Source organism: Macaca nemestrina, chromosome 12 (genome assembly GCF_043159975.1).
Source record: "Macaca nemestrina isolate mMacNem1 chromosome 12, mMacNem.hap1, whole genome shotgun sequence".
NCBI lineage: Eukaryota > Metazoa > Chordata > Mammalia > Primates > Cercopithecidae > Macaca > Macaca nemestrina.
Window position 1 is genome coordinate 1,578,424 of NC_092136.1, and position 70,737 is coordinate 1,649,160.

Sequence of the window (70,737 nt, forward strand, 5' to 3'; positions counted from 1 at the left end):
ACCCACAGACCCTGTAGGGCTGGTCCCCTTCCCCAGGGTCACAGGGAACCCCAGGGCACTGCTTCGCCGCACGAGCCTTATCCAGAGGGATGGGGGGGAGGGAAGGGGTGAGACGTGACGGAGCCGGACCCAGCTCGGGGACAGGGTGGTGAGGTCCATGGTGCCAAGGTTCTAGGGCACCCACCCTGAAGTCGAAGCTCCGGGACCTGTTCCTCATGATGTGAGTGGCCCTCAGGGGTAGCAGTGTGTGGGGTGGACCCGGGCGGAGTGAGGTGGCTGCTCCAGGGACCCCCACGGGACACCTGGCCACCTGTGTCTCCTCACATGTGTCAGCTTCAGTGCCTGGGAGGGGACAACCCTGGCTGCCACAGGGAATCCACTAGGAGGCTGTGGTGCAGAGAACATGAGGCTCCTCCCCGCTCCACCTTTCCGGCCAGCACTTCTGCAGAGCAGCAGAGGGGCTGGCTGGAGTCTCTGGGCATGGCCTCGCAGAGTGGGCTCCACCAACATCTCCGGCTTCTGCTGGAGGCTCCCTCCCCTTGGCCCGCCACTCATCCCCTTCCCGAGTGACACAGCAGGACAGGGGGTGGTGGGCCAGAAGGGAAGGCTGCAGGCAGGACCCTCTGCGGAGCAGTCCCCGGGCTCTGAGTTACCTCCACCACCCACCCTGGCCTGGGGCCTGAGGACTGCTGGGCTTCCTCCCGCCTGGGGGTTTCCGGTGGTCAAGTCCACTGTCCCCAGCCATCCAGAAAACAGGAGCCACCTGCCCGTGGAACACAGTGGGGCTTTTAATCCGCAGAAGCCTCAACACCTGTGCTCCTGGGACTTCCGCTTTTAAGGGGAACATGTGGAACCTTGGTCCCTTCAGGAGGGGCAGTCCCCACCCACCAGTCGCCCAGGGCATCGCCCTCTGAGCCCCTCTCAGTCCCCGGGCCTGCGGTTCCTGTCTCAGGCAGTTCAGCTCCGCTGACTCCTCCGAAAAGAGCTCCCCTGACCGTGGGCTTCCATAACCAGCTGAGGTCTGCAAAGTCAGTGCGGGGACCTGGTCCAAACCCGTTATTCTAAATCTGACAAAAGAACAGGGCCGCTAGCCTGCTTTTCAGTGGTGAGGTGTGTTTCCCGGACCCATTATTGATGCTGGGGTCTAACGACATTTTCTAAACTCTTACAGCTTATATTAAAATGTCGAAACCTGAGTCCCTTGACATTGAGGAAAGTGGTCAGTTAGTCAAGCCATAGGGTTGGACAGTAGATGCTGGACCGTCATCACCAAGATTGTTCATTGATTTTGAGGCAATACTTCAGGACTGACAAATGATAGCAGCCTGAAATACTCTGTGTGTGTGTCTGTGTCTGTGTGTGTGTGTGTGTGTGTAATGAACATTCGATGAGCGTGTCAATGGTAACATCTCCTCCCTACAAAAGAGCATAGTTTCTATGCTCATGCCTGTAATCCCAGCACTTTGGGAGGCCAAGGCAGGCAGATCACCTGAGGTCAGGAGTTTGAGACCAGCCTGACCAACATGGTGAAACCCCATCTCTACCAAAAATACAACAATTAGCTGGGCACGGTGGCACCCTCCTGTAGTCCCAGCTACTTGGGAGGCTGAGGCCGGATAATCCCTTGAACCTGGAAGGTGGAGGTTGCAGTGAGCCAAGATCATGCCATTGTACCTCCAGGCTAGGAGACAAGAGCAAGACTAGGTCTAAAAAAAAAAAGAAAATAAAAAGAAAGATCTTAATTTCATACCACTTTCTAAAAGGTGGGCGATGGATTTCAAGATGAGCTGTTCTCAGCACTCCTTCTCCTTCTGGAAACCCTGCGGTCGGCCCACCTTGGCCTCTGAGCTGCGTGGCTGCGGAAGGAGGCTGAGACATGTCCCCAGCGGATGCATTTCACACCATTTGCACTGAGTTGTAAAGGCTAAAACACTTTTCACTAAAGTGACTTTTGGAAATTTATATGACATTATATTTAAACTTTACATCTTAGAGGTATTGGGCTTAAGTAGAAATATTTACAATCTGGCTCATCCTGAGAACCAGCCTTTCCATAGCAACTCTTTTTAGATTTGACCACCTTTCCAGAGAGGGGCTCACCTGCAAGTTGTGGACAGTTCTTTGTATTTTTTTTTTTTTTTCAAGACAGTCTCGCTCTGTCACCCAGGCTGGAGTGCGGTGGCGCAATCTCAGCTCACTGCAAGCTCCGCCTCCCGGGTTCAAGCGATTCTCCTGCCTCAGCCACCCGAGTAGGTGGGACTACAGGCACCCGCCACCACGCCTGGCTAATTTTTGTATTTTCAGTAGAGATGGGGTTTCACCATGTTGGTCAGGATGGTCTCAATCTCCTGACCTCATGATCCTCCCACCTTGGCTTCCCAAAGTGCTGGGATTACAGACATGAACCACTGCACCTGGCCAGTTCTTTGCAATTTCTAAGACGCGGAGTGGACTTGTGCTGAGACCTGCCACGGATGGAAGCCCTCTTGGTGTATGAAGAAAATTGACGGCCGTGGTAGAAGGTGCTGTTTCTTGCCAGGAGGGAGTAACGTGGAGTCATAGGATTATAACAGTCTTTCTGATGATCTTCTACCAAGTCTCACTCCTAGTGAGAACCATTTCTCATGCCTAAAAGCAAGTTTTACTGCTTCTATGGTGAAAATAGGCTATTTTAATAATGTTTTCTCTTGGGACAATGATGCTTTGTAAATGGAAATAACACAGATTCTGTACTTTTCCCCATCTTGTTTTTCTTTCTTTTCTTTTTCTTTTTTTTCTTTTTTTGTTTTCGAGGCAGTGAGGCAGACTTTATTCATGGGAACTACAGCAGTGAGGTTTTGCAGCAGGGGAAAGAGGTTGCAGCCTCTGAGTTTGCTTCATGCCTTTGACACACAGTAACTTTGAATTCTTGCACTTATAATTTTTTGAATTATGAAACTAATACATGTTAGTAGTTAAACAAGAAAGGAAAGCACGAAGGAAAATAGCAAAGGATCCCGGTGTCGCACACACACAAAGCAGCGGCATCCGCCCAAGGTCTTCCGTGTCTCACAAAGGTGGCTACCGACCCTCGCATGGAGATGCTGCCTGGAGGGTGTCACTGACCTTGGCTGTCTGCAGGGCCTCTCCGCAGACCTGGATGGATTTCAGTGGGAGACTAGAGCATCACTTCAGATATTTGAATGTAAAAGCATCCCGAATGATTACCTTTTAGCTTGAGATTTTGGCTACCTTTCAAAAAGACATAGTTTGACCCTTCCAGTCCTAAGTAATGCAGGAATGGCAAACGCTCCTGAAGGCAGGGAGGCGGCCCGGCCCGCACTGAGCTTCTCACCCGCCAGAGGGCGCAGCCACCCGGCCTTCCTGAGGCAGGACAGTGGCCTTTCCAAGACCTGCGGAGTCCCTGTGAGGGACGGTGCCCTCGCTGGCTGGGGACTGAGCTGCTTCTGCATTTCCAACCGCCCCAGGGAGCCTCCGGAGCCTGGCATCTCGGGCGGATGAGAAGCTGAGCGTGGTCAGATGGCCTGCAGGATCCCACGGCGGGCCAAGCCCTGGCTGGGGGACAGTTTTTTTGGGGGAAGCAGCAGCTGCCTCAGTTTACCGCGGCAGCCGGAGGAGGACCTGGGCAGTGGCCAGTGTGGTTGTTTGCATGGCGGGGAGAAAGAGGTGGTCCCTCCTGCCTGCTGCTGACGCCCATGGCCTCCTGTCCCCAGGAAAGGGGTCTGCGCCCCTCTCCAGCTGGAACAGTGAAGGAAGAGGCCACCCTCTCAAAGGCCCTTCTGCTGCTCACCGCGGGGCGAGTGATGACATGGAGCAGGATCCGGGTCGGAGGACTCCTTCCACGTTCGGGGTCCCCGTGGTAACTGAAGAATTATCCATCCAGAGAGGCAGAGGAGGGCACGGGGCAGGGATGTATTTTATTATTGATAACTGCCATTTTACATGTTAAACTATCAGCAGGGCCCTAGGAGATGACATAAAGAGGAAGAATAACCCGCGTGGCGCTCTCGGCACAAAGCGCCCGGGTTCAGGGATGCATGTGCGTCCTGCTGTCTGCTCATTCGAAGAGCAAAGGAAGCAGGGATGGTTTAGGGCCTCTGAGGTGACCCGGAATCAGGAGGAACGGCGCCGCGAGAAAGACGTTTCTCATTTTGTGAGCAGGGAGCCCACTGTCCAGGAAGCGCATCTGAGCCACAAAGCTAATCACAGATCACCGAGCCAGCGCCGGCTCCCGATTTGTCTGCGTGGCTCCAGGTGGCAGGTGCTCCGCAGCACTCGTAAAGGGTGTGGATGGCGAGGCGTGCAGGCACTGGACAAACAAGGGCTTCCCTGGATCCTGGAGTGGCTCCTTCCAGCCACGGCCAAGGCTGCTGGAGGGAAGCCCAGGCCGAGGGCATGTCTTGTGTGCTGTCACTCACAGGCACACACCTGTATTTGCCATGTTATATACACCCATATAATCATCTTTACGATCTTGTTAAAATTAATATACAAATTGAGGGTCGGGGGCAGTGGCTCATGTCTATAATCCCAGCAGTTTGGGAGGCCGAGGCCGGAGGATCACTTGAGGTCAAGAGTTCAAGACCAGCCTGGCCAACATGGTGAAACCCTGTCTCTACTAAAAACACAAAAATTAGTCAGGTGCAGTGGCACATGCCTATAATTCCAGCTTCTTGGGAGGCTGAGGCAGGAGAATCATTTGAACCCGGGAGGTGGAGGTTGCAGTGAGCCAAGAATGCACCACTGCACTCCAGCCTGGGTGACAGAGCAAGACTCCATCTCAAAAAAAATTAATATATAAATTAATATGAGTAACATATAAATATACATTAATACAAATATACAAAAGAATACATATAGTATATAATAATATATGCAAAATATAGGACATACAAATAATATAAATAAAAAGATTATGAATATGCATTAAATATTAAATAGTATTAATATAAATATACTTAATATTTATTATATATATCTGTATGTACCTATACAGATACAGATGGATATCTATCTCTATAGCTAGATATTTCTATCTCTATACACACTCATCTATATCCACATGCATGTATATGTAAAAAGAGAGAGAGAGACAGAGACAGAGAGAGGTTTATTTCAAAGGATTATCCTGTGCTATTGTAGAGGCTGGCAACTCCAAAATTCACAGGGCAGGCAGGTCATTCCCACAGGAACTGCTGTTGCAGTCTTGAGCCTGAAGGGAGAATTCCTTCCTTCTTTTGGGAACTCAGTTTTTTCTTTTAAGACCTTCACCTGATTGGATGAGGCCCACCTGCCTTCTTCTGATTGGATGAGGCCCACCTGCCTTCATCTGATTAGATGAGGCCCACCTGCCTTCATCTGACTGGACGAGGCCCAGCCACATTGTCGGAGGGACATCTGTTTCACTCAAAGCCTACTGATCTAAAATGACTGATTAAATGGCCTTCACAGCAACATTCAAACTGGTGTTCGCCCAAACAGCCTGGCACTGTGGCCCAACCTAGGTGACATGAAGCTAATGACCTCCGTGTGCCTGCAGGGCGCTGTTGCGCTCCATCCCACTTCTGTGTCAGAGAGCTGTCTGAACTGCTCCAGCAACTCTGACACATGGGGACGTCCTGTCCTGAAGGGGTACGGGCTTTCTAGGACTGGTTTGGCAATCTCTCCATGAACGGTCCTGCTGTCTTGAGCGTGAGAGGTTGGAGCGTAAAGAGCAGATGTCTGCGGTGTCCCTGGTGCTTCCTGAGAGGAGCACCACACTCAAGCTCACCCCCCCACGGCGGATGTGCTGGACCGGGCTCCTGGGGTGCCCGGGGCCCTCTTCTCTCTCTTTCTTTTGCGGTTTCACCATGTTTCCCACCCTGGTCTCAAATCCTGGGCTCAAGCGATCCTCCCACCTAGGCCTCCCAGAGTCCTGGGATTACAGGCGTGAGCCACCCCACCCAGCCAGAATCGAGGAATATCTTACTGGACACTAGAGAAAAGACTGACCTTGTCACTAAATGGCAAAGATCTTGGCTGAATTATGTCCATGTTCAAGCGCCCTGTGGAAGGAGTTTAGGAGCCAGAAGCTGGGACGATGCTGAATGCTGCATGGAGCCTCTTTCAGAGGGGCCTTAATCCCATTCGCGCGAGAGGAGGCCTTCCTCACCACCTACTCCCCTCCCAAAGGCCTGGCCTGTTACATTTCATTGCATGAATTTTGGATGGGACGCATTCACACCAAAGCGTCATCCTCCTGAGCACCTCTCTGAAGCCACCTTAGGGCCTACACTCCCCCGGGCGTGGGATATCACACCGTGTTCCCTGGAGCTGACCCCGATGAATGTGGGCTCACAGGCGTTGCCACTGCCTACCCCCGGAGGCATCAGACGCTGCTTGTCTTGTCTCTGCTGTCTTTGAAAGGTGCGCGTGGAGTCGCAGGCCTGAACTGCATGAGAGCGAGACGGAAACCCAGCCAGGCACGAACTAACGGATGCCCAGGCCGGCGTGACCCTCCTCCTCCTCACCCTGGCAGCAGAGACCCATGTTGGCCATTGAGAAAGAACTGACCCCCAGCGAGAAGCAACAGGGAACATTCAGAATCTCCCGTCTGCCCCCATCTGGACCGTGAGATGAGGAATGGCTTTGTCGTTTTTGTTACTGTAACCGAACCTTGGAGAATCACCGCCCAAAGAGTGCATCTGTGAGCCGTTTAAAAAATTATATGCACACAGACTCTGAAGGAAAAACCAGGGACAAACCGCTCATATTCCATGAACCTTCCTTCCACATAAGCCACCACGTGTCGCTCGGCAAAGCCCTGGGCCTGGCAGTGGGGTTAGCCTTTCCCACTCAGGAACCGCGCTGGCCACTTTTCTGCCAGCGTCGGCGCCCCGGAGCTGCTTTCCATAGCGCGGCGTCAGGAACGTCACTCTTCGCTGTTGAATTCAACGTGGGCATCTTTAATGGCTCAGTGATTTCTTTTAAAAAAGTCAAAATTCCACACAGGGGCCTTGGTTCCAGAGCTCCCTTTCCAGGCTGCAGTTGTGCCGCGCCGGCCACCAGGTGACACTGTTGCATAGCGAAAGGAAAGCGGCCCCGCGCCAGAGACCCAGGCCGGGCTGCGCGGAAACCCTGGAGGGTCAGCCGGATGGAGGGAGCTGCAGGAGCGGCGCCGTGCTTTCTGGGGGTGCAACTTGGTTTTTCCTGGAGGGGTAAAGCTCTCCTTTGGCAGGTGCCTGGGGGTGCCCTTTAAAGCAGGGAGCCCGGGAAAGACCCAGCTCTCTTCCCGTGAGCTCATCCCTGGTATTCAGTGTGAAGGGCCGGCAGCCTGGTCTCTGAAATGGCCCTCCAAGGCCTCCTTGTCCCCTGAAGCACACGGGCAGACCGCGGGGGTCTGGGTACACCATGGCTGTCCCTTCCCTCCAATGCTGGGCGACCCACGTGGGTGGCCACTGCCTGACCTGGACCTCTGGCCGCCAGCCTGCACGCCCTGGGTGCAGAGGCAGGCGAGCCTGGCCTGGTCTGAACAGTCTTAGGAGGATTCTCTGGGCCCGTGTGCTCCCACCTACCACTGAAGGGCACAGTGGAAGCATCTGGACACGCACTGGGTGCTCTCGTGGCCTGGGACAGCCTTTCCCTGCCGGGCTCCTTGCTTTGTGTTAACCCTGAAACTCAGGAGCCTGAGCCGGGGAAACGAGGGACTCCAGACAACATCCAGCTCGGATGCCGGAATCCTCTTCTGCTCAGAGAATCCAGTCAGCTCAAGGCTTTGTGCTTTCCCATGACCAAAGAAAAGAAGTCAATGAATGAAAATCAAATAAAGGAAATGATTTTTTGCCACCACCAGGGAGCAGACTTCCTGTCCATACCCCCGTCCCTGGCTGGCACCATAGGGCCCATGTGTTCCTGTGTGTCCAGAGGCCCACGGAGCCCAGATGGGCCTGGGGATGATTTTAGCCATCATGGAGGCTGCCCATCGCATCCGGAAGCCCCTGCTTCTCTCCCAGTGTGGGCCAGGCTCACCTGAATGCTGAGGGCACGGGCGAGTGGTCGTTACCTAAATGAGCCAGAGACGGCCTCTGCGCACTGGCCCCTGGGTCACTCATTTCTTCCCTGCAGGCTGAGCTCATTAGTTCAAGAACCCACTGGCACCAAACTCAGATTTTTATACGTTCAATTGTTTTTAAAAATAGCCCCAAACGAGCAGACTTTCAGCCATTTAGAGTCTGTCTGCCGCACAGATTCAGCAAAACCTCGCCTGGAAGCTGTTTGCTTTTCATCATTCCCGCGGTCTGTCTGTCTGCGTCTCCATCTCTGCCTCTGTTTCTGTCTCTGTCTCTGTCTGTCTCCACTTCTCTTCCCCCCTCTCTTGCTCTCTCTCCCTTCTTTCTCTGTCTCTTGCTCTCTCTCTCTTCCTTCGTTCCCCCTCTCTCTCCCTTTCTCCCCCCCCACCCCTACCACCCTGTCTCTCTCATCTGTATGATGGGGAATGAAGGACTCAGCCATGGCCACCCATGTGGCGGTGGGAGCTCAGTTCCCCGAGCCTCTACTTGAGGGGACTCTGAAGGGTTTCATGTCGCGTCAGCTTGTGATATGCACAAGCCGACTGCAGCAGACACAGCTGGGCCCTGCGTGCACCCAGAGGTCACCTGTGCACACCAGCATGGAGTCCAGCCCACGGGGAAGGCCGGAGTCAGGGAAGGCAATCTGTACAAATGAAAGAGAAATAACTCAGATGACACCATGGTGTCCCCTGCAGTCTTGAGGAGGGTCCCCAGCAGCCGTTTCTGCACTGAGGCCTCCTTGGCCTCCTCCTCCCTCTTCCCTGCACTTCCCCGAATCGCACCCTCCCCGTGAGCTTTGCCCTCCAGACTTTGGCTCGGGATCTGTTTTTGAGGAAACACAAACTGAGATAACAGCCCCGAGATTCCAGGGCTCCCTGTGACCGCAGCAGGGCCTGGGTTATCCGGACGGGCGGACGCAGCTGTCCACAGATAGGCCTGAGGCTGGGCAGGGGGTAGGGGGATGTGGTCTGCGTGCGCCTCTGTTCCCGTTCCTGTCCCCTTCTTTCTTGAGGAGCGCACGCCTGCTCCATGGTCACGTTCCTCCTGCGTCAGGAGCCCCCTGGAACCTGCGGCCCTTCGGGTCTGGTGCGCCCTGTGGGGCCGAGCCTCATGCCACTTGGTGTCACGTACTCAAGCATTTATTTTCCCACAGAAATTTAGGAGAAAGCAGAGATTGTTTCTAGTCAATGGAAGAAGCATTCCTCGGTGGATGGAGAAGGCCTGGCTGTGCTCCAAGGCCCTGGGCCTTGCAAGCTCGTCTCCTGGGACTTCCTGAAGCTCCCTGTGGACCATGAGCCTGCTGGGCCACCTGGAGCACAGGGGGCCTCCGGGGGCAGCGCGGGCACCGCGGGCCGGGCCCACGAGAGAGCTTTCTTCACCTGGGCCTCCCCGAGGGCTGACAGCCCCTTGGGTCCCCAAGGAAATGCGTTCCAACCACAGAATGAGGTGCCGCTGGGGCACATCCTTCCTTGAGCAGGACAGCCAGTCATGGTGCCCTCTCTGAGTGGCGTGGGCATCTGGGTAGAGGAGTGCCAGGACATGCCTGGGCAGTACCCTTTGGGATGCCACCGGCTCTATTCCCAGCTGCCTGCTGTATCTCTTCCGAGGGTTGATGGGTGTGAGGGCTCCAGCGTGCTGGACCAGCAGGGCGCCCTGCAAGATGGTGCAGCCTCGAGGCAGCGCCAGGAGGTGACGGCTCCCCCACGCAGGCTCCCGAACATCAGGGATGTGCAGTAAAGACAACCTCATTCTAACCTTCTGTCTGTTTGGATAGAGATGAACACGGTCCAGATCTCAGCCTCCTGGCAGATGCCAGACACCGCAGTGATTTGCTCCAATAAGCTGACTGCCCCAGAGCGGTGGCTGCTGGAGTCCCGATCCAACTACACTATTGTCATTCCTACACCCAGCCGTGGGCGATCTGTGCTGTTAGACCAGGGGGCTGCAGTGGGTGGGACAGAAGCCTCTGGACCCCCAGTCCTTGGCATCGGGTGGTTTCTGGGAGTCAGGAAGAGGTGCCACTTTTCACGTGCCTGTCAGGACGGACCCCTCGCTGCTTCTCGCTGTGGGTCCATGCAGCCAACACAGAGGTTTGCGGTCACCGAGGACATTTGTGCAGACACTTTGTCCAGTGCCCGAGGGGACAGCTGCAGGCCAGCTGTAGAATCCATGCAAGGTCTGCCCTGAGCGGTTTGCGTTGAGATCCAGGCTCTCCACACACTTCCACTCTGACTGGGAGGGGGCTGTGGTGTCCTTCCCCGCCACGGGTCAGCGTCCCCAGGCCCTGGATGATTCAGGCACAGTTATACCAGTAAAAGACCACTGCTGTCTGGGGAAGGCCAGGAGCATGCGTGACGCCCACTCAGATGCTGCCCTGGCAGCAGTCTTGTTCAGGGTCCTGGTCTCCTGCACATTCGAGACGCCGAGCAGGGCTGGCCGCCAAGTGGGGCTGGCTGCTGTGCTCACCTGCCTTCCGCTGCTGGGGGCCGGGGGCTGCTGTGCTCACCTGCCTTCCGCTGCTGAGGGCCGGGGGACCGTGCTTCTTCGCCGTTAGTGGTGGAAGGAAAGTACATATGCTACAAAACTAAACACATGAAGTGTTTTCCCCCCAAAGAAACAAGGGTGCTAGCAGGAAAGATGATCCGTTGCCAGAAGACCAAATAAAATAGCAAACCTTCTCTACAGGTGCCCAAGATGCCCTTGATAAAACCCAAAAGCCACTCATGGCAAAACCCAAAGCCAGAGATGGGAGGAAACTGCTCAAACGTGAGGAATCGTGTTTCTCAGGAGCCAGTGGTGAACATGACGTTAACATACGAAATGCAAACCACCGTCACTCAAATGAGAACTAACAGGGTCCCCGTTACCCCCGTAAACCACCGTCACTCAAATGAGAACTAACGGGGTCCGCATCACCCCCATCATTCATTCTGGTTCTAGCCACGGCAGGAGGACCACAGAATAACACAAGCCACGTGGGGACATTGCAGCCTGGCCGGGCGTGGTGGCTCATGCCTGGAATCTCAGCACTTTGAGAGGCCGAAGTGGGTGGATCACCTGAGGTCAAGAGTTCAAGACCTGCCTGGCCAACATGGTGAAACACTACCTCTACCAAAAATAGAAAATTATCTGGCTGTGGTGGCGGGTGCCTGTAATCCCAGCTACTTGGGAGGCTGAGGCAGGAGAATCACTTGAACCTGGGAGGAGGAGGTTGCAGTGAGATGAGATAGCACCACTGCGCTCCAGCCTGGGCGACAGAGTGAGACTCCAAAAAGAAAGAGAGAGAGAGAGAGAGAGAGAGAGAGAGAGAGAGAAAGAAAGAAAGAAAGAAAGAAAGAAAGAAAGAAAGAAGAAAAGGAAAGAAGGAAGGAAGAAAGAGAAAGAAAGAAAGAAAGAAAGAAAGAAAGAAAGAAAGAAAGAAAGAAAGAAAGAAAAAGAGAAAGAGAGAAAGAAAGAAAGTTAGTTGCAGCCTGCCTGAGTGGGGTGTCCTGCTGGTGAGGTGTGTGCTGCTGGGGTCTGGGCTTGCTGCTGACAAATGCCTTGAGAAAGGTTTGAATAGGGCTGGGCACAGGGGCTCACACTGTAATCCCAGCACTTTGAGAGGCTGAGGCAGGCAAATCACTGGAGGTCAGGAGTTCAAGACCAGCCTGGCCAATATAGTGAAACACCCGTTTCTACTAAAGATACAAAAAAAAAAAAAAATTTAGCTGGGCATGGTGTCACATGCGTGTACTCCCAGCTTCTTGGGAGGCTGAGGCAGGAGAATCGCTTGAATCTGCGAGGCAGAGGTTGCAGTGAGCCGAGATTGCACCACTGCACTCCAGCCTGGGTGACAGAGCGAGGCTCCATCTTAAAACAAAACAAAACAAAACAGAAAGGTTTGAATGTTCCCCAGCCATTTGAGTGGTCTGGTCTGCCCGGGTATGAGAGATTTTCAGGGTGCAGGGCTTTCAGTGCTAAACATCATTTTAAAAAAGCAGTCTCCAGGAGTGAGTGGGTCACCCTAGCAGCTGTGACTGGTGGTGCCCTTCCCTGCCCCTCACCTTCCCTGCCCCTCACCTTCCCTGCCCCTCACCAGCCCTGAAGGAACTTCCCCTGATTTTTGTTTTTCTTTGCATTTGTATGACGGCTCCTAACTTTCTTGCATGCACGTCAGTCATCAATATTTCCTTTAAGATATAAATCTCCTGTGTGTATTATTTGCCCATATTTCTTTTCTTTTTTTGAGACGGAGTCTCACTGTGTTGCCCAGGCTAGAGTGCAGTGGTGCCATCTCGGCTCTCTGCAGCCTCCATCTCTCGGGTTCAAACAATTCTCCTGTCTCAGCCTCCAAAGTAGCTGGGATTATAGGTGCCTGCCACCAAGCCTGGCTAAATTTTTGTATTTTTAGTAGAGACCAGATTTCATCATGTTGGCCAGGCTGGTCTCGAACTCCTCACCTCGTGATCCACCCGCCTCGGCCTCCTGAAGTGCTGGGATTCCAGGCATGAGTCATGGCACCCAGTCCATAGTCCTACAAGGATTTTGTCTTCATCTTTTAAGTTCAGAATGTAAACACCTGTGGCTCTTCTGTCTCGTTTTGGGCCTTACTCTGAATTGTGTCCTGTCACCACAAGGTGTATGACCAAGGATGCTGGTGCTGCCTTCAGTGTCATGGAAGCAACAGAACGATGTCAAACCCAAGACGTGAAATGCTGAGATCTCCATCAACAGGTGACCACCCAGTTCATGACAATCCAACATGATGTGGAAGCTGATGGAAAAAATGAGGTACATATATATATTGATGTTACAACCGTCCCATGTTAGAAATAAGAAAGAAATTGGCCAGGCACAGTGGCTCACGCCTGTAATCCCAGCACTTTGGGAGGCCGAGGCGGGCAGATCACGGGGTCAGGAGTTCGAGACCAGCCTGGCCAACATGGTGAAATCCCATCTCTATTAAAAACACAAAAATTAGCCAGGCGTTTGTGGCGGGCGCCTGTACTCCCAGCTACTTGGGAGGCTGAGGCAGGAGAATCGCTTGAACCCAGGAGGCAGAGGTTTCACTGAGCCAAGATCGCACCATTGCACTCCAGCCTGGGTGACAGAGCGGGACTCCGTTTCAAAAAAAAAAAAAAAGAAAAAGAAAAAGAAAAAGAAAAACAAATAAGAAAGAAATCTGCATATCTATGAGCCCAAGCACAGACAGTGGGTGAAACAGACACTGAGATATGTTCACGCTGACAACGGAAGGATCGGGACGACAAGGGGTTGGGGGAAGTTTTTCGCTTTTAATTTTTGTACCCCTCTATTGTTTACCCAGTAAGAATGGTCGGGTATCCTTTTTATACCACTGAAGAAGATAAAATAAAGAACATTGAAAAGGATGCGTGCCTATGGTGGGCCTTTCTTTTAGGTAAAAAAGATGTCTAGAAAAATGTAAACCAAAATTTCTAACCATACATTTTTTAAAGAAAGAAGTTGGTAAAGATAAAAACATAAATTAGGCCGGGCGCGGTGGCTCACGCCTGTAATCCCAGCACTTTGGGAGGCCGAGGGAGGCGGATCACAAGGTCGGGAGATTGAGACCATCCTGGCTAACACAGTGAAACCCCGTCTCTACTGTCTCTACTAAAAATACAAAAAATTAGCCGGGCGTGGTGGCGGGCGCCTATAATCCCAGCGACTCAGGAGGCTGAGGCAGGAGGATGGTGTGAACCCGGGAGGCAGAGGTTGCAGTGAGCTGAGATCGTGCCACTGCACTCCAGCCTGGGTGACAGAGGGAGACTCCGTCTCAAAACACCACCACCACCACCAACAACAACACACCAAAAACATAAGTTAAAGAAATAGAAAAGAAAGAAGAGCTGAACACTTCACAAATGGAGAGCGGGTGTCTGGTGTTTGATGCGTTCCAGGCGAGTGTAGTCAGGAAAAGGAAGTGGTTTTGTCTGTGGGGTGGGGGCCTGTGGTGTGGCTGCAGCAGCCCCTTCCCTTCAGATGAAGACATTGTTCACGGGTGGACTGGCAGCCAGGACCAAAACAACACCCACAAAACCTGGCAGTCCCACGTAACGTTCTCGTGGCACGGCGGCTGAAGGATGGAATAACCAGAAGCAATTAGACAAAGTAGGTTCAGATCCACAGGCAAGGAATTAACTAACTTTGTTTAATGATGAAATGTGGAGAGACTGGAAGGACACTTTCGCTCTATCTGGGAAGCCGTGAGGCCGAGGGGGCCGTCCCCTTCCTGGGTCCCACAGGGAACCCATCTTCTACCAACTGATCCCAGGTTCGACAGGGTCTCTGGCTTTTTTTTTTATTTTTTTATTTTTTTATTTTATTTTTTGAGACTGAGTCTCGCTCTGTCGCCCGGGCTGGAGTGCAGTGGCCAGATCTCAGCTCACTGCAAGCTCCGCCTCCCGGGTTTACGTCATTCTCCTGCCTCAGCCTCCTGACTAGCTGGGACTACAGGCGCCGCCACCTCGCCTGGCTAGTTTTTTTTTTTTGTATTTTTTAGTAGAGATGGGGTTTCACCGTGTTAGCCAGGATGGTCTCGATCTCCTGATCTCGTGATCCACCCGTCTCGGCCTCCCAAAGTGCTGGGATTACAGGCTTGAGCCACCGCGCCCGGCCTTCTGGCTTTTGTTTGGAGCGCAGCAGGAGGCCCCTGAGGTGCCCATGAAGGGGAGAGATGGGAGGCGGCCCGTGTTCTCAGTGACCACTGTCTCTGCTCTGTGATGGGGGTTGTCTTGGGGAGGAAAGAACACAGGCGACCGGCCAAGCTGCAGAAACACAGCTTAGAACAGGTCACAATCATGGTAGCAAACACCGGGGTGGGGAAGTCGGCCCTGACTGAGAGGCCGGGATGGATCAGAGGTACGTCTCCGAGGGGAAAGGAACAGGGCCCGTCACGGGCAGGAGGTGCTGCTGAGGAAAAGCAAGTCTCTGATGTGACTCCTGGCTTCTCACAATGGGGCAACGATCAGAAGGGGAAAGGCGGTGGGTCGAAGCAGAAGTTGCATTAGACACGTGCCAAGATCAGATGCCCGTGACACGGCCAGGAGGTGTGCAGGACACAGCCCATGATGAGACGTGCCATTTAGGCACAGTTAGGGACTGCAGGGTCATATTTAAAATTTCTGGTACACAGATGTTGTGTAAAGAGTGGGAGAGAGGGAGATCGGGAGAGAGTGGAAGGAGAGGAGGAAAAGGGAGAGGAGGGGGAGGAGGAGAGGGGAGAAAGAGGAAGAGGGGGAGAAGGAGAAGAGAGAAGGCCTCTACGAGCCTCAGAGCTGATGGATGAGGAGAAGCTTCAAAGTCTGTACAGCTGGGAGGGTAGGGGCAGCAGCTGAGAGGAGAGAGGGCGTTAAGATGGACGGGATGAGCGGTGCGGGTCGCCATGGGCGCAGAGGGACGATGAGGACAGAACAGTGCCTTCGGGGGCTTGGATGACCACCAAGACATGTGTCAGGCAGGAGACCCTACCCGGCTTAGAAACTGAATGTCAGCCTGTGAATGTCTCATGGGTACCGATAAACATACTCCCCACAGTCTGTCCCACTCCCCACAGCCGTGTCCCACTCCCCACAGCCGTGTCCCACTCCCCACAGCCCTGCCCCACTCCCCACAGCCCTGTCCCACTCCCCACAGCCCTGACCCACTCCCCACAGTCCTGTCACACTCCCCACAGCCCTGTCACACTCCCCAGAGCCCTGTCCCAGTCCCCACAGCCCTGTCACACTCCCCACAGTCCTGTCACACTCCCCAGAGCCCTGTCCCAGTCCCCACAGCCCTGCCCCACTCCCCACAGCCCTGTCACACTCCCCACAGCCCTGTCCCACTCCCCACAGCCCTGCCCCACTCCCCACAGCCCTGCCCCACTCCCCACAGCCCTGTCCCACTCCCCACAGCCCTGACCCACTCCCCACAGCCCTGCCCCACTCCCCACAGCCCTGCCCCACTCCCCACAGTCCTGTCCCAGTCCCCACAGCCCTGTCCCACTCCCCACAGCCCTGTCCCACTCCCCACAGTCCTGTCCCAGTCCCCACAGCCCTGCCCCACTCCCCACAGTCCTGTCCCAGTCCCCACAGCCCTGTCCCACTCCCCACAGTCCTGTCACACTCCCCACAGTCCTGTCCCACTCCCCACAGTCCTGTCCCACTCCCCACAGTCCTGTCACACTCCCCACAGCCCTGTCCCACTCCCCACAGCCCTGTCCCACTCCCCACAGTCCTGTCACACTCCCCACAGTCCTGTCACACTCCCCACAGTCCTGTCACACTCCCCACAGTCCTGTCCCACTCCCCACAGCCCTGTCACACTCCCCACAGCCCTGTCACACTCCCCACAGTCCTGTCCCACTCCCCACAGTCCTGTCCCACTCCCCACAGTCCTGTCACACTCCCCACAGCCCTGTCACACTCCCCACAGCCCTGCCCCACTCCCCACAGCCCTGTCCCACTCCCCACAGCCCTGTCCCACTCCCCACAGCCCTGACCCACTCCCCACAGCCCTGACCCACTCCCCACAGCCCTGACCCACTCCCCACAGCCCTGTCCCACTCCCCACAGCCCTGACCCACTCCCCACAGCCCTGTCCCACTCCCCACAGCCCTGTCCCACTCCCCACAGCCCTGTCCCACTCCCCACAGCCCTGTCCCACTCCCCACAGCCCTGACCCCACTCCCCACAGCCCTGTCCCACTCCCCACAGTCCTGTCCCACTCCCCACAGCCCTGTCCCACTCCCCACAGCCCTGACCCACTCCCCACAGTCCTGTCCCACTCCCCACAGCCCTGTCCCACTCCCCACAGCCCTGTCCCACTCCCCACAGCCCATGGCATCTGGCTGTACATGGAAGTGAGGAAGCTGCTGTCTCCCCCCATAGAACGTTGCTCCCAGTCAGGGCTCACCCCCTGTGGGGCAGGGCTCAGAGGCTCCTGGTTCAGAGACCAGGGCCCTTGTCAATTGCAGCGTGAACAGCAGGGTACTTTGCCCCTGAGTCCCACAGCAGGGGTGGGGACCTTGTCATGGTGGGCCCAGGTGACAACACAGGGCCAGCGATTCTTCACCCGGCAACCAACACGGCGGCAGATGACAAACATTGCAGCCCTCGGCAAACAAAAAGCACGCAGCAAACAGTGTGGCCAGTACAGAGACCCGCCCCTCCCCGGGACCAGGCAGGGCAAGGTCGTCCCCCGAGATGGCCTGCACCCACCGGGCCGCCTGTGTGACCAGCCACAGAACTCACTCAGCATTGGCACCCACAGCCGGGACAGGCAGGGTGCTGGGCCCGTGGTTTCCTGCATCTGCTGATACCACCCAAGGCTGCCAGGCCATAACATGAAGTCATCTGTGCCAGGAAATCCTGAGCCTCGCCCACACCTGGCCCTGGGCCGTCCCTGCATGCCAAGGGGTTGTGGGACCTCGCAGGCCTGCAGGCAGGGGCGTGGGCGCTGGGCTGGGGTCCGAGTGTGCCCCTGCTCTAGGGCATGGCTGGCAGGTGGGGACAGGGAAAAGGAAGGAGCGGGATTCCTGCCTGGCTATGGCAGTCTTACCCCACGGAATCCAGGCTCCAACTGACCTCACCATTGTGCGGGTTAATTTTGATTCTTAAAACCTTCATCTAAAGACCTTTGCTTCCTGTAACACAGGCCTGGGTTTTCCCAAAAGTCGTGGGGACCTGGCCCGGCACGTGCTGCTCAGTGCAGGGACCTCACAGCCTGTTCTATGTGAGCCGGACAGGAAAGGCTCCACGGGCAAACTCACTCTCCGTGACAATCAGGAGGTTTCTGCTCCAGCCACAAGAAGGAGCTGGGGGAGCTCCTGAGGCCAGGAAGAGAACAGCCCTAATCCCATCCTTTCCCTCCTCAGCAGGGACCCCAGGGTCTGCTGTCCTGCCCCAACCCACACTTCAAAGAAGGAAGGACACCTGCCTGCCCCTGCTGCCTCACACTCCGAAGCATGGTGAGCCTGGGGGACCCTCAGCAGAATCCTTTTGTAATGAAGAGAAACAAACTAATGTAAAATAGCAGAAAACAAGCTAATGGCCAAACAAATCCAAGCGGGGGAAAATACCTGTGAAATACAATGACAGAATATGCTCTCCTCAAAACCCAGGAAACGTTAAAATTAAGAATACACCAAACCTCACAAAACGGGGGCAAAATACAATGATGACCGCATGTGTGAAAAACGGTCAATGGTAGAATTGAAAGAAATGCAAGGGAAACAAAAGATAAGGGGCCCTTTCCCAGCAAAGTGGCAACGCCACAGCAGCCTCGCAGTCAGCCTGGCGGGACAAGAATGCTGGGCAGTGCTGGTTTGCAGGGAGGGGTCGACTTTTCTGGAAGCAGCCCAGCAAAGTGCCCCAAGAGCCGTAAATTATTCCTGTGTTTGCAGCCGCAGCCCCGAATGCAGGTCTAGCCACAGAAGCGCTGGAGAGTGGAGGCTGAGAGTGGCGCTGGTTGAAGATTTCTCACAGGAAACACAAGGCACGGCCTCCACGTGGCTCGAGGCCGTGAGAACCCTCGACTCAAACCATTGCACGTGGTGAGGAGGACGCGGGTCAGCTGCCCGAGCTGCATGATGATGCTGCTGTCAGGGAAAGCGTCGGTGCCTATGTGGGAAAATAGGGAACGAGAAACAGACGCGAAGCGTGTGGCTCTCGGCTCTGCTGCCCTGGAGGCCGTGGCTCATCTTTTCACCATGGACATGGGTCATTTTCATTTTAAAAAGTCTACTAATGATTCTAAGGAGACCACACAGAACCAAAAATTCTGAATAACCCTGTCTTCCTGTCTTCCATAAGGCAGGCTTTTCATTTTTGTACCTTTCTGGAAGGGCTGGATACAGAGTCTGCGGGCCTGCGATGGAGGCGCCACCGTCTCACCAGGAGTCCACGGCCCTCGGTCTCTGTGCTCCCTGAACCTAAGGTGAGGAACCCATGCCTTGTGGTTGACGAGGGCTGCTGGGGCACCTGCCCTCTCATCTGCATTCTGGAAGGCAGAAGGAGCTCAGAGGAAAACACAAGCCTGCTCTGGCCAGCTCAGTGTGTGCCTTCCAGAAACAGGTAAACATGAAATTACCCTGTGAAGCCGCCATTCCGTTCCTAGGTCTATCCCCAAAAGAAATCCAAGCAGAGACTCAAACACTTGCACAGCCCTTGCCACGGCCCGGATGTACTTAGTGCCTCTGTTCCCAGCAAAACTCTTGTTGAAACAGGACCCCCAGTGTGGCAGCGCAGGGAGATGGGGCCTGAGGGGAGGGAGACGTGCAGGTCGTGGGAGTGACTCCCTGGGGAGTGCCTGGTGCTGGGAGTGACTCTCCTCTTGTGATACGGGGTGAGTTCCCATGGGAATGGATTTGTTCCCATGAGCGGGGCTTGTTCTGAAGCCAACACATCCCTGGGCTTTATCTCTCTTCCCGTGTCTGCTTCCCCTTTGACCTCCGCCAGCAGAAGCAGAAGGGCCATGCCATTGAACTTCTCAGCTGACAGAACCGTGAGCTTTATGAATTACCCCATCTCAGAGGTTGTTTTATGGCCACACAGAATGGACTCAGACCCCCGTGCTCATAGCCGTGTAGTCACAATAGCCCAAAGGTGGAAACAGCCAGCAGGTGAGGGGATGTGGAACGGGGCAGACACACACATCGGGGTCTCACCGAGCCTGGAAAAGGAATGTGCTCTGACACAAGCAGCAACACACCAACCTTCACAACCTCATGCCCAGTGAAGCCAGCCGGTCCCAATAGGACCAACGCGGTGACCCCACAGAGGGAAGGCCCCCAGAGGAGTCAGAGTCAAGAGAAGGACGACCGAATGGTGGTCAGCAGTGCCCGGGGGAGGGGCCGATGGGAGTGAGTGATTAGTCAGGACGGAGCTCCAGTTTTGCCCAATGAAAACGTGCTGGAGCTGCATGGTGGTGACAGCGGCACAGCCGTGGGCATGTTCTCAATGCCACGGTTCTGTGCACTTCCCATGGCGACGATGGGAAATCTCATGTACCCGCATTTGACTACAGAGAGGAAGGAAGGAAGGGAGGGGGGAGGGAGGAGGGAGGGAGGAGGGAGGGAAGGAAGGAGGAGGAAGGGAGAGAGGGAGCAGAGAAAGAAGGAAGGAAGGAAAGAAGGAAGGAAGGGAGGGAGGGAAGAAGGAACGAAGGGAGAGAAGAAGGAAGGAAGGACGAAATGGATGGAGGGAGGAAGGAGGGAAGGAGGGAGAGAGGGAGGGAGCAGAGAAGGAAGGGAGGGAGGGAGGGCAGAAACAAGTAAGGAAGAAATGAAGGAACAGAGGGAGGGGAGAGGGAGGGAGTGGGGAGGGAGCGGGGAGGGAGGGAAGAAGGAAGGAAGGAAGGAAGGAAGGAAGGAAGTGATGGGTTCGGGAGCCATTCTGTGCCTGTCTTTGCTGCTGGCCTGAGGAGCTGGATGGCATGTTGGGAGCAGTGGGAGCTGCTGAGGAGTCTGGTCCCGGAGGGAAGAGGCTGAATGTGCATGTCTGGAGTGACCATGGAGGGCAGAGCTCGAGGGAGCAGCAGGGTGTCCCGGGGAGAAGACGCCAGGGCTGGAATTAGAGGAACATCGAGGCTGATACTTGGAGGCGTCCGATACTCGGGGCCTGCCTGATGCGCTGCTCTCAGGCGGGATTTGGGGGTGGGAGAGGGATCAGTGCCCAAAGGACCACCGGGCCTGTGGCCTGTAGGCCCAGTCAGGTGACGACGCCATTCAGAAACTAGATCTCATGGGGCTGCCCGGATGCTGAGTCTCAGGCCAGATCTGCAGTGAGTGCGGTGCCCCAGGCCTGGAACACTGGTGCCGCCATCGGGACCCAATGCTGGTGCACCCAGGGGCTCTGGGTCTGAAACAGAGGTCAGAGGTCACCGACATGTGGAGGAGGCCCCTGGAGTGTGGGAGACGGAAACTCCAGGTGTCAGGCTTGGCGGGAGGCTTTGCAGGACTGAGCAGGTGGGGAGGAAGGGCAGATCGTGGCTGCTGGAGGAGAGAGGGCACTGGGGGTGGCTCGGCCTGACGAGGCTGCTTGAAGGAGACACCCTTGGAAACTGACAGGGCTGTGGGCACTCCTGGGAGCAGGAGGAGGGTGGCCTCTCCTGGGCAGCCCAAGCTCTCCGGGCTGTGTGGCCCCAGCTCCCTGAGCCCAGAGGGAGGTGAGGGTAAGAAGGCCTGGACCAGGCAGGACGCAGCCCCCAGGGCCCCTGCTTGGAAGAGGTCAGAAGCTCCCATGGACTCAGAAGGCAACTGAGGACGGAGCTGCTCTCTGCATCTCCAGGGGGGACAAAGGAGGCCGTGGCAGCAAGGGGACAGGGCAGAGGGGAAGGCCGGCAGGTGGATGTTGGCAGCTGCAGATTCCCATCCAGTATCCTGGAGGAGGAAACCCAGGGTTGAGTCCTAGGAGACCCAGGCAGCCTGGTCAGCCTGGAGGCTGACGGTAGGCCCAGGAGATCTGGGAAGGACGTCAGTGTCTCCACAAAGAACAGCAGGGTCTCAGACCCCAGCAGCCGCAGCCCCCACAGCTGGGGCCGCAGCCTTGAGAGCCGCCACAGCAGCCCATTGGTCTAGGGGGTCAAAGGTGGAGGCTGTCAGAGGGGCAGTGCAGGGGCTGCTGGCGTGAAGTCCCCTGTAGTGGGACCACCCATCCTGCTGTGACTCTGCCCTCCTGGACCCCCTGCCCTCCTGGACCCCCTGCCCTCCTGGACCCCCTGCCCTCCTGGACCCCTGTCTGTGGCCCTTGCTCCTCTCCTTCCCTGACACACGACTGGGTCCCCGATCTGTAGCCGGGGTCTGAGCACCTGGGGCCCTGTGGGCCTCTCGGTGTCTGGGGACAATCACAGGTTCCCGTGCCCACGCCCAGCCTCTGCTTCCAGAACACACTAGAGGGTCCCAGCATCCTGATGACTCCACTGTCCCCGCGATGGTTTTCAGGGATGGAGAAGGCTCCCTGTCCTCCACAGGAACCCTGCAGCAGGGCTGACGGCCTGTGTACCCCACCACTCGCCCAGGGGCCCCAGACCCTCCCCCATCTCCACCGCTAACCCAGGCCCAGGCTGCCCACCCGGGGCCAGGCCGTGAGCTGCCGTCCCCAGATGGGGCCGCCCTTGGCTGGCCTAGCTCACTCCGTGTCACAGATATTCCCACAGAGACCCCAGCGAGACCTGCAGAACATTACAGCAAAATGAAGGAGAGCCAGAGGAAGAGGCAGATGTGCTGGCCTGTAAACAGTCTGATTTCCAATGTAAACCAGATTCAGGCCACGACATCAGGTAAACATCTGCATCACAGCCCCGGGGCCCCACCGCCCGGGAGGCCCCGGGGTCCACACGGCCGACTCTGGGACCCGTCACGGTGACCGCTGAGACATTTCGCAATTAGGCAGAATTGATCCTTGCATTCCTTCCCTAAATCCCACATCTCTGCAATTTCACTTCTTCTCAAAAATGAAAACATTTGGCAATTAGCTGATCCAAGTGAAAAAGGTAGAGAATGTGCTCTCAACTGGAAAATGCCAATTAAGGAAGCAGCTCTGACTTCCCACCCGCCCTGGCTAAGCTGGGAGCTTATCTTCCCCGAGAGGAATCTGCTGGGATAAGGGGGCTTGGGAAACATCGAGGGCAGGGCTGCCTCCTCAGCTTCCTCTGAGAACGGATTAGCCATGGCCTTGCACCAGCGTGGCCTGGGTGCCGCACGGGGTGGCGGGGTCGGCAGAGCTGGGCCTGGCTCTGGCATTGGGATTTGGGGTGGTGGGACCCAGTGGGCCACCCTCTTGTGGGCAGTACTGAGGGCGGTGACATAGGCAGTGAGTGCTGGTGTCTGTCCCTCCAGCTGGCCGGGCTCCCCACTCGGCTCCTGCAGCCCTGGACCTCAGGGCCCATTTGGGGTGCAAGGGGGCTCTTGGCCATTTTGCCTGCAGGGCCCTACCTTGGATCTTGGGAGCTTCTGTCCCTTGCCCTCCCTTGTCCAGGTCAGTGTCTCCCCCGTGGGAATCCTCTGTGGCCTCATCCTCTGGACAGTGTGGGTCGGGTCACTGGCTATTTCGTGATGGGTGTGTGGGCTCATCCCTCAGTGCTGAGAAGCCGAGAACACTATGGAACCGCTTTTCAGGCTCCGTGTCTGTCACCTCCTCTAGAGACTTGATTGCAGGGAACATGCTGGGCCGGCCTAGCTGCACCCCCTCTCTGCAGATGGCTCGGGGGACCCAGACCTGCTGGCCCCTGTGGTGGTGCAACCCAGAGACTGTGAATCAGTTTACACAGTTCAGTGGCTGAAGAAAAGTCATAGGACAAATTGTACTTGGTTGCGCAAAATACTGATATGAAATTCACATTTTGTACTGAAGGAAACGCCAGATGAATTGAACTCACGTTCAGTTTTTATTTCTCATTTCTTCCGCCTCAGTCTCTTCTCATGTGCACGACCTCACAGGGCTGTCACAAGGCCTGCTGGGCACATGCAGCTCATAGAAAAGTAATGGCTTCCTCTTCGCCCCCTCACCTCCCTCCTTCCCCTCTCCCCCTCACTTTGGAGCATGCAGGCTGATTGTGGAGACATCTCCCAGCCAGGATGTGTCAACAGGGAATGTGCTGGGGACAGCAGGAGTTCACAGCCACCCCCGCAGGCGCCTTCCTGGAGCACGTCCACAGGCCATATGCAGCTGCATCCCCCCACGACAGCAGGGACAAGTTCCTTCCAGAGGACCTGGGTGGCCCCCAGAGCTGCAGCATTTATGATCCAGTCCTTTGCAGAACGCAAGGGACAGACACGTGAACCCTGACCCAGGTTCTTGTGCAGAAATGTTCTCTCTTCAGAATAGAAAGGTATGAGTCTCAGGGCTGGGTCTCTGCAAAGCAGCCATCGGCCTTTCAGGTGGAAACCATGGAGCCCTCAGAGGCTGCGTCTTCCAAGGAGCTGGGAGACGTGCATCTGCCTCTTTTTAAATGCAATGACTATTGCAGTGCATAGAATCAGAGACATGTATCCATGCGTACAAATGAGTCTGTAAACATGATCAAGGTGTGATTTTTGTATGACAATGCAGTTGGATCAGAAATAAGGGAGTGCGGGCCGGGCGCGGCGGCTCACGCCTGTAATCCCGGCACTTTGCGTGGTCGAGGCAGGCAGATCACTTGAGGTCAGGAGTTCGAGACCAGCCTGGGCAACATGATGAAACCCCATCTCTACTGAAAACACAAAAATTAGCTGGGCGTGGTGGTGGGTGCCTGTAGTTCCAGCTGCTTGGGAGGCTGACGTGGGAGGATCACTTGAGCCCAGGAGGCAGAGGCTGCAGTGAGCAGAGATGGCACCACTGAACTCCAGCCTGGGCAACAGAGCGAGACTCCATCTCAAAAAAACAAATAAATAAAAAAGAAAGAAAAGAAGAAATAGTGGAGTTGCTGTGGTCACTCTGGGAAAAGAGGAGGGACCCCCCCCCCAAAGGTGGTTTCTCCATCAACCCTGATGATGCCCCACACACCAGGAAGAGATGAAAGGGTCTGGTGCTTACCTAGCTCGGCATCCACGGGGTGCAGGTGGTTTCAGGGAGGGAGCTGGCGTGGGGCTGTTATTATGCCTCGGGGATGGGGTGATGGCCTCACATGGGCAGGAGGCTGCAGGGCTTGAGCCTTTCACTGGCACCAAATGCACCTGCCCTGCTGTGGAGCACACGGGAAGAGGGATGGGTGAGGCATCAAAGCAGTGAGCCGTCAAACATCATAAAAACAGAGTCAGGCTCTTTATTGCAGGAAGCAATTTATTTGTGGCTTTCTGTGCAGAGAGCAGGGGGGATTTGAGGTGGGCTTTGTAGACTGAGGGAGTTCACCAGATTGACAGTGTGGGCTGAATCACCCCTGTGCAAAGCGCAGCCATTTCCACGTTGCCCCTGAGAGAATGTTTTCCTGGGATCTCCAGCGTTGAGATTTAAAAATTATCATGTTCATAGTTTGATGATAAAACAGTAATTTTTAGGAAGGCAGAGGACCTGCCTGCTTTTCCTGATAAGACCTCGTTCCATTGCCCTAGGTCAGGCATGGATTATTAACTCTCAGGGTTGTGGGGGACCGGCAGCCACAGATGTGGAGCCCTGGGGAACAGGCGACAGCCTCCTCTGCCTACGGTGCTTTGTCCTGCAGTGACTTGATACCCGCAAGAGCGGACGCTAATTCTCAATGTCGGCATGAAATCCCGGCTGACACATGCTGCCCAGGAGACGTCTCCACAATCAGCCCGCCTGCTGGAGAGGGGAAGGAGGGAAGTGAGGGTGCAAGGAGGGAAGTGAGGGTGCTCCCTTCTCCATGAGCTGCGTGTGCCCAGCACGCCTCATGACAACCCTGTGAGGTGAGAGGAGACTGAGGCGCGAGAAATGAGAAGCTTGCCCAAGTCACGCGGCTGAAGCACAGAGCCAGGGTCTGGCGCCCTGAGAGGTCCTGGGTGCATTGGATGCTGTGCACGTACATCAGCAGAGAGGCAGGATGTTGTCATCTCCCTTTGGAGCCAGTAACATTTTCTGCTGCCAGCAAGGAAAGAACATTGGATCACGCGCCTCCACGCAGGCAGGGGCCTTTGGTTGCGCTGATCCCGAGCCCAGCCCTCTCGTGGTCTGTGCTGACGCCAGGGCCTCTTGTTGGAAGGCCTCATGTTCCACGTTTCCCCTCCACGGGGAGGATGCTGAACTCTCTACCTGTAATTCTGGCCTCAGAGCAGCTGTTTTCTGCCTGGTTTCTCAACCCCAGCCATGCACAGTGGAGGTGTCAGCAAACCCCTGGAGAGAAAGTCCGGTGGACACAGGGCTCCTTTCTCTGAGGTTCCCTTTCCCTGGGATCATAGTAACTGTGTCAGGGTCTCCAGGAGGTGCATAGAGTGAGAAGGAGATTTATTACAAGGTGGGGACTCATGGGGTAATGGAGGCAGTGAGTCCAGCATCTGCAGTGTGGGCAGTGTGGGTAGCGTGGGCAGTGTGGGCAGTGTGGGTAGCGTGGGCAGTGTGGGCAGTGTGGCTAGCATGGGCAGTGTGGGCAGTGTGGGTAGCATGGGCAGTGTGGGCAGTGTGGGTTGCGTGGGCAGTGTGGGTAGCGTGGGTAGCGTGGGCAGTGTGGGCAGTGTGGGCAGTGTGGGTAGCGTGGGCAGTGTGGCTAGCGTGGGCAGTGTGGGCAGTGTGGGTAGCATGGGCAGTGTGGGCAGTGTGGGTAGTGTGGGCAGTGTGGGTAGCGTGGGCAGTGTGGGCAGTGTGGGCAGTGTGGGTAGCGTGGGCAGTGTGGGTAGCGTGGGCAGTGTGGGCAGTGTGGGCAGCGTGGGCAGTGTGGGCAGTGTGGGTAGCGTGGGCAGTGTGGGTAGCGTGGGCAGTGTGGGCAGTGTGGGCAGTGTGGGTTGGCCGGCTGCAGACCCAGGGGAGCCTGTGGAGCAGATGAAGCCCAAGGCCGTCTGCTGGAGAGTCTCTCTTGCTTGGGAAGGTTGGCTTTCCCTTGTATTCAAGACTTTAACTGCTCGGAGGAGGCCACCCACATTACAGAAGGCAACATGCTTCACCCTAAGTTCATCCATTTAAAAGTTAACCTCAGGGCCGGGCGCGGTGGCTCACGCCTATAATCCCAACACTTTGGGAGGTCGAGGCAGGCGGGTCACCTGAGGTCAGGAGTTTGAGACCAGCCTGGCCAACATGGGGAAACCCCGTCTCTACTAAAAACACAAAAAATTAGCCGGGCGCGGTGGCACATGCCTGTAACACCAGCTACTTGGGAGGCTGAGGCACAAGAATCACTTGAACCCAGGAGGTAGAGGTGGAGGCTGCAGGGAGCCGAGATCACACCACTGCACTCCAGCCTGGGCAACACAGCCAGACTCCATGTCAAAAAAAAAAAAGAGTTAATCTCATCTAAAAACACTTTCCAAATTGACACATAAAATTAATCATCACAAGAGAGCTGACATTCATTTTTTGATATTCAAAATAGAATCTTGCAACAAGACAGTGAGCTGGAAAGCCAGGCTTGTCTAGAGAGGCAGACAGAGAGAAAGACAGAAACAGAGAGAAAGAGAGAGAGAGGACTTTCTCAGTGCCTTCATCCCATCCAGAAGCAAACCTGGGAGACTTCACCCATGGCTGCTGTGAGCATTCATGGACAAGTTTTTGCACGTCCAAAAGGTTTCATTTCTCTTGCTAAATACCTAGGTGTAGAATTGGTCATTTAAGAAACCACTAAACTGTTTTTCAAAGTGGTTGCATGGTTTAAAATCCCCTCCTCATATTGTATATTTTGTTCTGCTGACCTGTTTTTCTCTCTTGACACCAATCCCCTTCTGTCCTCATGACTGTAGTTTTACGGCGAGTCTTGAAATCACACGTCTTTAGTCTTCCAACATTTTTCTCTTTTTCAAGATTCTTTTGGTTATTCTAGGTCCTCTGCATTTCCTTATATTTTTTGTACGCAACATGGTAATTTCTGTTAAGAGAAAAAAGTACTGAGATTCTGATTGCAATTGTACTGAATTCATCAACCCATGTGGGAAGATGTGGCATCCCGTCAATCAAGAGTTTGGCCCTTGAATGTGGTGTGGCCTCCATTTATTTCATTCACCTTGACTTTCTCCCAGCCGTGCCCTTAGCATACCTTGTACATCTTTTGTGAGATTTATTCGTAAGGATTCATGTTTTCTCTGTAATTTTAAATGACATTTGAGTTCAATTTCTGCTGTAATACAGAAATGCAATTGATTTTTAGTGGCCTCATGGAGATAAAATTCACGTATCACACACTTCACCCTCTCAAAGTACGCAATTCGGTGGTTTTTAGTATATTCACAGAGTTGTCCAATGCTCTAACCATCATCACAATGTAATTCTAGAACATTTTTATCACCCCAAAGAAGCTGTACCCATTGCAGTCACTCCCTACTCCTCCCGCTGAGCTCCTCCGCCGGCCTTGGTCACCACTGATCTCTCCTCGCTCTGCGGCTTTGCCTCTGCTGAATACAAATCGAGTTCTGCTGTGTTCATCCTTCTGTGTCTGGCCTCTTTCTCTCAGGGCAAGGTTTCAAGGTTCATGCATGTCATGGTGACCAGAACTTAATTTCTTTTTATAGCTGAGAAATACCCCATTGTGTGGCTAGTCTGTATTTTGTGAATCCATTTATTGGTGCTGGGACACATGGGCTGCCCTACCATGTGGCTGTTAGAACAATACCATTGTGGACATTTGTGTACACGTTTTTGGGTGGACACGTTTTCATTTTTCTTGGGTGGAGTAGAATTGCTAAATCATAGGATAAATTTATGTTTAACATTTTGAGGAACTGCCAAACTATTCTCCAAGGCGATTAAATCATGTTGTGTTCCCGCCAACAACATAGGAGTGTTCGAACTCATCCACGTCCTCACTAACACGGATCATCGGCCTCACTGACGCTGTTCCAGAGACAGTGTGGAACGATGCCTCACTGTGAGTTTGTTCTGTGCTTCCCTGATGAGTAGTGACATCCCACACCCTTTCCTGCGCTATTTGCCATTTGTATCTCTTCTTTGGAGACATGTCTATCATTTTTAAAACGGGGTTAATTATCCCTTTATTACTGACTACTGATTTTGTATGCTGATCTTTCAGCCTACCATTTTGCTTAAGTCACTTATTAGTTCTAGTAGCTTTCTGGAAGATTCTGTTAGATTTTCTACAGGGATGGCCATGGCCCTGTGTTACTTCTTCCCCTGCAATCTATGTGTGTGTGTGTGTTTTTTTTTTTCCTTTCCGTGCCTCACTGCACCAACCAAATAGAGACACTTTGAGTAGGCACTACTGCTGGTTCCTTCTCTTGGGGGAAAGCAGGCAATCTTCCGCTAGGAAGCATGATGTCTGCTGTATCTGTTTTGGAGATGCCCCTTTATCAGATTGGGAACGTTCCCTTGTGCTCTCCTTTGGCTTGAGTTTTTATTATAAATGCATAATGGATATCAGATTTTTTTCTGTATCTATTGAGATGATCATATGGCTTTTCTTTTTAAGCTTGTGAATGTGGAGAAATGCACCGATTTTTCAAATATTCAGTTGATCTTGCGTTCCTGGGATAAACTCCACGTTGTCATAATATATTATCATTTTACACACTACTGTATCCAGTTTGCTGAATGTTTGCCTCTGTGTTCCTGGGGGGTATTGGCCTGTAGTTCTCTTGCCGTATCTTTGTTTGGTTTTGGTATCAGGATAAGCCTCCTAGAATGTGTTAGGAAATGTTCTGTGGTCTTTGGTTTCCTGGAAAAGATTGTACAGAGTCAGGATTCTCTATTTGTTGACTGCTGGTTGAAATTTACCAGTGAAACAATTTGACCTGTCATTTCCTTTGTCGGAAGTTTCTTAACTACAAGTTTAATTTTCTTAACAAATACAGGGCTATTTGGTTTATCTATTTTTTTAGTGACTTTAATAATTCGTGTCTTTCAAAAAATGTATCCATCACATCTAAGTTGTCAGATTTATTGACCTGAATGTTCTGAATAGTCCCCTTTATCCTTTTACATATCTATAGAATTTCTTTCATTCCTAATTTTGCTAATTTGTGCTGTGTCTCTCTTTAGTGATTAGACGGGGTAAAGATTAATCAATTTTATGGATTTTCTGAAATCATGTGTGCAGAGCAGCCACGGGACAGCACGGCCTCTGCACGCTGTGGGGTACTCAGCAGCTGGGCAGGCAGCTGCCACCTGGACAGGGTGAAACCCACCACATGAGTTCTGGAGTAATTGTCCCAAGGAGGGGCCTTTCCACTTTTGGTTGTCCTGGAAAAAGGCTGCTCCTCGGCTAGGGAGTGAGGTCCCAGGCAAAGACCTCAGTGGGAGGGAGGAGACATGATCTTCCTAAATCTCAGCCCCGAGGCACCAGCCTGGACCCCTCAGTGTGCTGTCCAGAGCTCGTCAGGCACTGATGAGGACTGAGGGGAGGGCAGCGGGGGGCACCCACGTACAACACGACACACACACACACACGCACACATTCTCCTTCTGAGACATTTGCATTCAGGAAACTTGCAGGCACTTCTTTGTTTGTGCAACTAAAAGCTCCAGAGTCCCCCAAAGTGAAAACAACAGACAACTCCCGAAGTAAACTTCAACCACCACCTCTTCCGAGACAGAAAACGCTCAGGACTAGGAGGACAGGGTTCCCAGATTTGTCTTCCCCAAGTATGTTCCAAAAACACCAAGGCACTGAGTTTCAGCCAGGGCACCCCTTGCACCTGGCCTGGTCCCCGGGGAGCAGGATGCACTGTCCCTCGGATCTGTCTTCCTGGTGGCCTCCGCGGCCTCCGCAATGGAGCTTGTCCTGGGACAACAAGGTCTTAATTTGGCAGCTCCTTAAAGGACCAGCCCTGGGAAGGGAACATGGACATGAAAATAATAAGAAAGAAAAAGGACTACTGCAAAATAGGAAACCTAATTTAAGACCGCAGGGCTTTGGAATCCTGATACAACAGGTTATCAGAAGAACAAATACATTAAATTTACCAATTAAAAGACACAAGAGTGTGGATGGAATTCAACAGTGTTACCTGCGAGAGACACAGAATAGTTGACAATAACAGGAAGGGAAAACACAAGCCAATTGTACGTGGATTTAAAGAAGGCTACAAATTGATTAACACATTAAGCCACAGTGCAGTTTTCCGATAGTCAAACGATCACCATACAGAAATATGTCTTCCAACCACAGGGCAAAAAAAAAATTAGAAATTAAGTCACAAAAGGGATAGTGCAAATATTGTGTGTTTGGAAACCAAAGAGCCTATTACCATAAATGTTGGGTTACAGACATAACCATAATTATTAAAAAGTAGTGTTAATAAAAACAGTGCACATTAGAAGGACCAGGGCAGAGTAAAGCAGTTGTTACTGGGAGGTGTATAGCACTCAATACGTTTCTCACAAATTATGAAATGGGAGGTCTGTGCAGATGTTTTCCCTGTTTCCAACGGCGTGGTTTTTGTCATTAATTCTTGAGTTCCTTTTCCATTCTGGGGGCGATCTTTCATTAGTGATATGATTTGCAAATGCATCCTCCTGAGCTGCAGCTTATCTTCTGATTTCTTGTTAGTGTCTTTTAAAGCACACATTTGAAAAAAGAATTTGATGAAGTTCACCCTATCAATGTTTTATTGTATGATCTTCTTTTTGACGTCATGGCTAAGGAATCGCACCTGGCCCACAGTTTCCTTGACTTTCCCCCATGCTTTCTAGTGTTAGTTAGTTAGTTTCAAGTGTTAGTTTCCGGTTTTCATTTAGCCCTCTTTGTGTTCATTCTTGTGGTGGATATGAGGTAGGGTTCCAAACGTATTCTTTCTCATGCGGCCATCCAGATGTCCCAGCACTATTTCCCAGCACTATTTGTGGGCAAGACTATCTGTCCCCCCATTGACTTCTGTTTCTGCCTTTATCAAAAATCAATTGACAATCTACATAAAAGGGGTTTTTTTTTTTTCCTGGACTTTTGATCCTGTTTCATTGGTCTGTGTGTCTATAATGAAGCCAGCATGAGATGGTCTTGGTTACTAAATTTTGTTCTTTTAAAAAGTTATTTTATCCATACCGGGATTTTTAAGTTATTTTTGTCTTAAGTTTTTAGTTCTTTTTTCTATTCTGGATACAATCTTTTATCAGCCATATGATTTGTCAATATTTTCTCCTAATCTGTGGCTTATCTTTCATTTTCCTGTGTAAATATTAGGATCCATTTGTCAAAATTTGCACAGATGCCTGCTGGATTTTGACAGGGATTATACTGGATTTACAAATTGCTGTGTTAACATGATTGTACCTCTGGCCCGCAAACAGGGACATTCTCCCCAGTTGCTGATGTTTTCTTTACTTCCTCTCAGCAGGATTTGGGGGTTTTAGCATTTAACTCTTTTACTTCTTTGGTTACATATATGCTTCTGTATTTTATTATATTATTAATTAAAATTTTCTTAATTTCATTTTCAGATTGTCTATTACAAATGTATAGAAATTCAATGGATTTTTGTGTGTCAATAATGTACTCTACACCTTTGCTGGATTTTTTTATTAGTTCTAACAGGAGTGTTTGTGTTTATTCTGCTTATGGCTCTTCAAAATTCTCAAATCTGTGATTTTTTTTTTTTTTTTTGTCTTTGACTAACTTTGGGAGGCTCTCAGCCATCATCTCTCCAAACAGTTTTTCTTCCACGATCTCTCTTAGGATCATAAGTGGACATTCACAAGAGTGCGTTGAAGTGTTTTAAAGGTCTTGGATGCTTGATTTAGTTCTCGCTCTTTCTCTTTTTTCTCTTTGTGTTCATTGTGGATGATTTCTACTCACCTGTCTCCCAGTTTACGGATTCTTTCCTTAGTTCTGTCCAGTGTGTTAATTAGCCTGTCACAAGAATGTTGATATTGTGGGGGGGGGGGGTGGTGGAGAGGCTATTTCCATTTGACTTTTGTTATTTTTGAGACAGGACCATGCTCTGTTGCCCAGGCTGGAGTGCAGTGTGGTTCTGTGAACTGTGGCACAGTTCACTGCAGCCTCTAACTCCTGGGCTCAAGAGATCCTCCTGCCTCAGCCTCCAAAGTAGCTGGGACTATAATTGCAGCACTTTGGGAGGCTGAAGTGAGTGGATTACCTGAGGTCAGGAGTTCAAGACCAGCCTGACCAACATGGTGAAACCCTGTCTCTATTAAAAATACAAAACGTAGCTGGGCATGGTGGCACACACCTGTAATCCCAGCTACTGGGGAGGCTGAGGCAGGAGAATCACTCGAACACGGGAGGCGGAGGTTGCAGTGAGCCAAGATCATACCATTGCACTCCAGCCTGGGTGACAGTGCAGGATTCCATCTCAAAAATAAATAAATAAAAATAAAAAATAAAAATAGTTTTCTAGTTTTTTTCGGTTTTCGTTTATCTGTTGAAATTCCTCACCTGTTAATGCATGTTGCCTAAACATACCCATTACAGTTATTTTTATTTATTTATCTATTTTTGAGACGGAGTCTAGCTCTGTCACCCAGGCTGGAGTACAGTGGTGTAATCTCAGCTCACTGCAAGCTCTGCTTCCTGGGTTCAAGTGATTCTCTTGCTTCAGCCTCCCAAGTAGCTGGGACCACAGGCATCTGCCACCATGCCCAGCAAATTTTTGTATTTTTAGTAGAGATGGGGTTTCACCATGTTGGCCAGGCTGGTCTCGAACTCCTGACCTTGTGATCCGCCCACCTCGGCCTCCCAGAGTGCTGGGATTGCAGACATGAGCCCCCATGCCCAGCCTGTCAGTTATTTTAAAGTCCCTGTACAACAGTGTCAACATTGGAGTCATCTCTAAGTTGGATTCCATTAATTGTTTTATCACATGGCCATGGTTCATTTTACCTTCCTTTCTTGCTATCTCATAAATTTTAATTGGATTTCAGATACCGTGTCCAGAGAATAATAGAGACAGAAGCAGGTAGCTTTTATGCCCCAGATGGGTTTGGGTCACCTTCTTCCAGGTATCAGTGTGGGATCTGTGCCAGCCTGGACCATGGGTGGGCCGGATCAGGGTGAGGTATGGCCGCCATTACCTCAGGGCATCAGAGACAGTGAGGCCTCCTGGGCAAGCTCACCTTACCTGGTGCTGCAGCCCGGGACTGGGGACCAGGGAGGGTTTTCTCTTCTCTCCTCTCCTCTCCTCTCCTCTCCTCTCCTCTCCTCTCCTCTCCTCTCCTCTCCTCTCTCTCCTCTCCTCTCCTCTCGTTTCCTTTCCTTTCCTTTTTGAGACAGAGTCTCGCTCTGTCACCCAGGCTAGAGTGCAGTGGCGTGATCTCAGCTCACTGCAAGCTCCACCTCCCAGGTTCATGCCATCGTCCTCCCTCAGCCTCCCAAGTAGCTGGGACTACAGGTGTGCGTCACCACGCCTGGCTAATTTTTTTGTATTTTATTAGAGACAGGGTTTCACCATGTTGGCCAGGATGGTCTCAAACTCCTGAGCTCGTGATCCCCCCGCCTCCGCCTCCCAAAGTGCTGGGATTACAGCTGTGAGCCTCCGCGCCCGGCCCCAGGGAGGGTTTTCTCAGTGCCCCTACACCTCCGTTGCAGCAGGCCCTTCATGCCTGAACCACAGAGGTGGTTTTCTCCATGTTCTTGCCCCTTCATTCATTTTACACAACCGATATTTATTGAGCAACTACTATGTGCCAGGCACTGAGTTCAAGTATGGTTTATTCCAGCAAGGCAGGAAGATAGCAGCTAGTCTATTTATGTAATTCTGGAATTTCACAAATGATGAAACCTATGACTACTCAAGTATTAGCTCCAAAAGCTGGTAAAATTCAACAAAGTTCAAAAACTTACAGTTCAGCATTCGTGCATGTTAGAAAAAAAGAAATACTTGAAAAGCTATTAATATCTAACTTCTGAAGAATATCCCTCGGGAAGTGATAATAAATGTCACATAGAAGTGAAACATTAGGAGAAGCAGCTACTACCTGTCTTATTAAACATTGTTTTGAATGATAGCATTGGGACAAACTAAAAAGTAAATACAGTTCAAAATATTTACAAGGAAGAAATGCAACAACTAGAACAAAAGCTGAGTAAAGATACAACATTATAAATCAACGGATTTTCTGGACACCATGTAGAGAAAATATCACGTGACAACATTTCCCATTTATAATTTTAAAATTATAGAATTCTATGGGCAGCCAGGCACGGTGGCTCACGCCTATAACCCCAGCACTTCGGGAGGCCAAGGCGGCTGGATCACTTGAGGTCGGGAGTTGCCTGGACAACATGGCGAAACCCAGTCTCTACTAAAAATACAAAAACTTAGCTGGGCATGGTGGCTCATGCCTGTAATCCCAACACTTAGGAGTCTGAGGCAGGAGAATCACTTGAACCTGGGAGGTGGAGGTTGCAATGTGCTGAGATTATACCATTGCACTACAGCCTGGGCAACAAGAGCGAAACCGTATCTCAAAAAAGAAAAAGCCTCCTACCCATAAGTTGTAAACAAAAGGAGAGCTATAACAGGTTTCTTGATTGAGAATACTTATAACTTCAGGTCTCTAAAAATCAACCTATGGATTTAATTATATTCCAATTAAAATAAATAATTACTTTTATCTTGCCAAGTTTTCTCAAAATTCTCATCAAAAATGTATAGGCAAGTGTAGCCATTAAATTTTGGGAGGATGTCTTTTTTTTTTTTTTTTTTTTTTTTTTTTTTTTGAGACAAGAGTCTTGCTCTGTCGCCCAGGCTGGAGTGCAGTGGCCGGATCTCAGCTCACTGCAAGCTCCGCCTCCCGGGTTTAGACCATTCTCCTGCCTCAGCCTCCGGAGTAGCTGGGACTACAGGCGCCCGCCACCTCGCCCGGCTAGTTTTTTTTGTATTTTTTAGTAGAGACGGGGTTTCACCGTGTTAGCCAGGATGGTCTCGATCTCCTGACCTTGTGATCCGCCCGTCTCGGCCTCCCAAAGTGCTGGGATTACAGGCTTGAGCCACCGCGCCCGGCCAGGATGTCTTTACAATATTTAAAAATTTTTATAGCCATTAAAAATTTAAAAGCAAAATATAAAGGAAGAAGAATGAGTGGTGATTTCCCAGACAGCTGTCAGAATAGACCATAAAGCTACAGTAATTAAAACAGCACTGCCTTGCTTCTGGACTACATAAATAGAAGGAGGAAGTGGACCCGGGCCCTGGCAGCCTTCTCAGTGTAACTCGGCACCCTGTGGACGGGGTGTCTGAGCCAGCAGGAGACAGGGCCTGCTGCAGAGGACGTAACAACAGAATCAGGCACCTGCAGCAAGGCAGTCCCATCTCAGCTGAGACACAGAGCAAATCCAAGAGGAATCCAAATCCAAACAGAAAAATAAAAGCACAAAATTCCTGGAAGGACACGTGGGGAATGTAGTCCTGATATTGGGGGGCCTCGAAAGCATGGTGTGAAATGCAAGCGTTGTTAACGGAGTGTCCAGGAGATTTCACTGTTTCAAAAGGAAACACTTCTTTATTGAAAATCACAGTAAAAATGACAGTACAGATTCAGAGAAAATGTTTCTTACACATATAACAATAAAAATTAATATCTCTAATACCCAGATTGATTATATAAATCAATAGCAGCTCAGTAGAAAAATGGGCTAAAAGTATGAATATTAATTCTCGCACTTTTTATGGAATAATGTTTAGAAAAAGAAAAACTTTAAAATTCACAGAGGGACTAAGTTTTAGGGAATAGTTTTGGGTGTCATCTATATAGATTTTCTCAATAAATATACTAATGTAGTAAATGACGTTGATTGCTTTTATATTTTAATTTAGATTTTCCTAAATTGATCTAGATAGATTTTTTATCAAAAATACCAGGAATACATATTAATCAAAATACCAAAATATCAAAAATATTTTTTATTAGATAAATTGATTCTAAAATGTATACAAAGGGGCAAAGGAACTAGAATAGCTAAATGATAAAAGAAGAAGAAAGGAGGAAGCTACTCAATGTTAAGAGTTACTCAAAAGCTACCGTAATCCAGAGTGTCACCGTGGAGGGGGGACACAGCAGCTCACGCGTGTAATCCTAGTACTTTGGGGGCCCGAGGAGGGAGGACCTCTTGAGGTTAGAGTTCTAGACCTGCCTGGGCAACATAGTGAGATCTCATTTCTAAAATTAAAAAAAAAAATTAATTAAAATTAAAAAATTAGAAAATGAAAAAAGAGAGTGTGACCCCAGGGAAGAGAGAGAGTGCGGGTACAGGGGCGTGCAGGCCCCCAGGATCACGGTCACTGGCCTCCCACAAGGGACCAAGAACCATCAGAGCCAGAAGAGCTACTTTCCCAACAAGCTGTGCTAGAGCAGACTCATGGGTTCAAAACCGGCCCTAGACCTACATGTTCATATGAAAATTAACTCAAATTGGGGCTGGGCGCAGTGGCTCACGCCTGTAAACCCTGCACTTTGGGAGGCCGAGGCTGGCAGATCACTTGAGGTCAGGAGTTTGAAACCAGCCTTGGCTGACATAGTGAAACCCCATCTTTACTAAAAATACAAAAATTGGACCAGGCGCGGTGGCTCATGCCTGTAATCCCAGCACTTTGGAAGGCCGAGGCAGGCAGATCACGAGGTCAGGAGTTCGAAACCAGCCTGGCCAACATGGTGAAACCCTGTCTTTACGAAAAATGCAAAAGTTAACCAGGCGTGGTGGCAGACCCCTGTAATCCCAGCTACTTGGGAGGCTGAGGCAGAAGAATCTCTTGAACCCAGGAGGCAGAGGTTGCAGTGAGCTGAGATCATGCCACTGCACTCCAGCCTGGGCAACAGAGAAAGGCTTGTCTCAAAATAAATAAATACATAAATAAATAAATAAACAAAAATTAGCCAGGCATGGTGGCAGGCACCTGTAATCCCGGCTACTTGGGAGGCTGAGACATGAGAATTGCTTAACCTTGAGGGTTGGAGGTCGCAGTGAGCCAAGATCACACCACTGCACTCCAGCCTGGGAGACAGAGTAAGACTCTGTATCAAAAAAAAAGAAAAGAAAAAGAAAATTAACTCAAACTGGACCAAAAACAGTAACACTTTTAGAATAGAAGAAAGAGTCCAGGGCCTGGGGCTTGGCAAGGACTTCCTAGATATAACATCAAAAGCATGATTCATATATTTTTAAAATCAATGAATTAGAGCTCATTGAAATTAAAATCTTTTATGCTGTGAAAGGTCCTGTTAGGATGGATGAAAAGATAAGCTGTGGGCTGGGAGAAAATATTTGCAAAACACATGTCTGACAAAGGACTTGTATCTGGAATATAAGAAGAACTCTCAAAACTCAACAAAACAGAGCCAAATAATCCAATGAAAGAAGGATCACGGAGAGGAGGTGGAGATGGCAGACGAAGGCACGAAACGGCCTTCAACACGCGTGGCCCCAGGGAAACGCACGTTAGGACTGCGGCCCAGTGTCCCTCCATACCTATTAGAACAGCTAACGCAAAATGTAAGGACAAGACCAAATGCTGGCAGAGATTCAGAGAAACTTTACCACGTTCGCTACGTGTGGAATGTAACACGGTGCATCCACCGTGGAAAAGAGTTTGACAGTTTCTTAAAAAATGGAAACGGATTCTGACCATTTGACCCAGCAGTCACCCTCCTGGGCATTTGTCCCAGAGAAAGAAAGATTTATGGCCACACAAACACCTACACGCGATTGTTCACGGCAGCTCTATTTGTAATAGTCAAAGGCTTCAGAAGGTGCATGGTAAACACAGCGGTCCTTTCCGACCAAGGGAGGCTACTTATCAGTAAAAAGGAACAAACTATTGACACAGGAAACAGCTTGGATGGTCTCAAGGGCATGTTCCTGAGTGAAGAGCCCATCTGAAAGGGTCCCACGCATTCCATTTACATCGCACTTGCAACATGACGGATTTATGGCCGTAGGAAACAGGCCAGAGGGTGTGAGGAGGAAGGAACGGGAATGCGGGCAATGGGTCTCCGGGATGGGGCAGTCCCAGAGATGGCCATGGCAGTGGGACAGCTCTGTGTCCTGTTCCTGGCGGTGTGGACACAAATTCCCACACCCTACAACATGGCATAAAAAATCCAGACACATACACGGCAGCAAGGGCAGCTTCCTGGCTTAGACACACGCTCCAGTTAGGGAGACGAAGCCATTAAGAAAACTGGGTGAAGGGTGTATGGGAATCTCTGTACTAGCTTTGAGACTTCCTGTAAGTCTGTAATGATTTCAAAATAAAATCTTTGAAAGAAATCAGGAGCTTGATAAACAGAACATACATCATATGCCACTTTTTGAATAAAAAACATTAAGACATGCAGCTATTCCATTCTTGTTGCAAACAGAAACCACAGGAAGAAGGAGACAGAATTCACGGACTCGGTGAGTGGAGAACAGAAAGTTTGAGCTTCTGGGGTTACTTAATTATTTCACATTTTAAAATTATTTAAATTAAGTAAAAAAGCATACAGAACAAATAAATGGAACACAAGAAAACAAACAAAGGGGCATTTTCAATGCATAAACATTTAGGAGTGGAGACCGGCAAGAGCCCCTTTGCACCGCAAATGGGCCCTGAGGTCCAGGACTGCAGGAGCCCAGTGGGGAGCCCGGCCAGCTGGAGGGACAGATACCAGCACTCGCTGCCTATGTCACTGCCCTCAGTGCTGCCCACAAGAGGGTGGCCCACTGGGTCCCACCACCCCAAATCCCAATGCCAGAGCCAGGCCCAGCTCTGCCGACCCCGCCACCCCGTGCGGCACCCAGGCCACGCTGGTGCAAGGCCATGGCTAATCCGTTCTCAGAGGAAGCTGAGGAGGCAGCCCTGCCCTCGATGTTTCCCAAGCCCCCTTATCCCAGCAGATTCCTCTCGGGGAAGATAAGCTCCCAGCTTAGCCAGGGCGGGTGGGAAGTCAGAGCTGCTTCCTTAATTGGCATTTTCCAGTTGAGAGCACATTCTCTACCTTTTTCACTTGGATCAGCTAATTGCCAAATGTTTTCATTTTTGAGAAGAAGTGAAATTGCAGAGATGTGGGATTTAGGGAAGGAATGCAAGGATCAATTCTGCCTAATTGCGAAATGTCTCAGCGGTCACCGTGACGGGTCCCAGAGTCGGCCGTGTGGACCCCGGGGCCTCCCGGGCGGTGGGGCCCCGGGGCTGTGATGCAGATGTTTACCTGATGTCGTGGCCTGAATCTGGTTTACATTGGAAATCAGACTGTTTACAGGCCAGCACATCTGCCTCTTCCTCTGGCTCTCCTTCATTTTGCTGTAATGTTCTGCAGGTCTCGCTGGGGTCTCTGTGGGAATATCTGTGACACGGAGTGAGCTAGGCCAGCCAAGGGCGGCCCCATCTGGGGACGGCAGCTCACGGCCTGGCCCCGGGTGGGCAGCCTGGGCCTGGGTTAGCGGTGGAGATGGGGGAGGGTCTGGGGCCCCTGGGCGAGTGGTGGGGTACACAGGCCGTCAGCCCTGCTGCAGGGTTCCTGTGGAGGACAGGGAGCCTTCTCCATCCCTGAAAACCATCGCGGGGACAGTGGAGTCATCAGGATGCTGGGACCCTCTAGTGTGTTCTGGAAGCAGAGGCTGGGCGTGGGCACGGGAACCTGTGATTGTCCCCAGACACCGAGAGGCCCACAGGGCCCCAGGTGCTCAGACCCCGGCTACAGATCGGGGACCCAGTCGTGTGTCAGGGAAGGAGAGGAGCAGGGGCCACAGACAGGGGTCCAGGAGGGCAGGGGGTCCAGGAGGGCAGGGGGTCCAGGAGGGCAGGGGGTCCAGGAGGGCAGAGTCACAGCAGGATGGGTGGTCCCACTACAGGGGACTTCACGCCAGCAGCCCCTGCACTGCCCCTCTGACAGCCTCCACCTTTGACCCCCTAGACCAATGGGCTGCTGTGGCGGCTCTCAAGGCTGCGGCCCCAGCTGTGGGGGCTGCGGCTGCTGGGGTCTGAGACCCTGCTGTTCTTTGTGGAGACACTGATGTCCTTCCCAGATCTCCTGGGCCCACCGTCAGCCTCCAGGCTGACCAGGCTGCCTGGGTCTCCTAGGACTCAACCCTGGGTTTCCTCCTCCAGGATACTGGATGGGAATCTGCAGCTGCCAACATCCACCTGCCGGCCTTCCCCTCTGCCCTGTCCCCTTGCTGCCACGGCCTCCTTTGTCCCCCCTGGAGATGCAGAGAGCAGCTCCGTCCTCAGTTGCCTTCTGAGTCCATGGGAGCTTCTGACCTCTTCCAAGCAGGGGCCCTGGGGGCTGCGTCCTGCCTGGTCCAGGCCTTCTTACCCTCACCTCCCTCTGGGCTCAGGGAGCTGGGGCCACACAGCCCGGAGAGCTTGGGCTGCCCAGGAGAGGCCACCCTCCTCCTGCTCCCAGGAGTGCCCACAGCCCTGTCAGTTTCCAAGGGTGTCTCCTTCAAGCAGCCTCGTCAGGCCGAGCCACCCCCAGTGCCCTCTCTCCTCCGGCAGCCACGATCTGCCCTTCCTCCCCACCTGCTCAGTCCTGCAAAGCCTCCCGCCAAGCCTGACACCTGGAGTTTCCGTCTCCCACACTCCAGGGGCCTCCTCCACATGTCGGTGACCTCTGACCTCTGTTTCAGACCCAGAGCCCCTGGGTGCGCCAGCATTGGGTCCCGATGGCGGCACCAGTGTTCCAGGCCTGGGGCACCGCACTCACTGCAGATCTGGCCTGAGACTCAGCATCCGGGCAGCCCCATGAGATCTAGTTTCTGAATGGCATCGTCACCTGACTGGGCCTACAGGCCACAGGCCCGGTGGTCCTTTGGGCACTGATCCCTCTCCCACCCCCAAATCCCGCCTGAGAGCAGCGCATCAGGCAGGCCCCGAGTATCGGACGCCTCCAAGTATCAGCCTCGATGTTCCTCTAATTCCAGCCCTGGCGTCTTCTCCCCGGGACACCCTGCTGCTCCCTCGAGCTCTGCCCTCCATGGTGACTCCAGACATGCACGTTCAGCCTCTTCCCTCCGGGACCAGACTCCTCAGCAGCTCCCACTGCTCCCAACATGCCATCCAGCTCCTCAGGCCAGCAGCAAAGACAGGCACAGAATGGCTCCCGAACCCATCACTTCCTTCCTTCCTTCCTTCCTTCCTTCCTTCCTTCCTTCCTTCTTCCCTCCCTCCCCACTCCCTCCCCACTCCCTCCCTCTCCCCTCCCTCCGTTCCTTCATTTCTTCCTTACTTGTTTCTGCCCTCCCTCCCTCCCTCCCTTCCTTCTCTGCTCCCTCCCTCTCTCCCTCCTTCCCTCCTTCCTCCCTCCATCCATTTCGTCCTTCCTTCCTTCTTCTCTCCCTTCGTTCCTTCTTCCCTCCCTCCCTTCCTTCCTTCTTTCCTTCCTTCCTTCTTTCTCTGCTCCCTCTCTCCCTTCCTCCTCCTTCCTTCCCTCCCTCCTCCCTCCCTCCTCCCTCCCCCCTCCCTTCCTTCCTTCCTCTCTGTAGTCAAATGCGGGTACATGAGATTTCCCATCGTCGCCATGGGAAGTGCACAGAACCGTGGCATTGAGAACATGCCCACGGCTGTGCCGCTGTCACCACCATGCAGCTCCAGCACGTTTTCATTGGGCGAAACTGGAGCTCCGTCCTGACTAATCACTCACTCCCATCGGCCCCTGCCCCGGGCCCTGCTGACCACCATTCGGTCGTCCTTCTCTTGACTCTGACTCCTCTGGGGGCCTTCCCTCTGTGGGGTCACCGCGTTGGTCCTATTGGGACCGGCTGGCTTCACTGGGCATGAGGTTGTGAAGGTTGGTGTGTTGCTGCTTGTGTCAGAGCACACTCCTTTTCCAGGCTCGGTGAGACCCCGATGTGTGTGTCTGCCCCGTTCCACATCCCCTCACCTGCTGGCTGTTTCCACCTTTGGGCTATTGTGACTACACGGCTATGAGCACGGGGGTCTGAGTCCATTCTGTGTGGCCATAAAACAACCTCTGAGATGGGGTAATTCATAAAGCTCACGGTTCTGTCAGCTGAGAAGTTCAATGGCATGGCCCTTCTGCTTCTGCTGGCGGAGGTCAAAGGGGAAGCAGACACGGGAAGAGAGATAAAGCCCAGGGATGTGTTGGCTTCAGAACAAGCCCCGCTCATGGGAACAAATCCATTCCCATGGGAACTCACCCCGTATCACAAGAGGAGAGTCACTCCCAGCACCAGGCACTCCCCAGGGAGTCACTCCCACGACCTGCACGTCTCCCTCCCCTCAGGCCCCATCTCCCTGCGCTGCCACACTGGGGGTCCTGTTTCAACAAGAGTTTTGCTGGGAACAGAGGCACTAAGTACATCCGGGCCGTGGCAAGGGCTGTGCAAGTGTTTGAGTCTCTGCTTGGATTTCTTTTGGGGATAGACCTAGGAACGGAATGGCGGCTTCACAGGGTAATTTCATGTTTACCTGTTTCTGGAAGGCACACACTGAGCTGGCCAGAGCAGGCTTGTGTTTTCCTCTGAGCTCCTTCTGCCTTCCAGAATGCAGATGAGAGGGCAGGTGCCCCAGCAGCCCTCGTCAACCACAAGGCATGGGTTCCTCACCTTAGGTTCAGGGAGCACAGAGACCGAGGGCCGTGGACTCCTGGTGAGACGGTGGCGCCTCCATCGCAGGCCCGCAGACTCTGTATCCAGCCCTTCCAGAAAGGTACAAAAATGAAAAGCCTGCCTTATGGAAGACAGGAAGACAGGGTTATTCAGAATTTTTGGTTCTGTGTGGTCTCCTTAGAATCATTAGTAGACTTTTTAAAATGAAAATGACCCATGTCCATGGTGAAAAGATGAGCCACGGCCTCCAGGGCAGCAGAGCCGAGAGCCACACGCTTCGCGTCTGTTTCTCGTTCCCTATTTTCCCACATAGGCACCGACGCTTTCCCTGACAGCAGCATCATCATGCAGCTCGGGCGGCTGACCCGCGTCCTCCTCACCACGTGCAATGGTTTGAGTCGAGGGTTCTCACGGCCTCGAGCCACGTGGAGGCCGTGCCTTGTGTTTCCTGTGAGAAATCTTCAACCAGCGCCACTCTCAGCCTCCACTCTCCAGCGCTTCTGTGGCTAGACCTGCATTCGGGGCTGCGGCTGCAAACACAGGAATAATTTACGGCTCTTGGGGCACTTTGCTGGGCTGCTTCCAGAAAAGTCGACCCCTCCCTGCAAACCAGCACTGCCCAGCATTCTTGTCCCGCCAGGCTGACTGCGAGGCTGCTGTGGCGTTGCCACTTTGCTGGGAAAGGGCCCCTTATCTTTTGTTTCCCTTGCATTTCTTTCAATTCTACCATTGACCGTTTTTCACACATGCGGTCATCATTGTATTTTGCCCCCGTTTTGTGAGGTTTGGTGTATTCTTAATTTTAACGTTTCCTGGGTTTTGAGGAGAGCATATTCTGTCATTGTATTTCACAGGTATTTTCCCCCGCTTGGATTTGTTTGGCCATTAGCTTGTTTTCTGCTATTTTACAATAGTTTGTTTTTCTTCATTACAAAAGGATTCTGCTGAGGGTCCCCCAGGCTCACCATGCTTCGGAGTGTGAGGCAGCAGGGGCAGGCAGGTGTCCTTCCTTCTTTGAAGTGTGGGTTGGGGCAGGACAGCAGACCCTGGGGTCCCTGCTGAGGAGGGAAAGGATGGGATTAGGGCTGTTCTCTTCCTGGCCTCAGGAGCTCCCCCAGCTCCTTCTTGTGGCTGGAGCAGAAACCTCCTGATTGTCACGGAGAGTGAGTTTGCCCGTGGAGCCTTTCCTGTCCGGCTCACATAGAACAGGCTGTGAGGTCCCTGCACTGAGCAGCACGTGCCGGGCCAGGTCCCCACGACTTTTGGGAAAACCCAGGCCTGTGTTACAGGAAGCAAAGGTCTTTAGATGAAGGTTTTAAGAATCAAAATTAACCCGCACAATGGTGAGGTCAGTTGGAGCCTGGATTCCGTGGGGTAAGACTGCCATAGCCAGGCAGGAATCCCACTCCTTCCTTTTCCCTGTCCCCACCTGCCGGCCATGCCCTAGAGCAGGGGCACACTCGGACCCCAGCCCAGCGCCCACGCCCCTGCCTGCAGGCCTGCGAGGTCCCACAACCCCTTGGCATGCAGGGACGGCCCAGGGCCAGGTGTGGGCGAGGCTCAGGATTTCCTGGCACAGATGACTTCATGTTATGGCCTGGCAGCCTTGGGTGGTATCAGCAGATGCAGGAAACCACGGGCCCAGCACCCTGCCTGTCCCGGCTGTGGGTGCCAATGCTGAGTGAGTTCTGTGGCTGGTCACACAGGCGGCCCGGTGGGTGCAGGCCATCTCGGGGGACGACCTTGCCCTGCCTGGTCCCCGGGGAGGGGCGGGTCTCTGTACTGGCCACACTGTTTGCTGCGTGCTTTTTGTTTGCCGAGGGCTGCAATGTTTGTCATCTGCCGCCGTGTTGGTTGCCGGGTGAAGAATCGCTGGCCCTGTGTTGTCACCTGGGCCCACCATGACAAGGTCCCCACCCCTGCTGTGGGACTCAGGGGCAAAGTACCCTGCTGTTCACGCTGCAATTGACAAGGGCCCTGGTCTCTGAACCAGGAGCCTCTGAGCCCTGCCCCACAGGGGGTGAGCCCTGACTGGGAGCAACGTTCTATGCGGGGAGACAGCAGCTTCCTCACTTCCATGTACAGCCAGATGCCATGGGCTGTGGGGAGTGGGACAGGGCTGTGGGGAGTGGGTCAGGGCTGTGGGGAGTGGGTCAGGGCTGTGGGGAGTGGGTCAGGGCTGTGGGGAGTGGGACAGGACTGTGGGGAGTGTGACAGGGCTGTGGGGAGTGGGACAGGGCTGTGGGGAGTGGGTCAGGGCTGTGGGGAGTGGGACAGGGCTGTGGGGAGTGGGACACGGCTGTGGGGAGTGTGACAGGGCTGTGGGGAGTGTGACAGGGCTGTGGGGAGTGGGTCAGGGCTGTGGGGAGTGGGACAGGACTGTGGGGAGTGTGACAGGGCTGTGGGGAGTGGGACAGGGCTGTGGGGAGTGGGACAGGGCTGTGGGGAGTGGGTCAGGGCTGTGGGGAGTGGGACAGGGCTGTGGGGAGTGGGACACGGCTGTGGGGAGTGTGACAGGGCTGTGGGGAGTGTGACAGGGCTGTGGGGAGTGGGTCAGGGCTGTGGGGAGTGGGACAGGACTGTGGGGAGTGTGACAGGGCTGTGGGGAGTGGGACAGGGCTGTGGGGAGTGGGTCAGGGCTGTGGGGAGTGGGACAGGGCTGTGGGGAGTGGGACACGGCTGTGGGGAGTGTGACAGGGCTGTGGGGAGTGGGACAGGGCTGTGGGGAGTGGGACAGGACTGTGGGGAGTGGGACACGGCTGTGGGGAGTGGGGCAGGGCTGTGGGGAGTGTGACAGGACTGTGGGGAGTGTGACAGGGCTGTGGGGAGTGGGACAGGGCTGTGGGGAGTGGGGCAGGGCTGTGGGGAGTGGGGCAGGGCTGTGGGGAGTGGGACAGGACTGTGGGGAGTGGGACAGGGCTGTGGGGAGTGGGGCAGGGCTGTGGGGAGTGGGGCAGGGCTGGGGGGAGTGGGGCAGGGCTGTGGGGAGTGGGACAGGGTTGTGGGGAGTGGGACAGGGCTGTGGGGAGTGGGGCAGGGCTGTGGGGAGTGGGTCAGGGCTGTGGGGAGTGTGACAGGACTGTGGGGAGTGTGACAGGGCTGTGGGGAGTGGGACAGGGCTGTGGGGAGTGGGGCAGGGCTCTGAGGGAGCGGGTGGTCCTGTAGGGCATCCGGGAGTCTGTGCTCAGGCTGTGGGAGGTAGGGCTGGCAGGGGATCCTGGAGAAACACCTTTGGGGGCTCAGGTTTGGTGGAGCCCCCACTTCCACAGTGGCTCTGAGTGGGGCCTGGGCGGGTTTTCCTGGCAGCGGCTGAGGGTGGGTGGGTCTGGTGGGCTGCTCAGACGTCAGCCAGCTCCATGTTGCCCACCTCGGCCTCCCCAGCCCAACCTCCCCCGGGCTTCTCAGGGCCCAGCTGTGCCCTGTCCCTGGCGCCCTTCCCTCCCCGGACACTGCTCACCCTGGCAAGGGCTCTGCCCTGGACACTCCCTGCTAGACCCTCAGATCTGATCCCAGCCCTTCCCATGTGACTCCCTGGGTGCTCCCAGATGACTGGGATGTGGGGAAGGATCAAAGAGCACTTTGGTTGTCTCTGTAACTCTTCTAGTGATTAGATAAGGGTTGGATTTAAGGATTGCTTCTGCAACGCAAATAGATGAAAGGAACAAGCTAAATAACAAACTCTTCCCATTCCCAGAAAATAGTCAGCTCTGGCACCGTTCCACGTGCCCTGTCCAGCACATCCCCAGAGCACAGGCACAGGCCCCTGGACCAGGCGTGGACCCCTCCTCATGCTTTGCAGCCCCTCACAGACGGCTCTGCGCCCCTGGGGCAGGACCACTCCCTCTTCTTATTCTTCTCTGTGTCACCTTCCCAGACTCTGCACACAGTCGGTGCTACATAAATGGTGGCTGCAAACAGGAGACGAGCAGCAGAGCAATGCCCCAGGGAACAAGAGGGGCGCTGTTGCCAAGGCCAGGGCCAGGGTGTCTGTCCTGAGGCCTGAGTCCCACACGACCCAGGGCCCCTGAGCCCCATGGCCCATCTCACTGCTGGGGTCGAACCCCCAGAGCCCCTGCAGCCACTGCCTCAGGAGGTCAGGTTGGGGTGCGGAGTGGGAGGGATGGGCGTTTCCAGGGAACCCCTGTGTAGGTGGGATCCGGAGGGCTTGACACCCTCGAGCTACCAGCCAGCTCCATGCCTAGGGCAGGCCTTACAGAGTTCCGGATCTGCCAGCTCCCAGGGGCAGCCTCAATGTCCAGAGTGGATGGGGGTTTCTGTGGGTTCACTTCTGCTCCCTGCTGGGATGCTTAGAAGAAGAGCTCAGGGACAGTGTGGCCAGACCCCGACCCAGACAGAAGACTCTGTCTGAAAGACAGGGGGAGCAGCAGAGACCTTCACAGAGGGACAGAGGCCCAGGAAGCAGCGGCCGCAGCTGTGAGCCTACGGCGAGAGCCACGGTCACAGAAGCCCCACTTGGTGCCAGGCATTTTGCCTTCACAGTGGCAGAGTCTCCCAGTGGCCCAGGAGAAAATGAAATACTCATTCCATGCTGCCGGCAAGAAAAGAGAGGCTGAGGCCCAGAGAGGCTCAGGCCACCTCCCCAGGTTCACCTCATTTGGAACATCCCCTTCCCATCCCAGGATGCTGCCACAATCTTCTAAGGAGACTTCCTCAGAGGTCATCAAATGCATTGAAAACTGATTCTGTTCCTCGACCCTAAGCTGCTGGAGGAGGGGGCGTGGAAGCAGAGTCAGGGTGCACCTGTGTGTTCAGGTGAAGGCGTTGGTGTGTTCAGGTGAAGGCGGAGGGAAATTGCTCATGGAGCTAAGCTGAAGCACCTGCTGGGCCCCAGGCAGGCAAGGCCCTGTGGGCAGGTGGGAAGCCAAAGGCCGCCTCTCACCCTGGGGAGGGGCAGGGGCTGGAGTGACAGTGCAGGGTGAGATTTTGGCCAGGCACAACTCCATCCATCCCTGCATCCCCAGGAAGCCACAGACACCCAGGTCCTGAGAGCCTAGCTCTCAAATGTCCCTCCTCCCTTGGGTGCCCCTGGCCATGCCAGCCCTAAGCATGCAGCCTTCAACTTTCCCATGCACTCCCTTCCACTCTCCAGGGCTGAGGAGCAGGATGGAGATGGCTCAGAGGTGTGAGCCCCTGTCCTGTTCTCAGAGGGCCACAGCTACTCACTACCTGCTACCAAGAGAGGGAAGGGTGGGAGCCGTTCTAAACCAGCATCAGTGCATGCCATGAAATGGAAGCCGTGCTTTATCAACTAGAAATGAGGGCTTGGTTTCAGGCATCTTCCCTAGAGGCCCTGGCTGAGCCGAGGCTGGGGTCTGGTTGCGTTGCTCTGATGGTGTGCACGGGCGGGCTAGGCACCTGCCCAGAAAGAGAAGCCCACAGAACAAAACTTAAAGGATGTGCTGCTTAATTTTTAATTTTTAATTTAATTTTTGTTTTTTCAAAAGCATCAAAGTCATTGTGATTGGAAAGAATGCACACGTTGAGTCTGGGGTTCTGTCCCTGGGCGCCGAACCAGCCGGGGACATGGCCCCCGGAGAGCTGCAGACCCCGGGGCTGGGGCAGTGCTCTGGGGAGGATCCTGCCACCAGGTGGCGCTTCTCGGCCAGCCCAGGCCCAGGCCGCAGGGCCTGTTACTCCCATTGCAGTTCTGCAGGTGAGAAAAGGAAGCTCCGAGTGCATATATAGTAACTTGGAGAAAGTCGCAAGGGACGAAGGACCCTTCCCCGGACACAGGAAGCTTCTGGGGGATGGGGACAGGGACTCAGGTGCAGAGAAAACCAGAGCTGCCACCGTGGGGACAGGGAAAGGGAGTCCACCCAGAGACAGCAGAGGCAGGAGCTGCCCTCCCTTCGCTCTCCGTGGCCCTGAGCGAGGGGCTGCCACCACCCAGAGCCTGGGGACCAGGGGCCAGTGCCTGGGGATGGAGGCCATGGTGGAGACAGGCCAGGGAGGATGTGGCGGAGACAGAGGGAGGCCCAGGTCAGCTGGCACAGGGCAAGCAGCAGGTGAGCCGACCCCAGGGCCTTGCCCCCTTCCCATGTTCACGCCCCCTCCCGTGTTCCTGCTGGCCCCCTTCCTGCTCTGTGAGGTCAACACGCAGGGGAACGGGGCAGAAGGGAAGGTCTCCCCACGCCCAGGGCTCTGCTCACTTGGGCCAGGGGTTGGAGGGTGGTCATGGCACCAGGGCTGCTCTGAGCTACAGCCCCGAGGGGGGCCGGGCGATGCCTCCTCCGTGCCAGGCTGTGTCAGGGCCCCCGGGAACCCCCAAGTCCCTGCCTCTGACCTCTGCAGAGCCCAGCAGGCGCCTCCCCGCCCTCGGCCACAGGCTCGGAGCTCGCGGCCCCCAGGGGGCGCTCAAGGACTGCTCATCTGCGCGGCTCGGTCCGCCCGCTGCGCTCCTGCAGCCGCGCTCGCTGCTCCCCGCAGCCGTGGGCCGCACTGGCCCGGAGGACGAGGCGCTGCGCTGCGGGGAGGAAGAGAGACTAAAGGGGGAGACCGAGAACCCAGGGTCAGGAAGCCGAGAGCTAAAATGACAACCGTGGGTCAGCGGCCCGCAACTTCATTTCATGACCTCTGGCCTCCAAAGCCGCTCTGCAAAGTGGTCAGTGCTCCTCATTTTATAGATGAAGATACTGAGGACCAGGGAGGCTGTGCACTGCCTGAGGTCACACGACTGCTGGGGCGGCGGGCGGGTCTGTCCGCAGGCCATTGTCCTCCAGGCACACGGCGGGGTAGAGCTTGGAAGTGGCCCGGGTGGGTGTCCCTGGGTGTGGATGGAGTGACCCTGGAGCCACGTGGAGCCACGTTCAGACCCAGAGCTGAAGCAGGACAGTGACCAGTAGAGCAAGGCCGTGCACACCCCTATTGCAGAATTGGAAACGCTCCTCAAAATAAAACCACGTGTTTCACAAGAATGCACTGATTCCTGAGAACCTCCGGGCTCACGGGATGGCAATGGGGGTTGTAGATGCAGCAACCACACAAGTGAGAAGTAACCTGCTCAGTGTGAGTTTCCAATGGTCTTGAATTCCTTTGCCACGCTTGGACAAGGAGCCTGCGTTGTGACATTGCTTTGGGCCCTGAAAATTCGGGAGCCGGTCCTAAGCCCACGCCGCCATGGCTGCCAGGTATCCAGCATGTGCACAAAACACCTCCAGGCTGGTGCTCTGCCCTGCCCTGCCCTGGAGACCCACCTCCAAGGACACGTCTCTCCTCCGGCAGCCATGCTCACTGCCTTCCCTCCCCACCTGCTCAGTCCTGCAAAGCTTCCTGCCAAGCCTGGTACCTGGGGATTCTGTCTTCCACACTCCAGGTGCCTCCTCCACATGACCTCTGACCGCTGTTTCAGACCCACAGCTCCTGAGTGCACCCAGCATTGGGTCCTGATGGCACCAGAGTGTTCCAGGCCTGGGGCACCACACTCACGGCAGACCTGGCCTGAGACTCAGCAGCCGGGCACCTCGTGAGATCTAGTTTCTGAATGGCATTGTCACCTGACTGGGCATACAAGCCACAGGCCCTGTGGTCTGTGGGTGGCCATCGTCCTGTGTGTGGAGTGGGGCACTGGGACCCTCCCACAGCTGTGACTTTCTCAGAGTTTCCATCCCTGTGTCCTCCTCTGTCAGCGAAGCCCAAAGGTGAGGGGCTCCCGAGCTGCCACACGGCATTTCCTTTGTTTCTCTAACTCTGCTGGTCCATTGGAGTATGCCCTCGGTGCCTCACAGGCTGCTGACCGACAGCATCTCTAAGCCCCAAACCACTGAGCTTGGAGTCATCCAGTCCCAGAGAAATGACTCTGCAGGGTCATGATTCCTGGGTATGCACTCAGGCCCCCACTTTCCAACCAAGACAGCAGGAACCCAGGTATCCTGAGATCTGTCCTGATCCTGAGTCCTGTCCTGATCCTGAGATGTGCCCTGATCCTGGGTCCTGCCTGATCCTGGGTCCTGCCTGATCCTGAGTCCTGTCCTGATCCTGAGTCCTGTACTGATCCTGAGACCTGCCCTGATCCTGAGTCCTGTCCTGATCCTGAGACCTGCCCTGATCCTGAGTCCTGTCCTGATCCTGGGTCCTACCCTGATCTGATCCTGAGACCTGCCCTGATGCTGAGTCCTGTTCTGATCCTGAGTCCTGTTCTGATCCTGAGTCCTGTTTTGATCCCAGGTCCTGTCTTGATCCTGGGTCCTGCCCTGTTTCTGAGTCCTGTCCCGAAACTGCCCTGATCCTGAGTCCTATTCTGATCCTGAATCCTTTCCTTATCCTGAGTCTTATGAGATCCTGGGTTTCATCTTGTTCTGCCCATGGGTGATGGCCCAGGATGGGATCACCTGCTCTAGGGTGACTCCATGCATGGTCTCCCTGTGCCTTCCGTAAACTTTCCCTGGGACTTTTGGAGTCAAGGCAGCATCAGTCAGCATTAGCATCAGCATCAGCACAGGCATGGGTTGAATAGGATCCCCTCATTCCTGTCCACCTGGAAACTCTGAATGTGACCTTATTTGGACAGTGGGTCTTTGCAGATGTAATCAAGTTAAGATGAGGTTATACTGGAGTAGGGTGGGCCCTGATCCAATGTCTGGTGTCCCCGTAAGAGAAAGGAGGGGAGGAGGTGAGACACAGACACTCAGTGGAGAAGCCCACTTGAGGATAGAGGCAGAGACGAAGGATGCAGCCACAAGCGAAGAATGTCTGGCCACCACCAGAAGCTGGAAGATGCAGAAAGAATCCTCCCCTGGAGCCTTCAGAGAGTGCGTGTCCCACGGAGAACTTGATCTTGAACTTCCGTCTGCCTGAACTGCGAGGCATCAATGTCCATGTTAAGGCTCCAGTTGGGGGCCATTTGTTATGGCAGCCCCAGGAAATGAACACTGGTAGCAAGGATGAGCACAGCATCAAAGCCAAGTCCCCATTCCCGTTGCCCTCACTGGCACAGAAGGACAGGGGTCTTGTCATTTTTCAGAGGACATGTGAGGAAAATCATGAACTAAAGAAAAAGTGCAAAACTATATACACCTGAGTTTGTTTTAAGGTATTTTAAGATAAAGCAAACAAACAGTTTCCCTACGGAAATGGCATAAACAGGAACCAGGAAATGACTGTGTGTCCAGCATCACTCCTGACCCTGGGCAGGCATATAAAGGGCCCAGGCTCAGGAAGCTCCACACCTGCACACCTCCCTCTCACCTGCTCCTCTACCTGCTCCACCCTCAACCCACCAGAACCATGGGCTGCTGTGGCTGCTCTGGAGGCTGTGGCTCCGGCTGTGGGGGCTGTGGCTCCAGCTGCTGTGTGCCTGTCTGCTGCTGCAAGCCCGTGTGCTGCTGTGTCCCAGCCTGTTCCTGCTCCAGCTGTGGCTCCTGTGGGGGTTCCAAGGGGGGCTGTGGCTCCTGTGGGAGCAGCAAGGGGGGTTGTAGTTCTTGTGGGGGCTCCAAAGGGGGCTGTGGATCTTGTGGCTGCTGCCAGTCCAGCTGCTGCAAGCCCTGCTCCTCCTCAGGCTGTGGGTCATCCTGCTGCCAGTCCAGCTGCTGCAAGCCCTGCTGCTCCTCAGGCTGTGGGTCATCCTGCTGCCAGTCCAGCTGCTGTAAGCCCTGCTGCTCCTCAGGCTGTGGGTCATCCTGCTCCCAGTCCAGCTGCTGCAAGCCCTGCTGCTCCTCCTCAGGCTGTGGGTCATCCTGCTGGCAGTCCAGCTGCTGCAAACCCTGCTGCTCCCAGTCCAGCTGCTGCAAGCCCTGCTGCTCCTCAGGCTGTGGGTCATCCTACTGCCAGTCCACCTGCTGCAAACCCTGCTGTTCCCAGTCCAGCTGCTGTGTCCCCGTGTGCTGCCAGTGCAAGATCTGAGGGTGTGACTTTGGATCTCAGGTGAGTCCAGCATGTCCACACTACCCAAGAAGTGACCAGCGCTGCGTTTCAGTCCTGTCTGTCCCACAGCTCTAGAAGTTGTGTCCCCTGAATTTTGTGGAAGGTGATGACTCCAGGTTCTTGGCCTGTGCTGACCCTTTCCAGTCATTCTTCATGAGAACTCTCTTCCTCTCTCCTGATGCCCAGCACCCTCCCAGTTCCCAGAGCCCTGCAATCTCCTCTGACAAGCCCCTTGCCAGGTCCTGCTGGGACAGGGCCCTCCCTGTCCATGACTCCTCCTGTCCTCCTTCTCCAGAGCAGCGGCAGGTCAGGGAGGCGGTGGAGATCTGCCCCCAACCCCAAAAGGCTCCAAACCTTCCTCCCCAGGAGGTGGCCACTCTTGTGGCTTCTCTCTCAGTTAAGGGTCACCAGGACCTGAGACACTTTAAATAAACACATTTCCCACCCGCAAGACTTGCTCTCACTGCAGCTTTCAAAAAAAAAAAAAAAAACTTTTATTTTAGGTTCAGAGGAGCATGTGCAGGTCTGTTACGTAGGTAAACTCATGTCCTGGGAGTGTGTCGTACAGATTATTTCATCACCCAGGCACTAAACCAAGTACCCATTAGTTATTTTTCCTGTTCCTCTCCCTCCTCCCACCATCCACCCTCTGATAGTCCCCTGTGTGTTGCTCCCCTCTGTGTGTCCATGTGTTGTCATCATTTTGCTCCCACTTGTAAGTATGTCCAATATTTGGTTTTCTGTTCCTGAGTTAGTTTGCTAAGGATAATAGCCTCCAGTTCCATCCATGTTCCTGCCAATGACATGATCTCATTCTTTGTTATGGCTGCCTAGTATTCCATGGTGTATATGTACCACATTTTCTTTATCCAGTCTACAGTTGATGGGCATTTTGGTTGATTCCTTGTTTTTGCTACTGTGAATTGGGCTGTAATAAACATATGTGTGCATGTGTCTTTATGATAGAATGATTTATGAATCCAGCAACACATCAAAAAGCTTATCCACCACAGTCAAGTAGGCCTTACCCCTAGGATGCAAGGTTGGTTCAACCTACACAAATCAATAAATGTGATTCATTACATAAATGGAACTAAAGACAAAAGCCACATGATCATCTCAATAGATGCAGAAAAGGCTTTTGATAAAATTCAACATCACTTCATTTTATATTTTATTTTTTTGAGGTGGAGTCTCACTCTGTTGCCCAGGCTGGAGTGCAGTGGTGTGACCTCAGCTCACTGCAAAGTCTGTCTCCCAGGTTCGAGTGATTCTCCTGCCTCAGCTTCCCGAGTAGCTGGGATTACAGGTTTCCACCACCATGCCCAGCTAATTTTTTGTATTTTTAGTAGAGACAGGGCTTCACCACGTTGGCCAGGCTGGTCTCGAACTCCTGACCTCAAGTGATCTGCCTGCCTTGCTCTCCCAAAGTGCTGGGATTATAGGCGTGAGCCACCACACCCGGCCGACATCCCTTCATGCCAAAAACTCTGAATAAACTAGGTCCTGAAGGAACACACCTCAAAGTAACAAGCACCGCCTACCACTGTGTCTCTTTCCCTGCAGCTCTTGTCTAAGGGAAATCTGCCTGTAGAGTCGGCCCGTTCACTGCCCGTCACTGAATGTGTGTTTACTGAGCTCCTCCTGCATCCCAGGTGCTCGCAGCTGACAGGGACTCAGAACCCTCACCTGCAGCTCAGGTCCTGGGTGGAGCCAGTCTATCCAGTCCTCCAGGGACCCACAAGGTGTGTGTCCTTTTTCTTGCCTCCCATAGCAGCCGTGACTGAGGTGCAGAGTCAGCATACGCCTGGGCGTGGCCCAAGACACAGGTGGCACAGGTGCGATTCTAACCTCTCTGTCTGACTGCAAATGCTGCTCATAACCACAATGGAACATTTGGCCAGAGACCGCTCTCCTCTCAGGAGCCACACTCAGGACATCGCCAGGAAGATACCTCCTATCTCAGGCCCCGTCTCACCACGGCTCTGACAGCAAATGTGGGGGCGGAGGCAGTGCAGGGCAGGCCCCAGGGAGGACCTTGGCCAGTCAGTAGTGCCTTTTCCTGAGGCCCCAGCATGGCTGCTCTGCCAGTCCTTCCTGACGGTCTCTCCCCTCAGCCCCTGAGCCCCAGGCTGTCGGTGACTCAGTGGCCCTGGGGACCCGCCTCTCATCTTTCTGCCTGGCCATCCTTGGCCAGGAGCTCTCCCTGCTGACCACTCCATTCAGGTCTAATCCAGAGCTTCCAGTGTGTCCATGGATGCATTATGATTCAAAAATAATCATCGCACTTTTAAGAGCTACGTGGGAGGGCGCAACGCAGAAGACAAGTCTTTGTTCTGCACAGTGGATGGTTGGAGCTCAGAGCTGCTACCCAAAGGAGAGGCCCTGGAAGGGACTGTGCCCTCTGACGGGGGGACTAGAAGGTGACCCAGCCACTGCCAGAAGGAGAGAGAAGGACTCACGGAGTCCATGTCATGTTGCCAGCTCTGAGTTTGATGCTTTGCATCCTCAATCCCAGTTACAGAAGTGAAAGCCACAGAGCCAGAATCTCAACCAATGTCACTTTGTCCCCAAGGCCTGATGCCAGCTGGCTCATCCAAAAAGTGTGGATTATGTTAGAGTGAAAGTTCTCCAGGAGCGAAACCACCCAAAAAAGGACAGAAAGGGTAGAAGAGGCATCAATATCATGGCATCCAGATCCAGGAAAAGGACAACCAGAGAGCCCAGCCTTTAATATGAGCTCCCTAGCAGTCAGAGCAAAAAGGGAAAGAGGGGACACATAGGCTTCATCGCCTGGAGGAGGGAGCAGCGCAGTGTACAGCAGAAATATGCTCTGTCACGTTTCAGAGTGAAGGGTCAGGTGGGGTGACGGCTGCGGAATAGAGGTGCCCCCTAGGAAAGAGGGTCCCTTGCTGCTGTTGCCACATTGTATTAAAATAAAACTATAGAAAAGTGGACAAGGTATCCATGTAGAACTCAATATATTTCCACGAAAGCTGAGCGCCCTCCTAGAACTGGCCCTCAGAGCAAGAAATAGAACATTCCAGCACCCCAGAGGCACCCATTTCGAATTGTCACCCACTCTCCACCAAGAGTAACCACGAGCTTGAATTTTCCCATCAGACACCAGTTTTGCCTGTTACTGGACTTCATAAAATGCTCTCGTAGGCCATGTCCTCTCGTGGCCAGCTCCTTTGGCCCCGGACTGTGTTGGCGAGATTCGTCCACTGTGTTGCATGGAATGTCACCCGTTCGCTGCTTTTGCTGAGTCCTACCTGTGAGGGTACAGCACAGCGTGCACACACACCCAGACGCCTTGGTTTTAAGAGCTACATGGGAGCGTGCAATGCAGAAGAGACAAGTCTTTGTTCTGCGCAGTGGGTGGCTGGAGCTCAGAGCTGCTACCCAAAGCAGAGACCCCAGAAGGGACTGTGCCCTCTGACGGTGGGGCTAGAAGGTGACCCAGCCACTGCCAGAAGGAGACAGCAGAGAAATATGTTCTGCTGAGTCTGAGATGGGTGAAAAAACATTTCCCTTGAGAAGTGACAACTTCAGGCCCACCCTTACCCAGGTGGGAGGCACACATTTGCATCAGTTTTGTGGCCCAGAAAACCACAAGCTGAGCAAGTCACTTAAAGTGGGTCCTGAATTGATAGGACCCAGAGCAACCTGGTTTGAAGGAAGTGCAGCAAAACTTCAGACAAAGTCTGTGTCCTCAACCAAGGCCCTGAGCTCCCCACCTACAGCCGAGGCAAACATGAGCTCACAGCAGAAAACCACAAGCACACAAGGAAAGCAGCCACCATAGGCGATAGCCAGTACCCGCAGTCAGAGACACATGGAGACACCAAGGGCCATGAGTGAGGACATGAAGAGATAAAATACCAGCTGACAATTTTAAACAACGGGCTCACCAACTGTCTTGGGACCACAGAGCCTCTTCTAAGAGAGAAAGTTTCCTATCCTCAGAGTTTTAGGTAAACATATGGGTAAATCTAATGGGTTAGTCTCTTCAAAATGTGTTTGATGTTGTAAACAAAAATCACACCATTCTCTGATGGGGTTTTCAATAGGAGTATTTGTCATTTATGAGACAAGTGGCCTATCTTGTGGGAAGATTCCTGGATTCCACCTAAATTAGTGAAATATTGATTCTAAGTACACAGTGCAAGAGTAAGCAATATACTTGCACTCTAGAGCAACCACTAAAAAGATATAAACAAAGAATATAGTCAAGCTGGTTCTTTGAAAAGATCAGCATATTTTTTAAATTTTAGCAAGACTGGCAAGATGAAAAAGAGAGAAGATGCAAATTACCAATATCAGGAATGATAAAAGGAATATCACTTCAGATCCCACGGACGTTAAAAGGATAATACAGGAATACTGCACACCACATACATTTGGAAACTAAGAGGAAAGGGACCAATTGCTTGAAAGACCTGAACCACCAAACTCAAGAAGGAAGGAGCCTGAATATCTCTATCAGGAAACAGAATTTGTAGTTAAAAGCCTTCCCACACAAAAAACCCTTTCAAGTCCAGAGGGTTTCATTGGTGAATTCTACATAACCTTCAAGGAACAAATAATCTGAAAGCAAGCAGGAAAAAATATACAAATTTATGGATACTTGTGTATGTATGCATATAAAATTAGAAATCAATGCAATAGAAAATAGCAAAACAATGGAGAAAATTAATTCAACCAGTCAGGCGTGGTGACTCACACCTATAATCCCAGCACTTTGGGAGGCCGAGGTGGGTGGATCACTTGAGGTCAGGATTTTGAGACAAGCCTGGCCAACATGGCAAAACCCCATCTCTACTAAAAATACAAAAATTAGCTGAATGTGGTGGCCCATGATTGTAATCTAAGCTACTTGGGAGGCTGAGGCAGAATAGCTTGAACCTGGGAGGTAGAGGTTGCAGGGAACTGAGATTGCGCCACCACACTCCAACCTGGGTGACAGAGTGAAATTCCATCTCAAAAAAAAAAAAAAAAAAGAAAAAGAAAAAAATAGAAAGAAAGAAAATTAATTAAACCAAAATCTGGTTCCTTGAGAAGATCAATAAAGGAGATAAGCCTCTAGCAGAACCGACAAGAGAAAAGAGCAGACACACATGACTGAGGTTAGGGTTGGAAGAGGGATATCACTTCAGACCCCACAGACATTAGAATAGCAAGGGAGCTCCACAAACATCTCTGCTCACACGTGAATCTGACAACTAGGATGAAATGGGTCAATTCCTCAAAAGACATGAACCACCAAACTCTCTCAAGAATAAATAGATAATCTGAGTAGTCTTATATCTATTTTAAAATATGGAAATCATGGTTTTAAAAAAGTACTTAAAAAACATAGAAAACAAAAAATCCCCAGGTCTGGATGGCTTCTCTGGTGAATTATACAAAACCCTTAAGGAAGAAATAGTACAAATTTTGCACACATTTTTTCTCAAAAATGGAAGAGGAAGGGACATTCTCTGATACCAAAACAGATAAAAACATTCCAAGAAGAAAACTACAGGTCAATGTTCATTACAAGCATAGATACAAACACCCTCAGCCAAGCATCAGGACACGTAACGGAGCCGCTACATTGAGGGGAATACGGTGCAGTCAAGTGAGGCTTCTCTCAGGAATGCAAGGTCGGTTAAGCATTTGAAAAGTTAGACAAGCCACCACATGAATAAGTTACCAGAAAGAGCTCCCAATCCAGACCTCAAAAGAGAGTTCTTAGATCTCGCACAAGAAAGAATTTGAGGTGAGTCCATAGAGTAAAGTGAAAGCAAGTTTGTTAATAAAGTAAAGGGATGGCCTCAGGCCCATGGATCTCATCGAAGATGGAGGGTGCAATCTGTGCCATTACCAGAAGAGTCTTCATGTGGACAGTCTTAGGGGCACCACAGAGATAATTTTGGTCTCAACTCAGAAAACAGAAAGAGCCTGTGGTTGCTGAGACAGTAGAAAAGGTGCAAAAAGAACCTATTCCAGTGTGTCCACCCTTACAAAGCTGAACATACACGCTGCCTGGAGATCCCCATAGTCATTTGGAACCTTATGTTGAAGAAGTTTTCGGCCCATCTCTTCCTACTAATTGGCAAGACATCTGCCTGGAAGATGGTCATCCAAAGTTCAACCTTGTGGCACATTTAGCTGATGATTTGGGTCTTGTAGTCCCTAATCAAGGAGAAGGAGAAGGAGAAGCGGAGGGTCAGGGGGAGAGGGAGGGAGAGGAAGAGGGAGAAGGAGAGGGAGAGGGAGAGGGAGAATTTTCTCCATAGGCAGAAAAGCCCAGAGGGCTGCTGGTTGCCCATTTTTATGGTTATTTCTTGATGATATGCTAAACGAAGGGTGGATTTTTTCATGCTTCCCCTTTTTAGGCCATATAGGGTAACTTCCTGACGTTGCCATGGCGTTGGTAAACTGTCATGGCACTGGTGGGAGTGTAGCAGTGGGGACGACCAGACGTCACTCTCGTTACCATCTTGGTTTTTGTAGATTTTAACCGGCTTCTTTACTGCAACCTGTTTTATCAGCAAGGTTTTTATGACCTGTATCTTGTGCCGACCTCCTGTCTCATCCAGTGACTTAGAATGCCTGACCATCTGGGAATGCAGCCCAGTAGGTCTCAGCCTCATTTTACCCAGCTCTTATTCAACATGGAGTCGCTCTCGTTCACATGCCTCTGACAAAGAGACTAAGGATGAAAAACTATATGATGATATCAATAGATGCAGAAGAATAAAAAGTATTTAACAAAACCCAGCACTCATTCACAAGTTTAAAATAGAAATAAACTTCTTTTACCTGATTAAAGGCATCCACAAAAACCCTATGGTAACATCATATTTAGTGATGAAATAATGAATGCCTTCCCCTGAGAATCAGGAAGAGGATAGGAATGTCCACTCTCACCACCATTAACATGGTACTGGAAGTCAGTTTGATAAGGTGGGGGCTGGTGTTAAGCATATAGATTGAAAAGAAAGAATAAAACTATTCTGATTCATAGCTAATATGATTATCTACATAGAAAATTCAAAGCATCTAACAAAATCTCCTAAAACTAATAAGTGAAATTATCAAGGTCGCAGGATACAAAGTAACTTTACGAAAATCAATCCTACTGTCAAAGGCATTTAAACCACAGCAATTCCATCTTAAGTAGGAGCTAGGTAAGATGAGGCTGCAAGCTACTGGGCTGCATTCCGAGACAGTTAAGGCATTCTAAGTCACAGGATGAGACAGGAGGTCAGCACAAGATATGGGCCATAAAGACCTTGCTGATAAAACAGGTTGCAGTAAAGAAGCCGGTTAAAATCCACCAAAACCAAGATGGTGACCAGAGTGACCTCTGGTCGTCCTCACTGCTGCACCCCTAGCAGTGCCATGACAGTCTACAAATGCCATGGCAACGTCAGGAAGTTCCCCTACATGGTCTAGAAAGGGGAGGCATGAATAATCCACCCCTTGTTTAGCATATAATTAAAAAAACAACATTAAAATGGGGAACCAGCTGCCCTCGGGGCTGCCCATTCTATGGAGTACCATTCTTTCATTCCTCCACTTTTCTGATAATCTTGCTTTCACTTCACTCCGTGGACTTGCCCTGAATTCTTTCTTGCCCAAGATCCAAGAGCAAACTCTTGGGGTCTGGATTGGGACCCCTTTCCTGTAACACTGATTTTATAAGATTCAGTATAGTAGCAGTGAATGAATGGAAACCAAACTTTTAAAAAATACTATTTGAGGCCGGGCGCGGCGGCTCACGCCTGTCATCCCAGCACTTTGGGAGGCCGAGGCGGGCGGATCACGAGGTCAGGAGATTGAGACCATCCTGGCGAACACGGTGAAACCCCGTCTCTATAAAAATACAAAAAATTTGCCAGACGTTGTAGCGGGTGTCTGTAGTCCCAGCTACTCGGGAGGCTGAGGCAGGAGAATTGCTCAAACCTGGGAGGTGGAGGTTGCGGTGAGCTGAGATTGCGCCACTGCACTGCAGTCCAGCCTGGGTGACAGAGTGAGAGTCCATCTCAAAAAAAAAATTAAAACAAGCATATTAAAAAATGCTCAACACCATATGTCATTAGGGCATTGCGATTTAAACAACAGTGAGATTCTGCCACACGGCTATTAAATGTCCAAAACACAAAACCCTGACAACCAAGTACTGGAGAGGATGTGGAGTGACAGGAACGCTCATTATTGCTGGTGGGAGTGCAAAAGGGTATGGCCGCTTTGGAAGACAGTTTGGTGGTTTCTTACAAAACCAAACATGGTCTTACCATATGATCTCCCAATATAATACTCTTTGGCATTTGCCCAAATGACTGAAAAACTTACATACACACGTAGACCGACACACGGACACGGGGAGCAGTTGTATTCGTAACTGCCAAAACTTGAAAGCAGCCAGATGCCCTTCAGCAGGTGAATGGATAAAGAAAGTGTGGTACATCCATATGATGGAATAGAATTCATCACTGAAAAGGAACGAGGGATAGTTACACATAGAACTTCCATGGGCTTGAGTCATTTTATTTCTAGGTATACACCCAAAATAATTAAAAACAAGGTCTTGAGGAGATACATTTACGCCCATATTATTTCCAACATTATTCACAATAGCCAAAGTGTGGAAGAAACCTGAGTGTCCATTGAAGGATGAATGGATGAGCTAAATGTCATCCATCTGTAGAACAGAATATGATGCAGCCTTCAAAAGGAAGGAAATCCCGCTACAAGCCACCACATGGATAACCCTTGAGGACATGATGCTCGTCAAATAAGCCAGACCCAAAAGGACAGATCCTGTGTGATTCCACTCGTATCGTAGTAAGGGTTAAAAAGAAAAAGAAACAAATGTTCCTCTGCTTAGCAGCTCACTTCAAGGACAGTTATAAGATAACACTGTCCAAAAACCCAAGACCAAAGGAATGGGCTCCAGACACACCCTCCACCCCTCCAGAGCAAGGTTGAGGGGAAAAAAAAAGAAAGACAAATTCCTTTATTGTTACTCCTTTCCCCGGCCCCTTAAGCATGACTGTGTTTTACAAATGTCTGTATTTAGCCAGTTCTTTTTTTTTGTCTTTTGACATGGCTGCAAGGCCACCAGCTATGTAAGGCCACAAGTTATACACTATGTGATGAGCTTCCTTTGTGTTGCTTTTGTAAGCCCGCTTATAAAAATCCCGCTCTGTCTTTGTTCAAGGCTCAGCTTTTTAGATGTGAATCCACTGAGCTGGTACATACCTTAAAATAAATATCCTCCTGTATTCACCTGTACTAGTCTCTCTAGTCCTGTGCATCCTATAACAATATGAGGTTCCTAGAGCAGTCAAATTCATCAGGATTGAATGTAGAATGGTGTGGGGAGGGGGGCAGGGGGGTGCCAGGGTCTGGGGGAGGGGAATGGGGAGTTGGCTTTTAATGGGGACAGGGCCTCAGTTTGGGAAGACGATAAAAGTTCTAGAGGTGAATGGTGATGATGGTCACACAGCAACGTGAATGGACTTAATTCCACTGAGAGTTATACTTGAAAAGGGTTAAGATAGTAAATTTTATGTATATTTTACCACAGTAAAAATAAATAGGAGGAGCCTGGGTGTGGTGGCTCACACCTGTAACCCCAGCACTTTGGGAGGCCGAAGCGAGTGGATCACTCGAGGTCAGGAGTTCGAGACCAGCCTGGCCAACATGGTGAAAACCCATCTCTACTAAAATTACAAAAATTAGCTGGGTGTGGTGTCGGGCACCTGTAATCCCAGCTACTCAGGAGGCTGAGGCAGAAGAAATGATTGAACCTGAGAGGCGGAGGTTGCAGTGAGCCGAGATTACACCACTGCACTCCAACCTGGGCGACAGAGTGAGACTCTGTCTCAAAAAAACAAAAACAAAAACAAAACAAACAAAAAACAGGAAATGAAGAGTTATTAAGCCTTGAAAGAAGGCCATCTGAGAAACTTCTCATGGTGTGACTGCAGCCTCAGCAGTCCCCCTTATCCACAGATTAACTTTCTGCACTTTCAGTGACCGCGGTCAACTGCAGTCTGAAAATATGTGAGTGCAGAGGAGCCAGGTACGAGAGAGAGGGAGACAGAGAGAGAGACAGAGAGAGAGAGGAAGAGAGAGAGAGACCACATCCTCATCAATTCCGTTACAGTATAGTGTTACACTCTTCTATTTTATTATTGGATATTGTTGTTAATCTCTCACTGTGCCTCATCTGTAAATTAGGCTTTATCATAGGTAGGTGTATATAGGAGAAAACAGTACATCCCGGGTTTGGTACTATCTGTGGCTTCAGGTATCCACTGGGGGCTTGGGCCGTATCCCTGCAGATAAGGGAGGACCCGTGTATATGGCATTCTGGAAAAGGCAAATCTATGGAGACAGTAAGAAGATCAGAGGCTGTCAGGGATTGAGTGGGAAAGGAGGGATGAATAAGCAGAGCACAGAGGTTTTTAGGGCAGCAAAATTGTTCTTTTGTTTGTTTGTTTAGATGGAGTTTTGCTCTTGTCGTCAAGGCTGGAGTCCAGTGGCAAGATCTCGGCTCACTGCAACCTCTGCCTCCTGGCTTCAAGTGGTTCTCCTGCCTCAGCCTCCTGAGTAGCTGAAATTACAGGCGCCTGCCACCACACCCAGCTAATTTTTAGTGGAGACGGGGTTTCACCATGTTGGCCAGACTGGTCTCGAACTCCAGACCTCAGGTGATCTGCCCGCCTTGGCCTCCCAAAGTGCTGGGATTATAGGAGTGAGCGTGCCCGGCCCAAAACTGTTCTCTATGATACTATGATGGTGAATAAATGACATTCCACATTTGTCATTTGTGTTGTAGAACGTACAACATGAAGAGTGGAGGTGAAGGTTAGCTCTGGACTTTGGGTGTTCGCCACGTGTCAGTGTTGGCTCCTTGATGATGACAAATGGACCGCCCTGGTGTCGGATGCTAACAGCAGGGGACATTGTGTAGGTGTGGCAGCAGGTGAAATATGGTAATTTTCTATACGTTCAACTCAATTTTGCTGTGAACGTAAAACTGCCCTAAAACATAGTCTGTTTTCTAAAATAGGTCCAAAAAAATGAAAGTTATAAATCTAACAAAATATGTACAGCATTTGTATGTTACAAATACAAAACACTGATTAAAGGAATCAAAAAATGCTACATAAGTGGAGAGAGATAGTGCATTCATGGATTCAAAGACACAGAATAATACAGATGTCAACTTCCCCAAAACGGATGTGCAGATTTAATGGGATTTCAAACACAATCTTAGCAGGATTTTTTGGTAGCTATTCACAAGCTGTTTATGAAATGTATGAGGAAAGGCAAAAGAAAATAGAATAGCCAAAACAATTTTGAAAAAATAAATACGGTTGGAAGAATGACGTTAGCTGACTTTGAGACGTTTTATAAAGCGGCAGCAACGTAGACAGTGTGGTATGGGCAGAGGGGGAGACACACAGATCAAGGGAAAAGCACTGAGCTGAGATATCACTTGCACGAATAAGAACACGCTAATGTATGACAAAGGGGCAAAGACAACCAAATGCAGAAGTGTCTGCTGTGATCACAGAATACCTGTGACTGGGTCTTTTGCAAACAACAGAAGTTTATTTCTCACAGTTTTGGAGGCTGGGCATCCCCAGCTCAAGGTGCCGGTATTCTGCATCTGGTGGGGGCTCTTTGTTGTGTCTTTCTGGTGCAAAAGTGAAAGGGCAAAAAGGGGCCACGCTCATCCCCTCCAGCCCGTTAATGATCAAGTGAGAGCAGAGCCCTGACTTGATCACTTCCCAAGAGATCCCACCTCTTAGTAACACCGTAATGGGGGTTAAGTTACAACGCACGAATTTTGGGGAACACACTCATACCAGCGTGTGAAAGGAGAGCCATTGGCCGGGCGCGGTGGCTCACACCTGTAATCCCAGCACTTTGGGAGGCTGAGACGGGCGGATCACGAGGTCAGGAGATCGAGACCATCCTGGCTAAAACGGTGAAACCCCGTCTCTACTAAAAATACAAAAATTAGCCAGGCGAGGTGGCGGCGCCTGTAGCCCCAGCTACTCGGGAGGCTGAGGCAGGAGAATGGTGGGAACCCAGGAGGCGGAGCTTGCAGTGAGCTGAGATCCGGCCACTGCACTCCAGCCTGGGTGACAGAGCGAGACTCCGTCTCAAAAAAAAAAAAAAAAGAAAGGAGAGCCGTTTCCAAAACATGGCACTGGAACGATTGAACCGCCGTAGACAAAACCAAAATGAAACCTCAACCTCAACCTCATACTGTATATAAAATTAACTCTAGGCCCATCACAGACCTAAATGTTGAATACAAGACAATAAACCATTTGGAATAAAACAGGAGAAACTCTTAGTGACCTTGAGTAATAAAAACACACGTGTGTAAGAAATAAACAATAATGGGAGTGAAATTTAGTGTCGTTTAAAGATAAAAGGTCATGTCATCAGGAGAGAGACACACTTGGCATGGTAGTGGTTGCTGGTGGGGGACCAAGTGGGTGCTTATTTGGAAGGGACATTTTTTTTTTTTTTCTGTACCATTTTCTTCATCGAACATTTAGTCCTTTGAAAGCTTGTGATTATCTTATGTTCAAATGTTTATGAAATAATAAAGTCACAGGGCAGTCCCATTGCAGCATGACAACGAGGGGAACTCCAGAGATCCACTTCCATGTGAAACTGGTGAAGATTTTAAAAACAAAAACAAATGACTCCCACCCCCAAACAACCATTTAAAGCGTCTGCAAATGGCCCTGTAGCCATTTCAAATACAGAAACATTTATTCAAGAAAATCGACTAAAGCTTAGTGAGAACTGTGTGAGTCTCTGGTATCTGAGCCCATGCATGTGCCCTCTCCCAGCCCAGTGCAACAGAAGCTCCACTCCAGGCTGTACAGCCAGGAATGCAAGACTCTCTCTCCTCCAGCTTCTGTAATTGCCCGACAGGTTCTTCCTGCCTGCTGCACAGACAAAACCAGTTCACTGAGAACATGGTATTGCAGTAAATGAAAGGTTTAATTAAGGCAAGGTCTGCCAGGTGGAAGAACTGGAATTATCATTCAAACCAGTCTCTCTGAAGGCTTGAAGGTTAGGGTTTTTCGAGGACAGTTTGGTGGGTGGTGGGCTGGGGAATAGGTGCTGCTCATTAGTTGGGGAGGTAATCACAGGGGTGTGGAAAATGGTCCTTACGCACTGAATCTGCCTCTGGGTGGATAACAACCCCAAACTGAAAGCAACCCACACATCCTTCAATGGGTGAATGGTTAAACAAGTCATGAGTCACGAGTCTGAGTGGGGTCTGTTGGAAAACCATCTCAGAAGACCAATCTTACATTCTACCACACTGATATTATCTATAGGAGCAACTGGCAAAGCCACAGATCTTGTGATCTCTGGACAAATGACTCCTGAGCAGACGGGGATTATAGAAACTATGCCTACGTTTTAGCAGAACTCAGGCCCTCCCGTAATTCTAATCTTGTGGTCTTTCATTAGTCTTATAAAGGCAGTTTCAGCTCCCAGAAAAGGAGGGGATTCGTTTTAGGGAGGGACTGTTATTATCCTTGCTTCCAAGTTAAACTACAAACTAAATTCCTCCCATGGATGTAATAGAGGCAGGAGGCAGACAAATCCTAGGCAGATGGGAGTGGGTCCCCAGCGAAACCTCACCTTCAAGCCAGAACATCCTGAAACCTGCAGCCCAGAGTAAAAACTTCTATTCCTGTTTGCCTGCTCTCTCCAGATTGGTTCATTTTGAATAATGCCTTTTAACCAATCAAATGTTGCCTTTATCCAATACTACCTATGGCCTGACCCGCCCCCATCCTGGGCCTATAAAGACTCCAGACTCAGTTGGTAGAGAGAGAGAGACAAGGCCTGACTTCAAGGATAAGACCTCCTGACTTTGGGGAAGACGATCCGCCCTTCCTGTCCCCTTTCCTCTTCCCCAGTCTGCTGAGAGCTGTTTTCATTGCTCAGTAAAATTCTCCACTTTCACCACCCTTCAGTCATCAGCATGACCTCATTCTTCTTGGACGCTGGACAACAGCTCAGGCCCCACTGAGTGCAGATACCTAGAGAGGCTGTCACACTGGCCCTCACCAGCAGAGGGCAGCTGCCCCATGAGATGGGGCCAGGGGCCGACTGAGCTGCTAACACATTGCCATCCATTGGGATGTGGATGGCGGAACTAAAAGAGCTGATTAGAGCACTAACACCCCTTCTGGGGCTTCGGGATTTTGGGCACCGTTGTCTGGGCACTGCCATGCTCTCCTCGAGGTGACACACCTGGTCTGGCTGTGGGCCCCACATGGAGCTTGCTCCTGTGTCAGCACTCAGAGTGGCTGGCTGGATCCCACACTTGCTCGCTCATGCACTCCTTCCCGTAAGGGGCTGAGCATGCCGGGCCAAGTAGACAAGGAGCCTATGCTGTAAGTCCAGCAAAGAGGCTGAGAAAAAAATCCTGCATCAGTTAGCTTGGCCTGTGCCCAGGAATCAGCAAGGGCAACCAGCCTGTGAAGCTAGACGCAAGATGGAGTCAGCCACACTAGACCTCTCTTGCTGTCAAAAGGTAGTTTCACTTCCAGTTGGTGGGGCTGTCTTCCTGTGAGGGTCAGTGTGCTAGCATCCTGCCCCCAGCTACCTGTGTCTCAGGCTGAATTCTGAGTGAGTGTGTCTGAGAGGTGAGGGTCCCTGCCTCTACTCAGCCTCAGGTCTCATTCATGCAGCAAATGCTGCCCTGGGTTCATCATGCTGAGAATCCTGGGTCTCTGGTCACCTTTGCTCCAGCTTATGGGAGAGGGTCATCCTGAGAGAGGCAAGCTGAGGATACCTGGAGCTGCTGCCCATCACTCAAGGGTCAGCTGAGGACACCTGGAGCTGCTGCCCATCACTCAAGGGTCCAGCTTCTAAAGTAGGCATGACACCAGTGAGACAAGGTCGCTGCCGTCAGTTCCAGAGCTGTGGCTGAGAGATTTTGTCCAGGGAGAGTGGCAGGATGTAGAACAGAGGTTCTCCTAGTCTCTCCCAAAAGGAACTGACTTCATTTGCAACAGAGTATGAAGTTCAAACCCAAGGGTGCTCTCAGAGTCAGTGGAGGTTGCGGTGAAGGGCAACTGGGAGAAGACTGATAGATTCATGAGAGACAGAGCATAACTCTAAGATGGCTAGTTTTCTGGAGAGAAATGGAGAAAGAGAGAGCTGGGAAGAGACTTTCTGGGTTAGTAAGAAATCTTGAGCACTGGCCTTTCCTTTCAAAGGAGTCAGAATTTGATTGGATTAGTCTGTGAAGCAATTTATTCCCTAGGGTGATGTCAAAAACAATCAAGCAACAACTTGCGATGACGAGTTTAGCAACTGGGTTTGGTCAGGGGAAGAGACGAAGAGAGCCTTCCCACACCTCCATCATATCAACGTGGACCTGCCCACTACTTCTCAGAGGAAACAGACTTTACTGTCGTATTCCAGTCAATCACTAAACAAGCAAACACACAGATAATAATAAGAAGCTTGGCAGGGGGGTGGGCCTGGCATCTGCAGTTGCTGCCCTCTAATGTCTAAAATGTCCAGTTTTCAACAAAAATTACAAGACATGCAAGTAAACAGGAAAGTGCAACTTGTACACCCCAGAAAAAACAGCAGGCAACAGAAACTGCCTGTGAGAGTGACCAGATGTTAGATTTAACACAGAATAGAAAGTAGCCAAAGTCTCTTCATATTTTTCATAGAGGCGGAGTTTCACCATGTTGTCCGGGCTGGTGTTGAACTCTCGGACTCAAGCGATCGCCTGCCTCGGCCTTCCAAAGTGCTGAGAATACAGGTACAAGCCATTGGCTCCAGTCAGAAGGTAGCCATTACATATATGTTTAAAGAACTAAAGGAAACTGTAATTAAAGAAGTAATGGAAGATAGGATGACAAATGACACATCAGTAGAGATCACCAGTAGATAAATAAAGATTGTGAAAAGGAACCAAATGGAAATTCTGGAGTTGAAAAGTCCAATAACTGAAATGAAAAATTCACCAGAGAAATGAAGATTTGTTTTCACACAAAAACCTGTGCACGAATATTCATTGCAGCTTTCATCTAACAGCTTTCACACAATTGCTTTGGGCTATTCATGATAGCCCAACACTGAAAATCCAGGCGTCCTTCAATGGGCGAACAGTTAAATAAATTGGGACTCATTCACCCTATGGAATACGTTTAGCAACAAAAAGGAATGAACTATTGATACAGACAACAATCTGATAATCTCCAGAGAATCATGCTGAATGAAAAACAAAAAACCAATTCAAAAGGTTACATGCTGTTTTATTTCAGTTATATAACATCCTTGAAATGAAAACTTTATAGAAATAGATAACCAATTAGTATCTCCTAGGGTTTATCCCCCAGGGTTCCTATAGTGATTAATGTGTTTGTTCTGTGTTTTGAAAATATCAATGCCAATATTCTGATTGTGATATTGTACTATAGTTTTGCGAGGTGTTACCGTTGAGGGAACTGGATAAAGGGTTCATGATATTCTATTGCTTCTTACAACTGCATGCAAACCTACGATAATCTCAAAATAAAAAGATTAATATATAGAAAAAGAATTAGGATACTTCTGCTTTGGGTCAAGATAGAGCCACAGAGAATAAATAGACACTTGTAAATGTAAAACAACAACAACAAAACCAAGACAAAAACATTATTCTCAAGAGGTAGACAAGAAAGGACTGGGAGGTGAGCCCTGGGACGTGAGCCCTTCAGTGGCCCCAGGTTTCAGCCCTGAGAGTGTTTCCAGGTCATGGTGCAGGGAGGAGACCCTGGCAAAGCTCAGTGTGTTCCTTGAGTTGAGCATTTGTGAAGTGTGTATATATGTGTGTGCATATGTGTGCATATATGTGTGTGTTATACATGTGTGTATATATGTGTATGTGTGTGTACATATATGTGTGTACATATGTGTGTATATATGTGTATATATAGTGTGTATATATGTGCATGTGTACATATATGTGTGTATGTGTGTGTATATGTGTGTATATCTGTGTGTATATGTGTGTGTATACGTGTGTGTATGTGTGTGTACATATGTGTCTGTATATGTGTATATATGTGTGTATATATGTGTGTGTATATGTGTGCTCTGTATATGTGTATATATGTGTGTATATATGTGTGTGTATATGTGTGCATGTATATATGTGTGTGTATGTGTGTATATATGTGTGTACATATGTGTGTGTACATATATGTGTGTATATATGTGTGTATATGTGCATATACATATGTGTATATGTGTGTATATATAGTGTGTGTATATACATGTGTATATGTGTGTATATATGTGTGTACATATGTGTGTACATATATGTGTGTATATGTGTGTACACATATGTGTATATGTGTGTATATATAGTGTGTGTATATACGTGTGTATATGTGTGTGTATATATGTGTGTATATATGTGTGTGTATATATGTGTATGTATATATGTGTGTATATATGTGTGTATATGTGTGTGTATATGTGTGTGTATGTATGTGTGTGTGTGTATATATATGTGTGTGTGTGTATATATATATGACAAATAAGTGCATGAAAATATGCTCTCCATAATTAGTAATTAGGAAAATGTAAGTTAAAACCGCCATGAAATAATACTATATACTCCTTAGAACGGCAACAGGTTTAAAAAACGGGCCATGTCCAGTGCTGGCAGAGGTGGCAGTAAATGGAACTGTGTACACCACTGTGGGAGTGACAATGGTATGGCCCCTGG

At 51.6% G+C, this 70,737-nt stretch overlaps 1 protein-coding gene and 1 pseudogene across 6 annotated transcripts; both read right to left on the reverse strand.

Moving 5' to 3' along the window:
• Positions 1-24,458: 24,458 nt before the first annotated feature.
• LOC105469799 (hepatitis A virus cellular receptor 1-like) lies at positions 24,459-28,230 on the reverse strand. Of its 6 annotated transcripts, none has more exons than XM_071074053.1 (4): positions 27,910-28,230; positions 27,645-27,690; positions 27,304-27,476; positions 25,820-27,201 (listed from the first exon to the last, which is right to left on the reverse strand). In XM_071074053.1, exon 4 carries the CDS (start codon positions 26,575-26,577, stop codon positions 25,858-25,860), a length of 720 nt encoding a protein of 239 aa, XP_070930154.1. In that variant the 5' UTR covers positions 26,578-27,201; positions 27,304-27,476; positions 27,645-27,690; positions 27,910-28,230; the 3' UTR covers positions 25,820-25,857. The 6 variants fall into 6 exon arrangements, 3 of the variants coding, with proteins under 3 accessions (XP_070930154.1, XP_070930153.1, XP_070930152.1); XM_071074052.1 differs by having other exon boundaries at positions 27,645-27,725; XR_011610404.1 differs by lacking the exons at positions 25,820-27,201; positions 27,645-27,690 and adding an exon at positions 24,459-25,267 and having other exon boundaries at positions 27,910-28,159.
• A 9,097-nt stretch (positions 28,231-37,327) lies between these two features.
• On the reverse strand, positions 37,328-41,487 carry LOC139357644 (uncharacterized; annotated as a pseudogene).
• Positions 41,488-70,737: the final 29,250 nt, after the last annotated feature.

What these genes read in the sequence shown, in the direction of transcription:
- LOC105469799 (XM_071074053.1), bottom strand. Translation starts at nt 26,577, where the DNA reads ATGGATGAACTTAGGGTGAAGCATGTTGCCTTCTGTAATGTGGGTGGC.